Source organism: Pituophis catenifer, unplaced genomic scaffold (genome assembly GCF_029215685.1).
Source record: "Pituophis catenifer annectens isolate HBS135680 unplaced genomic scaffold, rPitCat1.0.hap2 SCAF_6, whole genome shotgun sequence".
NCBI lineage: Eukaryota > Metazoa > Chordata > Lepidosauria > Squamata > Colubridae > Pituophis > Pituophis catenifer.
The window spans coordinates 25,957,106-26,029,194 of record NW_027256886.1 but is presented as its reverse complement, the minus strand read 5'-3'; positions in this window follow the sequence as shown (position 1 = coordinate 26,029,194).

The following is a 72,089-nucleotide window of genomic DNA, read 5'->3' as shown; positions in this document are numbered from 1 at the left end:
TTGTCCCAAAGCTGCTTTTACAAGAGACAACTGGACTTTCTTTGTTTTTCCTTCTTCATCCAAAAATCATCTTCAGTTCTCACACTCATACTGTATGTAATCTATTTTCTATGCTAACATGACAGAATAGGGTGGTTTTAAGAATAGGGATAATCTTAAAACCACCCTATTACAATATTTTTAATTATTTTATAAAAAATAATTAAAATATTAAAAATATTTTTATTTAAGGAACTGACAAAGTGAGATAATAAAGCATAGATAATGGTGTCAACCTTCTATTCTATAATTTAAATACATGTCCAAATATGCCCAGTATGCAGGCATGCATACTGAATAAATAAAACAATAGATTTGAAGGACTTGTTGAAAGATTTTGAAAATAGTTATCAATGCATATCTACAAACATATTACAGCAATCTTAAGAACAGTTAAATGTTTAATTTTACTTAAGGAATTGGCAATGTGAGATAACAAAGCATGGATAATGGTATCAACCCTCTATTATATAATTTAAATATATGTCAAAATCTATGAGTGCATATAGAGTAAATAAAACAATAGCTCTGAAGGACGTGTTAGAAAGAGATTGAAAATATGTTGTCAATGTATATCTATAAATATATTTCAGCAATTTTAAGAATAAGGAACAACTCAAATTTTATTTAAGCAACTGGAATAGTGAGATAATAAAGCATAGATAATGATGTCACCCTTCTATAATTTAAATATATGTCCAAATCCATGTGTGCTTACAGAATAAATAAAAAGTAGATTTGAATGACATTTAAAAATATGTTGTCAATATATACAAATATATTGCAGAAATTTAACATATTTAAAGAAAATATCTTCCATGAAAATGTACATTAGAAAACATGATGTTTGTAAACTACATGTTCCAAAACTAAACTTGATCTTTAACCAAGAGTCATGGTCTGTCTAGTTGATCTCATCTAAATGCACAGCAGGTAGGAAAAAAAATAAACCTATTTAGATTGTGGCCTGTTACTGCAGAAACTTTCTAACTAACTACGCTTCCCTAGAGGGAATATTTAACATGCTTGTAGCCCATGATTCTGTTTATCCAATGACAAAAATAAAATAATCAGAACTATGCTCAGCATAGTGGAACCTCTGTGATGTCAAGTAGCTTTTAAAAGTTGCCAGTAAAAACTGTTACACTGAAAGAGAAAACAAATAGTCCACCCTGCTATATTGCTTGTAAAGACATAAGAGGAATTAAACAATTGGCAACAATCACCTTAAAATATTTGCAACAATTCCAAATGTCAGAAGTGATTAAAGGCAGCTGGCTTGCAAAATAACGTTATGGTAATTTTAGAAGTCCTTAAAATATATGTGAAGGTTTTAAGGCAATTACAACATTGTTCCAAACTATGGTCAAATTTTCTTTTTGTTAGTGGTCATGGGTCAGAAAGGAACACAATGTGGAATTTTACAATCCTTGAATGCAGTAAATCTGAAAAAAAAAGTGGAGAGAGGGGAGTGTTATACATATTGATCCTTCTTTCTAATAACAGTTTCATATATTTATTTACTATGATTTGTACTACAGGTAGCAAATGAGAAATAGGGACAAGAATCTCACTGACAATGAATTAAGGAAAACTGACTTTCGGTGAACAATAGTTCGAGTTCCTTCCACTCAAACAATAGGTAGAAATTAAACCAAAATTCCCTGATGTTGGAGTGTGTGTGTGTGGTGGTGGTGGTGGGCCATTGTAATTCACTACTCTGTGGTTTTCTAAGCTGCCTTCTGTCTATTCTGGAGGAATTTGCATTCCAATCCTTCAAAGTAGATTTTTAAATGAAAGAGAGGAAAGGAAGATAGACAAAAATCATCTATCTTATCTCAACTGATTTCACCAGAATTAGCAAAACCCCAGCAATTGCAAATGTGAATTCATCTATCTGCAAGTAGCACATAGAGTCTCAGAGACATCAGAAAAATTACAAAGCTTTCACATCTGAGACGTTGTGGCTAGAGGAAATCTGTATTAAGTTTCCAGGTTCAACCTTTCTTTCAAACCATGATAAATGTATTCACATAAATTTGTTATGCAGAGATTTTTTTTCTGAGAAAATATGACAAGCTCAGTTACATCAACAGTTTTCCTGACATCAGTTTGTACAGTGTCTAAGTTGCAAGATGTTAACCTTAAAAATCATAAAAGCTTAGCCGTCTTTTTGCAGCACAACTTCTAAGTTCCCCCTGCTATTTGAGAAGGGGGGGGAAATCATTTTTCAGGGTAGATATTCTGTACTTGGAGCTATCGGTATACATTTTTTTTCCTGATCTAGATGTCCCTTGTTACTATTTGCTATGATAAAGCTAAGGCAACAAATCCAGTTCAAAAGTCAAGTTATCTCTCGCTACACAAAACCCCACATTTCTCTTAAGACTCATCTTTCAAGGGTATTCTTCAATTTTGAATGAGAAGGAAGCAACAGCTTCCCAATGCTCTTCTCGATTGATTAGATAGACAGTGAAATAATAGATACTGAAATTGCTGAAATTCTGAACCTATTTCAATGAGAAGGGAGTCTTTTTCCTTTGAACAGACTTTTCGTTCCTTGGTCTTTTTTTATGTAAAAGAAAAATATTTTTTTTCTCCTAGGTGAAGGAAGAGGGAAAAAAAGAAATCTATTGTAATAGGGTGAAGTAGTGAATTGAAGTTGAATTTCAAGAATGGAATATGCTAGATTGGGAGATAAAATTTTAAAAATGCCATGGCAAATTGGGCTCATGCACTAAAAGTTCTCTAGTAAACCGTAGTCACAAGCATCCTTTAGGCCCTTCATGTTAAGATTGTTGTGAACCAGTGTCTTTTGAGGGTATCAATCACCAAGGTAATCCATGGCTCTCTCAGATCCTGTTATTGGCTATTATTGTCAATCTTATGCTGCTTCTCTTTTGTCTGCTGCTTGTCTTTCTTTCCAACTTTCTGACTCCCACTCAGATAACTCCAACTACTCTTTCTCTAAACCATTTTCTTCATCCCTTTCTCTGACCCTTTCTCTTTCCAAATAGCTCTTTATCACCCATCAAGTTAGAATTGACTCTAAGCTACCAAACAGACTTTCAGGATGAATGTCACCAACCTGACTTTCAGGATTTCCATCACACAGTGTTCCTATTGCTGCTGCAATAAAGCTTTATCTGGAAGTTGGAATTACCCTCAAAACTTTAGACATGTGTTCTTGGCATATACTCCTGTCATGATATTCTTCGTTCATCCCAGGAACATTGTCTCTACTATGTTGTGGCAGCATAATAGGAACTAGAGAGAAGGGCACTTGGCCACCTAGTGATCTTGAAAACACAGATTTTACCATATTTCATTTTTTAAATCTCCTTTAAATTGTCACAGTAACTAGTCACAAATAGCTTCCTATTTATGCAATATGTTCCTGGTAATGTCATCTAAATTGAACAGATGAATGGCTTCTAATAATGTATGTTTACTTCATGAATGTTTGAGCAATTACACTGTAATTATGTCTTTGTAGATGCTTTTCTGCTGACATATAGAGTACCAGTGCCATTTTAAGTGTAATTGCTATTCTTTGTACCATTTAGCAAAGCTCAACCATTGTTATTGGCTTGCAAATTACTTACACTTAGACCATAGGTAACTGGCTAGCTAAGGTGATGCTGTCAATAACATTACAACATAAAGTGAAAATGAGTGGAAATTCAAGGCATATTTTCTCCTTAAACGGTAATAGTTTTCTATGTTTTAAGACAAAAAGAACAAAACATTACTTTCTAAACTATATCTGTCACCTGATGCAGCCTCATGTCTTGTTCCAAACTCACCACCTATTCACACTAGAAGCTTTGCATATTTATCTTTGTTTATGCTTCATTTGAGACGGAATTATGTTCCTTCCTTTTTCCTACACTCCATTCAACATTAGCTGTGTACAACATATAATATGCACAGTGGTGGGATTCAAGTAATTTAACAACCGGTTCTCTGCCCTAATGATTTCTTCCAACAATCAGTTTGCCAGACTGCTCAGAAAGTTAATAACCGGTTCTCCCGAAGTGGTGCGAACTGGCTGAATCCCACCACTGAATATGCACAACTGTACATTCCCATCTATATGTCCCCTTCCCTAAAAATTTACAGTACATTGTAAATAGTGCAAAGGCTGATGTACAAAGTCTATATAGTCCTAAAGTCCTGATCATTGCTTCAGGACTATAAAGTCTCTTTGAGTAAGTAATCTGGAAAAAAAGTCACTCTAATTCACTTCAAGTTGCTTTGTATCACTCCTCGCCTCACATATTCAATAAGCAGAAGAATCTTCTACGCATGGAAACTTTTTCCAGCTACTGAAATGCCAGAGAAGGCAACTGAAGCAAAGTTAAATGAGGCAATATAGTACTGTGACTTTACTCTTTAGAACTAGGGGTCCATATTACTCTGTAATGTGGCTTTTTGTATGTACCCTTTGAAGACCTGCAGAAATCTAACAGCGCTGTTTCATAATATTTAATATTGAAATAAATTCACTTCAAGAGGATTTGCAATAAAACATTATGTTTTATTTTCTATTGGGAGAACTGTTATCTAATCCATTTTTTTCATTTTCACAATACAGTAAATCAGATTTTCTCTTCCTGGTAGCATTTTTAATCAGTTGAAATTCAATGGGAAATGCAACCTAATTGTAATAATGACTGAAAAACTTAGGCAAAAATTCCCTAATGCCCAATCAATTGTATCTGATATAATAACACTCTGATTTTTGGAATAATATTTCATAATGTCCCCAGTTAACAGTAAATGTTTTTACTGTCTAAATGGTTTGTAACATCTTTTTCCTTCATGTCATTTATTTTGGTAATATAGTATAAAACTAGAATGTATAATTTACATATTTAAATAAAGCAACATAATATGAATTTCCCAGACTAAGATAATAGGGCAATACTACCAATTATTTGTTTTTCCAAATTTTTCAAATTAAAATATATTTTGGGGCACACTAAAAATAATAGGTGTGGCTTTGCATATTGAAATGCAATAAAAATAAACCGAAACATTCCTCAACCTTCCAAATTTCCTTGATAATTGCTTATGTGTAGAAATTTCATTTTTATTTAAGATGAACATTGACACATATAAGATGACTTATGTAATAGTATAATTTTAATTCTCTCCTTGAGCCATCTTCCTCTTCCTCATCATAATTTTAACGAATTAAAATAAAAGAACTTTCAGAAGATATAAGTTTTTTTCCCAGGCTTAATTCACAATGTGAACTGGTCACATTTAATTGAAATTTGACTCTTATTGCTAACTGTTATTGTTTCCTTATCTTTCTAAAGTTCTTTCTCTATTTTTATCTCATTATAGCAGAACTGTGACCCACTTTTATACAGATAATAAACTGATAACATATGTATAAACAGAACTTCCTGAAACTTCAACTATTTTCCAAAACTGAGCATAAATAGGTAGTGATTTAAATGGACAGTGTGTATATTTTTGGAAAAATTATTCTATCTTTGGTATTCTCTAGATCTTTCTTAATTAATGTCCTTTGCATTTTTCTTCTGTTGTATGTACAACTGTAATTCATCATGAAGAAACATAGTATATCCATTTAAAGGACCAGTTCTTGGGGTGGGGGGAAGGTTTCTCCCCCGTCTGATGTTTATCACTCATACTACATTGGCTGATACTAAAAAAAAGCCTTTTCTTTCTTGCTGTAAAAACATAGTTAGCAGATTTCACCCTTTGTGGACTGAACACAGAAGACTTCAGGAAATGTCAAACATGCAAACAGTTATGCCTTTAAACGGATTATATTCAATTACTGCAATTACTGTAAAAATGTAACTTTCAGTCTGAAGGGAAAGTACAGAAAAGACATTTATGAATGTTAATTGCTGCATAACAGAGAATTCTTGAATTCTCCAGCTGTTTGGGATGGACATGGAAAGAAATAACAACCCAGAAGAATCTAAAATTTTGGAAATTTCATTTCAAAGAATCCTCCAAAACTGAGAATAATCAACTACATAATGAATCTAGAAGTTCCCAGTAATTGTTCAAAAAATATGAACATATATAAATAAATAAATAAAAAATAACTGGATTGTTCTGTGAGAATATCCATACAACTTCCCCCAGCAGAACAATACCTTTACTAGGAACAACTAAAATGGCAGGAAAAAGCAAAAAATTTAAAATTCCTAACAGGCCTTTATCAGGTAAGATGTTACAAAAGCCATGAAAGAAGAAGAGGTAAGAAAGTCTAAAAAAATTAGACCAACTGTCTCTATAGGCTTGCGTATTCTATTTCTCTCAGGCTGGAAACTGTAAATGAAATGCGTTAATTTGATATTTCTAGCAGTGGGCTAATTCTGACAACTACCCCTGTATGAAGGTGCAAAGTGTTAGTCCTCAGTTTGTCAGAAACATCTCTTCGCCTGGCATGGGAGAGACGATACCAAAGAAATACTACAGAATTTATATTAGCAAACCATGGTGACCCACAGGGGAAAGGGAGAGGAGGTGTCATGATATTATTGATGCAAATTACCTAATATCATATCATACATACTATCATAGTGAAGTCTACCAGATGCCTATGCTGGAATGTAAAATAAAAACCCAGTTAATCTACTGGTGTCACTTGCCTGATAGCTGGAAAGGACTAAATCTTCCATTTTAAAACCTTTGTAATAAAAATAATTCTTAGAAAACAAATTTATGCAAACAATATGGGAAAGTGATTGACTCAAACTTCCACAAATAACCTTATGAGGCTGCCTATAACAGATGATTTTTGCTTGTCTGTTAATTTTTTTCTTTAATGTCAAAGATTGAGTGTATAAACTGATCTGGGCATAGATCATCTCAGTAGGGTTTTGATTTTAACTGAACTAGTTCTGTATTCAGAATAGTGAACTTGTTTTTAATTAAGTACTAGACAACCTGTGCCCCATTGGCAGCATGGGTGGAAAAAAGAGCAGTGGGAATGGGAACAACTTTACATTTCCTGTTGGCTTTCACATTAGTTTCCTTGTTGGAAGCTGGTAAGAAGCATCAGAAATCCTTCCTTCCTTCCTTCCTTCCTTCCTTCCTTCCTTCCTTCCTTCCTTCCTTCCTTCCTTCTTTCCTCCCCTACCTCTCTCCCTCTCTCCCTAATCTTCTCCTTTATTCCTTCCCTCCCTCCATGGCATTCTGTCATTACCTCTTCCCTTTCTTCCTAGAATTTCTACTGCCTTTCCCATTTACTTTGTCTGTGGGAAGCTTGCAGGGAGAAAGTCAGTGGGAGGACAACAGGAAGTTGCAAATCCAAGGCCAGCAGGTAGGTACGTTATTATTGTCAAGTGGGAGAGGGAGCACAGCTTTGTTTCTATGAGTTATTATTTGACAAGCATATAGATAGGTAATATGGAATAATTTCCATATACTAGAATTTGAATTTCTAAACCGCATATATTTGAAGCTTTCAGCCTGTGCATGGAATGTATGTTTTCCATGCAAAAAAATCCTAAACATAACAAAACATATTTTACTACTGTGGATAGCCCATTTCTTTTCTCAACTTAAAAACTCAAATCCTCTAGTTTTTTTACGGTATTCAGACCTAGAATGCAAGAAAATATTATATATTTTCACTATACACATTTTATTTTATAGCATTTATAGAAGTGCTATATTAACATTCGAGAGGTAGGATGACATATTTCATATTAATAGTCAAATCCAGTCTCCTTGAACGACTTAAATTAAATGCAGCAGCTTAAAAATAATGGTGTATGTGAGCTGCCTAATCCACAAATCTGTCAAACATCACATATTTAATTAAGTATCTACTGCAATTATGTATCTGACAATATCTGATCACTTTTTAATCCTTCCAGCAGTGAAATGTGTTTTAAGTCTTACACATTGTGCAGCTTTTAATTTTTTTAACTTTTAAAAAATGTTTTACATGTTCAAACGATTTCCATTATGAATACCAAGAAAATGGAAAATACTATTTTAAAAGTGAGTGGTTGTTCCTCTCTATTGCTTTGCATCTGTGGAACATTTTTCTTGATATGCATCTTGATGAGAATTTTAAAACATTTGCAAATACTTTCAGCTAGCAATAAAAGAATGGATGCGAAAAATTCTGAATGGAGGGAATGATTCATAAAAGTGTGTCACATTAAATCTGATATAGCACAAAAGCCCTCGGTTCTTTCCTGACGCTAGTAATTTATCAAAGTATGTCATGCTGGAAAACTAGATGGCACAGGGGAATATTATTGGTGTATAAAACCTTTCACCTTTAGGTCACAGGTTTGTTTCTAAACAGGTCCCTGTTGAGTTAAAAAGCTGGACTTCTGATGGATTTCTAATGACCTTTGTGCAAAGTGTTGGTGGGCTCCATATAATTTTGCTAACCTAGTACCTCAATCATAAAATTATCCTTGTATACCAACATCCCTGCAATCGAGAAAGTCAAATGGACATAGGATCAATATTTCATTTGTGATGATTTTTTTTTTTAAAGGTGAATTGCCACAGTTTTGATGGTGGGTAAAATATGAACTACAAATGAATTGGAATGAGAATTTAATTTGAATAATGGAGTTTGTTTACACTTTATGTTTCTCCTTCCTAAACTCTTATGTTAAACTCTTATGATTCAAAGCTGAATAAGATTCTTGAATGAGAAGTGAGACATCTTCAAAGAAAAAACAGAAAGTCCAATTGTCTCTTAAAAAAGAATCTTTGGGACATGTTTATTGTTCTGATTATAACTTGCTTCCAACTCCAAAACCCAGAAATTCATGTCCATCAAAAAATCTTAAGCTTCCTTTTGCTTTTTGTTTTCTATGTTCTTTCTTTAAAAAGTTTGATTTCTTTAAGATTAAAGTATAGGATTGAGGCATTTATCGACTGGAGATCAAGATGTTACTACTTTTCCATTTTATTATATTGATGATTTACACTTCTACTACTATATCATAGTTCCCTACCTATTATTCACTTTTTTGGTTTCTTTCTAGATTTCCAGTTTTTTAAAAAAATATTCAATAAATTACTTTTCACTGATGATTGGTAGGAGTAATTGAAAATGCATATGATCCCTTTCTAATGTGTTAAATGTAAACTAAGGATCTGAAACTACTTTTTTTTTTGAAGGATTTTTTAAAAATTAATTTTAAAAAACAACAACCGAGGATTAATCTAGATGTAGCTTCATTATTCCAATCAAAAGTGGTTCATAACTCATCAAACAAACTCTACAACACTTATAATGGCTTTAATAGTTTGGATGTAATCTCTTCTTTTTCCAATTTTGCAATATGCTTGTCCTGCTCTTAACTAAAGGTTCATAAAAAATGGTTAGTACAGCTGGACAAAAAAATGTTTAAAAAAACTTTCCAAAAAGTTTAGAATCACATATCATTGTTTATACAGATGACTATTTGGGAGAGACTTCAATAGAGGCTGATTTTACTAGCAAAGAGTCAGCTTTGGCAATAACATTAGGTGATCAGCAACAGCGAGTCATATTTTCCAACTGCGATCAATGCAGGCTCTAATCCATTAAAACCAGTCTTGAATATTATCCAGCAGATATGAATAAATGGCAGTGGAAATGCAGGAAACATTGCATTGCAGTGGAATTGTTTCATATTGCAATCCATTTTAGAACTCAACAGAAAATAAGCCAGATTCCATATTTCAATTAACTCATCTTTGATATGGAATAAAAATGGGTTTTTTCTTACAAATATAAGTGCTTTTCATTTAGTTGTGCTTTGACTTTGTTCATGGAATTGTTCCCCCCACTCCTTTGGTTTCTCCCTTGCAAGCATTTTAGCAAAGTATGTTTTTGAAATAGTGTGGAATAGATTGGTTAGATACTGAAAGTGACCAACAGTCATTTGACTCATTCAAATTAGATATTTAAATAATAATGGCAGTGGGGATGAAACAGGAAAGTGGGGGGGGGCAGAGAAACAAAGCACAAGGTGTGCTTGATACGTGTTAAGTCAAGCTAGGAATCATAAGTACTCTCAAAACAAATTGGGTGGTCAGGAACTAGTTATGACCTCTACTTTCCAAACCACAATGAGTTTTTTAAAATGTGTGGCTTCTGCTTATTGCAATAAATGGGTGGAACATTTTTCTTTCTAGGGGTTTCTACAGCTTAGTATCAGTAATATTATGACGTGCTATACTCTGTAGCTGAGTGACATTTTCATTCTTTCTCCACAAACATTTGTAACAGAACTTGTTCATAATCAATGTTTTAAAACAGTGATACTTCTTGATTTCTGGCACAAATATTAACATCTTCGTTAAATTTACTATAACAAAATTTAGCAATGACAAAACCATCCCTTGCATCTTGTATTTTGCATCTTGAGCCGCCCTGGGTCTTCGGAGAGGGGCGGCATATAAATTGAATAAATAAATAAATTAGCAAATTTCTAATGTATTTTGCTAAGGTGATTTGTTTTGTGATATGTACATTGTCTTCATAAAGTCATATTTGGCCTAGGAATATATAAGGTAATTTATGCTTTTCAGCACTTGTAGATATAGGTATTTCTCTGGATCTAATTGGATTAATCTGTCTATATATGTCTATAGGTATGTGTTCGGCAACAAAAGCTTTATATCAGAGGTGAAATGCACCAGATCAGACCGGATCACCCAGTTTGGTAGCAATCTTGGCCGGTGGTTCAGTGATCCGGTAGCGATCACTGCCCGGGTGCCATTACTTCCTGGTTTTAACCAGGAAATAATGTGTTTTACACTATTTCCTGGTTTTGCACATGCGCATGCGGTGCATGCGCTTGCGAACTGGTAAGGAAGGTAAGTAGATTTCATCACTGCTCTATATCGATATCTATTTAATTGTAAGGCTAATAAAATTAATGTGACTTTTAAAACAAACAGCTAAAGCACAAAATAATATAAAAAGTTAGGAAAGGAGAAAAGCAAGAAAAAGAAGAATTACAAAAAGAAAACAATATAGAAAAAAAGTAACTTCCAACTTTCTTCATTATAGATACAAATATAGAATAAAGTAACCTCTTACTCTATGTTTAAATAAAACTAAAGGTATAACATGTAAAATATACATAGCAAACAAAAGCAATAACAATGCACAATATTTCTATAATCAAAGTAAAGCAAGTCCCAAAATCAAAGTTGCATTTGTCTTCTTTTCCAGCAAAAAGTCCAAAAGAGATTTCTAAAAAAGCTAGACAAATTTTAGTTTTTCAACAAAGTGGGTGATCAATTTTGTCATCTCAGCCAGCTCCCTTAAATTTACAATCCATTCTTCCATTGTAGGAGTTTGCATATCTTTCTACCTCTGTGCATATAAAAGTTTTGCTGCTGTTATCACCTATGAGACCAATATCCCATGTTTCCCTTCAATATGTTATACATAATACTTAAGAGAAAAAATATCTGTTTTTAATGGCACATTAACTTTTCATGTCTTCTGAAAATTATAGGACCAGTAAGATTGAACTGGTTCTCATTCAGCTCAAGCTGGTTGCAGTTTTTTTTTTAAATTAATTACAAAGCTAAATCATACCATAATGGTGGCACTACTGTTCATCATTACTAAACAAATAATCATTACTAAGTCTGCAATTCCTTGGTCTATAGATCAGAATATTTACCAGGATCTATAAAATTAGCTAATTTTACCCTTTTGAAAATTCCAATAGTAAAGGGAAAAAATTGAGCCCTGTATTCCTCTCATTACTTTACAGAGTTTTCAGTGTGACTTTCCCAGATTTTAGAAAGCTTTCAAAAAGTTTGTGAAAAGAGATGGGTGAGAACCAATGGACTTTTGAATGCAAAATGTTAATTTTCCTGCCATCTCAACCCTACTTCCAATCTGGCGACCAATCTAGATTAGTTTTTTTTTTACTGTTTGAAATGGATACCTTTGAACTGCATGCATTGGAAGAACAATACTTTGAAGATTCTTAATTCTATCCTGTCAAGGGTTGGCCAACAAGTTTATTGAATGTTCCAAAATCAGAATATTCTGGTGAGCTACTAAGATTTCTCCATTCAATAATTCCAGCTAAAAAAAACCCCAATGAAATCAGAGTTCTATTGTATTTCCATTAATATGAAAATATGCTGCAAATTATAGTTAGCTTTTTAGTATTAGATATATAGCCAAGTAAAATAACCCATGATTAATTTATATGGCTGTTTTCAGTTGGGTTCATTGATAACTAATCTGATCAGTGTTTGTGTTTTTTAAAGCATTTATATCATTTATATTTTCTCTCTCTTTTTTTTTTCTTGGAACCCCTTAGCTAAGTTGAATTCTTTAAATGTCAGATCCTGAATGCAATGTTATTTTTACAAATAAAATATATTTAAATATATAGATTACTACCTTCTAAAAGAAACCAAATATTCCTTTTGTTAGTTTTAACAGTTGCAACCGTATCACACTTCACAATCAATGATATAGTTTTCACTCCCTACATAGAATGTGTAATACTCTTCAGTTTATTTCCATGGAAATTTCTTGAAATTGTTTTTTTAGAAATCTTGATGTACTTGTTTTTTTTTTTAAATGTTCATTTATTTTCTCCTTACTTTTCTCAGAGGCAGCAATACACAATTTTTCCTTTCCCCACTTTCATTCTTATACAATAAGTGATAGTATTGGAAGTTGGTGTTCATGATGAACACAAACTGATGCTATCCAAAATAGTTTCAAACGCTTCTTATACTATGTGCTTGCTTTTCAGAATCTTTTTTTTTTTGCATGCCATTCCTCCCTATTTCTATTATTAAGATTTGTCAACTGTTTTATTATGGTAGGCATTTTTTTCCTAAACTGTCTGAAACACTTATCTTCATTTCCTGTTTAAAAAGCCTTTGTGGGACACTTCAATGTGTTGTGGTTTTCATCAGATTTTTTTTAGTTTTAATTTAAATTCATTGACTGGGTTGTTCTTTCACCATCTCTTCCTTATCAATAAATATTATCACTGATCCATTTCAATTATGATTTGATATCAGTCATTCTACCTTTCTGGCCCTGGTTGAATCAGCAATGATTTCTGGTAGCCCAGGCAAGCCATTAATCAACAGTGTTGGTGCTTCTGCATTGCTCTACAACATCTGGCAGCCTCAGTCTTCAAATTCTACTATTTTGTTTGAGCACATAAGATGACGACAAGATGACAAGATGAATATAAGATTGATGTCAATCCTATATTTCTCATCAGACTTTTCCAGTATATGAAAGGGTCTTAGCCCTTAGCCCTTCTCTTTATCAATTGGTGTTCTACAGAATTTGGTTCCATTTTTATTCATCTTACATATTTTGTTTCTCAGGTTCTCTTTCTCTTTCTTTTTAGTTCAGCTACTTAGCTTGAATGTTATAAGGGAATATGGAAAATAAATGGTTATCTATAAATGACAGCTTTCAATTGAGACTAACCTTCATTCTATAAAACTTCTATGCTCTTCTATTACATTTAGATGTCCTAGATAACTGCATAGATAGTGCGGCAAAATGGGTTTTTAGTTTAAGGTTAAAGTTTTGGAGGTTTGGAGAAGAAACCACAGAGTCAGGTAGTGCATTCCAGGCATTGACCACTCTGTTGCTGAAGTCATATTTTCTGCAATCGAGTTTGGAGCGGTTTACCTTAAGTTTGTATCTATTGTTTGCTCGTGTATTGTTGTGGTTGAAGCTGAAGTAGTCATTGACAGGTAGGACATCGTAGCAGATAATTTTATGAGCTATGCTGAAGGCAGCGTAGATCTAAGTTGTCTAAGTCCAAAATTTCAAGTCTGGTGGCATAAGGTATTCTATTGCGAGCAGAGGAGTGGAGGACTCTTCTCATGAAATATCTCTGGACTGTCTCAATTGTATTAATGTCCGATATGCAGTGTGGTTTCCACACGGATGAGTTGTATTCAGGGCCGGATTTAGATGAAAAGAGGCCCTAGGCTATTCCACTTATGAGGCCCTTTCACCTATAGTGAAAATGTAATTTTAATTTTGCTAACAATTTGAATGTAGGCCCCTCTTGATCTTGAGGCCCTAGGCTGAAGCCTAGTTAGCCTATAGGAAAATCCTGGTTGTATTCGAGAATTGGTCTAGCAAATGTTTTGTATGCTCTAGTTAGTAGTACAATATTACCAGAGAAGAAGCTTCTCTGGTTTTTTGCTTCTACTTGGAGAATAATATGGTATTATTCAGAAAGCCAAATTGATTTAGGGACTTTTAAATTCATATTTAGAAATATCCAGGGCCATATAGCACACAAATACCAATGTCATTTTCATATTGGTTAACTGCAACTTCTGATAACTCGGTCATCCATTCTCTTTATTCAAGATGTCACTTATACAAATGTTCTAGCATTCCCAAATTCATTTAAATAAATATACATCTTGTCATCAATATTAAACCAAGCAAACAAAATTAAATATATGCATAGAGGTATACTGCTGCTTCTTATCCCTGTCTGATCTCTTTCCCACCCATTACTCATCAGTTTAATGCTTGCTTCCTTCCCCTTGAAAGATTTCCTCTCAATAAGGGAGGCGGGACTCTTTCCAGTGGCCCCTGCTGTGTGTCAGTTGTTCCAGACTAGACTGTCACTTTAGGCTTCTCAGTGATTCAACACCTTGTGATGCAAAAATTCACTTATTGCTCTCATTGGTAGGTCAGCCAAAGTTCTAACAAATGTGTCATCATTTAACAGTTGGATGACCAAAAAAATTCCCTGCTTTTGACAAGTCAAGTATTTATCATCAGATCTTTAGCATAACTTTACATAGTAAATCTTTTCCCTAGGTCCTGTTTCTGTTGTTGTTACTAAACAAACACATTGCTATTAACTGCTATATTGTCTCCATTCTATAATCATGAATGCCAAGTATCTATAGAGAAGAATAAGCAGAAGGGTTCTCAGATACAACAATCTTTGAAATAAGTGAAATAATTATGGTACCAATATTTTCTTTAGCCTGTCAACTTTAAATTTCAAAATTCCAGATGAGCATTCTTTCGTCCATGGTATATATTGATTCATGACATCTTCAGTTTTTTTTCTTTTTTTCCCAAATGAAATTTATAGTAGACATGTATATATCCTTTGGGGCAAAGCCATGACACATAATGGGTCTTCCTCAGAGTAAATTTTAGTGCTTCAAAAACCATGAAATTACCACAAGAAGTTGATTTGTTTGGATTTAAATTCCACACACACACATATATATATATATTATGGAAATATGAAATGTATGCATTTTGACCAATGTATGCATTTAAGACTGGGGTGTGGTAGAATAACAAAACATCCTTAACTATTAGCATTTTCAGCCCACCAGGCATTAATATTATTTTTATTAAAACTTTTTGTTACAATATCCTCTGATTTTATTGCACCAATAAATGGAATATCACTCAGGACTGTATCAATTGTCTCATAATCCTAAAAACAGGATTAAACTATTATTTTATTTTAAATGAATAATGAAAACATGATTTTAAATGGAAAAACAAAACTGATTTCAAACAGAATTCTAATCATTCCTAACTATTCTTGGCTGGGTGGTTGGCTGGCTGGCTGGTTGGCTATCTAGATTATTGAGTCCAGACATAAATTAATTTCACTCATAACTGAGAACAACAATGTTGATAGAAAATTGCCTTTAAAAACTTTCTTAATGAAAACCAGGGGAGTATTTTTCATCTGGTGTCAAATCTTCCCATTTAAGCTGCAGTTTCTTTCATCAAGCTCCATCTGAGTAAAGCTGGCTCATATAAGAAAGCGCTTGAAGGCTCAAGGTGTAAAAAACAGTCCATTAGTAATATGGCTGTGCTTCTGAAAATGTTTTCATGATTATAAATGAAGCTGGTAATCTGATTTAAATTAGGCAAGGTTGTTCACATATTGGGAATTGGCAGCCTGTGCTGACATATCTATTTTAAAGACAGCACCTCTTTGGGCTCCTGAGATAAAGGAATATAAACTGCCCATTCTCCTCTTGATGTAACTCCACTATGCAGCGATTTCCATCAATGTATAATTAAAAGTGGATTTCCTTTTTTCCCTTCTCTTTAGTCAAGGATTGAAGGGGGGCTGCTTAAACCTGGCTGATGTGAAAGGAACAAAGGCAACTTTCATGGGTTCTCATGCAAACAGTCTATCAGTTACAATTCTCAGTTGTTCACGCCTCTGTACTGTTCAAAAGGGGCTCTAGGAAAAAAAAAAGTCAAGCAGGGGGTCCAAAAAAAAAATTCAGCCTGCATGCCAACTAAGAGAAAGAAAGAGAAGGCAGAGGAAGGGATTGGGGGTGGGGGGCGGAGAGAGAAAAGCAAAACCCTCTGGCTTTTGTTGTAAAAAGAACTAATGACACTGCTGTTAGAACTGTCCTTACTGACACAAGTCGTCGCACCCACACACTTTGTGAGAATGCAAGTCACCCCAGTAATGAGAGAGCGAAACAAGGCCAAGCAGAAGGAAAAATATGGGGTTTGCCTTTAATGATTTAACTGTAGGAAAATGCTAGCCTGGTACATAAGAATAACTTGGGCCAACTGCCCATCTGTCTAGCAATCATTTTATATCTGCTTTCTTGCAAACAAGATGGATGCCTGGGGGAAGCAGGGGAAGAAAAATCCTATTATCATTATAAATTGCTAATTAAATAATTATCAGTTAGGATGGGCAGACAGGTTCTCCCCATTAAACTCCTTAGAGGTTAGGATAAAAAAGCCAATATACTTTAATACCATATGTCATAAGCAGAAACGACAACAAAAATGCTTTTAAATATTCTCTTAAATGCCTGTTGGCATCGGCATGTATGCACAGAAAATCAGTGTTCGCATAACATGCTGTGGGCTTGGCCAGGATTGGGGAATACAGATTTACATTTAGTCATGAGGTTTATTAAATAACATCAGACATTTCTTAAAGTGTGCAACTTCAATATGAGGAGATGTGAAAAAATAAAATATATTTAATGAAATAACAAAATAGATAGGAAAGAAAGAAAGAAGGAAAGAAGGAAGGAAAGAAAGAAGGGTATCTAGATGACACTAAGAAAAAGGAGAAGAATGTAATAGACCTGAATGAAGGCGGTCTGATTTTAAGGAGTGGAGTTAATGAACACAAACAGAGATAGCAATAGCAATAGCATTTAGGCTTATATACCACCCTATTGCACTTTACACCACTCTCTGGGTGGTTTTCAATGTGAGCATTATTTGCACATTGCTCCCAACAATTTCGATCTTCATTTTACAATCTTGGAAGACTGGAAGCCTGGATCAATCTTAAGGTCAATCAGAATAAACACCACAAGGGCACATAGAGAAGTTCAAGATATACTCAAAAGCCATGGTGGTGCAGTGGTCCGAGTGCAGTACTGTAGGCTACTTCTGCTGACTGCCAGCTGCCTGCAATTTGGCAGTTCAAATCTCACCAGGTTCGAGGTTGACTTAGCTTTCTATCTTTCCGAGGTGGGTAAAATGAGGACCCAGATTGTTGGGGGAAATATGACTGACTCTGTAGAAACTTAAGAGAGGGCTGTAAAGCACTGTAAAGCAGTATATAAGTTTAAATGCTATTGCTATTGCTAAAAGTAGGAATTCATATGTTTATGATAATGGCATGTGATTGATAATAGAAGAATCAAAGCTGAATTTCGGAGAAATTTATGCCAGTTACTATTATATGCAAGTAATTATTGTTTCTGAATTATGAGACTTTGTTGCTGGTTTTTCATGTCTTTGCCACCTCATATTTAGAATACTCTAATTCACTCTATGTGCCTTTATAGATCATCTGAAAACTTCAGCTGGTTTATAATGCAGCAGCCCACATACTAATGACTCAATTTATTTTGCTCATGTAACGTGTCTCCTATGGGAGATGAAGGTGCTACAGTTTGACTTCCAAGTACAATTCATGGTGCTGCATGTCACCTTTAGAGATTTTAGGGCTTAGGATTCTATTCTGCAATGAATCTAACCTATCCATCTGGTTAGTTCCAGATGTTGTGTCTGTGTGTCTCGTTGTGTGAATGTGTGATTGTGTGTGTGTGTGTGTGTGTGTGTGTGTGTGTGTGTGTGTGTGTGATTTGTGTGTAAATAGGCTGGAGGAATATCAACATCCTGGGTTTTAATATTCTTGATAACATCCTCCTCCTCTGGAATGGTTTATCTTCTGGATGAAAGGGAAACCTGTCCTTTCTAAAGCCATGGTTCCAAAGACTGGCATATGGAGATGGAATGGAAAGCAGGACAAGAAGTAACGAAGAGAAACTAATCAAGGAGAGAGCCAACCTAGAACTAAGGAGAAGTTTCATGACAGAACAATTAATCAGTGGATCAACTTGCTCCAGAAATTATGAACGTTCCAACTCAGGAAGTTTTTAAGAAGAGAATGGACAACCATTTCTCTGAAATGGTATAGGGTTCAGTTCTTTATTACAGACATTGACCAAAATGCAGTAAACTCTGCCCACAGCCTGGAGTTCCATCAAGGTTGACTTAGCCTTCCATCCTTCTGAGGTGGGTAAAATAAGGACCAAATTGTTGAGGGCAATATGCTGACTCTGTAAACCACTTAGAGAGAGCTGTAAAGTACTATGAAGTTGCATATAAGTCTAAGTGCTATTGCTATTATGTTTGTGTGATGGGTGACTATATAAATGAATAATAAATAAATGCTGCTAATAAAGCAAATGTTATTTTAGGCAGTCTCCACTGAAGAATTCTTTCAAAAATGTGGGAAGTAATCATTTTACAGTACTTGAAGTGGGTCAAAGCCCACTTCAAATACTGTAAACAGTTCTGGGCACCATCACCATAAGAATTCAGAGAAATGAGGATGGGTTCAGAGAATGGTAAACAACATGATCAAGGATATTTCTCTATAAAGAGAGATTGATGAAGCTGGAAATGCTAGCCTTGAGAAAAATGTCTGTGGCATGGATGGGTGGAAAGGCAATTAAGATAGTATCCTTCAAGTACTGGAAGTTTTGACATAAAGAATAAAAATTAATTTGAATTCAATTGTTCAGTATAATTCTTTTGGTTGATCCCCTTTCAGTTAAAATTCCTAAAAGAATAGTTTTAGTTTTAGTTTAGTTTTAGTGTTAGAACATGTCTACATATTTTGTTTAAAATGTCAATAACTTCTAATTGTCCAGGAAAAAAATGCTACAATGTAGTCTATGTGGTTGGTCCTTATACATGTCCAGAAGCCCCAAACTGTGGTGTCCTGTTTTCTGAAAGCATGCCATGTTGTGCACCTTTACACCAGAACAAGAGCAACTGCATAATTAGATACAAAGCCAATCTTAAGGTTTTTGTCTTTATGCATAAGACGCAAAGAGATTGGGACTGAGATACATGACAGATCACTTTGACAGGGCAGTGCATATCAAATACTTAGGCTGAAAAGGCCCTCTTGCATTTAGCAGATATCTGGTGGCAGGTCTTCTCACTCATGGAACTGACTAGATTTCCATCATTTAAGCACTTCATAGAGATCTAAATCTTCACTTAGGTCTGTAAACTAAAGTTATAATTGATAAGTCTGTAAACTTTACAAGTTTACAAAAATCCACAAACCAAGCTGAACATTTAAAAATTCACATTTTGCCATGATTATGTTCCCAAGATAACATAAGTTCTTAAGGAGTTAGATAGTGAGGCTCTGCAGTGCTTCAGTTCAAAGGCAATGATTTCAGGAAAGACACAGCTGCATTAAGAAATTGCAGACAGAGGTTACATTTCTGTCCCTACCTGTTCTGAAGTAGCACCTTGCTTCCAAATCAGAGACACTCTACAGTCCTGCTAGAAAGTTCAAGGCCTCTCTTCGAACTCTTATAATTTTCAAGACCACATGACATTTTTCTACATGAGAAAGAAGAAAGAGAAAGAGAGAGAGAGAGAGAAAGAGAGAGATGGAGGGAGGGAGGGAGAGAGGGAGGGAAAACACAATGTGAGAAATTTTCACAATTGCTTCTTTGATGCAAGAGATTCCAAACATAAATAGCCATTGCCTATAATAGATATGAACAGGGTTTTTAAACTTTCAGTGTGCATAGATAAAAATGTATTTCCTATACCTGTAAAGGAAAAAATTGGTTTGTTGAATCATTAGTGCTGTCAAGCACTAACCAGCAGTACAGTCATTTATTTTCTGTTAATACAGACTTAGAGGCAATCTATGCAACCAGCAGATTGATAGATAATTCTTTTCATCTCATAGAGCAGATATTGTTCAGGTACACACTCTTTACAGATGGGAAGGAAGAAATTGTGTGAATTTTTTTGCAGCTAGATCGTACAAAACAAATACCAACAAAAACAGAGCAGACAAGATAACAGGAAAGATGGAAATTTAATTTAAAGTTTAAGTTAAGCTTCATTTAAATATGAATGGTTACTCTTTTCTCTATGTAGTTCAGCTATCTTTTGTCTAGAAATATGAAGCACTCTGAAGGTCCTTTTGTTGCTTTCATTGTTAACTATATGAGACTGAAAGAAATTGCAAGGCTCGTTTCAACTTCAAAAAGCATCACAGTGTGGCTAGTGAGTAATAAAGGCTGATAAATGCATGAAATGCCGATCAGAGTGAGAAAGAAGGGAGAAAAATTGGTCAGTTCATCTGCTTCTAGATGAGTTAAGAGAGATTCTCAGTCATGGAGGGTTGGAAACAACAGATCTCTCTGTTCCTCTTTTCCTATTCAATCTCCAATTTACAATAGAGGAAGTTAGAGAACCAGAATATATTAATTCTCTATTATATTTTTTGGTATAATCTAAACTATTTGGTAATCTATATGCAATCTCTCAATATTCTTCAAATACTCCTGTTGATTTGTAACATGGATATCATAAACTCGTGGTGAAAAAAAATCACCTTTCCAAACTTTTTTTGGAGAAATTACTCCCCCCCCCCAACCTTTATGTACCTTCTGACTTTGAATATTGTCAACAATTGAGTTCACACATGACATTAAACATAAAGTGTATTGGTTCTGATTTTGAACCAGATGTTGAGTGAATTGAGCTACTGTGGGTATGCAATTCATGATTTATTACTTAGATTGTTGCGAGAAAAAGACCTGACTAAGGACTAATGTGAATTCACACACACACACACAGCCTTTTGCTAGTAAACTAGTAAATCTCTTTTATTAATAAATCCAGCTAAGTGGCACAACCTAGTCATATGTGGCTGATCTAAAAAGCTAAGCAGATAGCCTACAAGGCACCATTATGTTCCCCTCCATATGTCATGTGAACTAGTGCAACTGAATATCTAATATGAACCCTTATAGCAGAGGCCCAAGAGCAAGTTTTTTTTCATATCATTGCTTGTTAATGATTTATGCAGTTTTCTTCATAAGAATGATCATACACAGATCTTTGCATTGTTACTGTATAAAGTACTAATATATTTTCAAATTTTATCTTGAAATAGTCTTAAATGTAAAAATAAATGAATTTCTGTGTAATGGTGGAAGAAGCAGTAAAATCGTTATTTTAAGAATAAAATATAAAAACCTGGATAAATATCAAATTTCACAAAGAATAACTGTTATAATAAATGTTCTCAGGAAAAATATATTCTTCCCAAACTGAAATAAAAAGTGAAGAATTGGGGTATAGGTATGTATGATCTTCTCTAGCAAACTTTGGAAAACAATGAATTAGAATTATTTCATATATCTGCCTTTCACAAAAATGACACAAAACTATTATTTCTTTTATCATTTATTTGAAATAATTTCAAATGGATTATGTTAATATATTCTCCATAATGTTCTTTCCCTAATCCACTCATCAGGTCTTCCAATGATGCTTCCATGGCCACTGTAACTGAGTCTATCCATCTTACTACCCATGTTCTCGTCTCTTTCCTTCCACATTTTCCAGCATTAAAACCTTCTGAAATACGATACTTCAATCCTGGTTTCCTTCCACATTTCCCAGCATTAAAACCTTCTCCAGAGAACTGGGTGTTTGCATAACATGTCTGAAATATGATACTTCAATCCTGGTTATGTCCACCTCAAGTGAAAACACTGAATTGATTTGTTAGTGATCCATTTGCTTGCTTTATTTATTGCTATCCATGGTATTGTCAGGAGTTTTTTCCCACACCAAATGCTAGTGCTTTCTGATTAGCCTTAATGAACTGTTGCAAAATTGCTCTTTCATCTTTTTCCCCCCCTTGAATCATATTTTATTTTCTGTTATGCCTGTTCTGTTACGCAAGAAAAGAAACAAGATTCAGAAAAGATGAATCTGTAGAAAAATAGCAGATGAATGAATTGGAGAAGGAAGGAAGGAAGGAAGGAAGGAAGGAAGGAAGGAAGGAAGGAAGAAAGAAAGAAAGAAAGAAAGAAAGAAAGAAAGAAAGAAAGAAAGAAAGAAAGAAAGAAAGAAAGAAAGCCAGATTAAAAATACTCTGGAAGGGTCTCTCTTAATTGAGTTGCAATCAGTTTGTATTGATCATTAAGGCTTTCTTTTATGAGCCTGCTGATGGTAATGATGATTATGATGGCAGTGGGTGATAATAGCATTGACTCAATGTGTAGCATTTGGGTCATAAAGAAAAGATGAAGATTTGTTACAATACATTCTGATGATAATTACTTGCTTCAGACTAAAGAAAAGTAACATAGGTACTCTTCTTCCACCATCACTGACATGGATGTGGTTATATCTTTATTGTAATCCACATAACCAGCAGTTGTGTATGTAATGTATACATGAACGCTAATAAAGCTATGCATAAACAGACTGTATATATGAAAGATAAAACTTTACAACAAATGTTCAAATGTATTTAATATTAACTTGATAAATCCAAATCTTCACCTATAATTATTTACAAAACTCTGCCTTTCTTCCCAACTAAATTGACTAAAGACACACTTCTCTCTCTAGTCTCTTTCACACACTCATTCACTCTCACACACAGACAATTATGCACACACATTGATAATCCAGTTATAATCAAGTATAAACATTCTTGGAACTTTAGGAACCCGTTTCCCAGATTTTAGATTCTGATTTGCAAGTGAGATTAATTATTTTATTTCAGAAATTCACTGGTTGTAAATGTCCTGGAGAAGAAGAAAAAAAAAAAGGGGGGGGAGGAGCAGAAATATAGAAAGGATCTGGCTCGTTATTTTTTTAACAACTTTAAAATAGGTCATACCTATCTTTTGATGTAAACGTACCTATTGTTCTCATCTAAACACATGCACAAAAACTCTTTACAATTACATCATTTGTGTTGCATGTTAGGACTGTACATAAAAATTGCAGGCAAGGACATTGCATATGGAAAACAATTTAAATGGCGCATATTTTGTAAGCAGGAGAGGGTTGGGTCCATGTTGCCTTGCACATGACAGCTCTACTCATTCGATAGGCCATAATGTTAATTTGAAGTCTTGCTTCAATTTGCAAACACTGGTTTGATTTTTGTTTTGTTTTGTTTTCCTCACTAAAAAAATAAGAAAGCAAAGGAACTTTTTGACTAGTTTGTTATTGGGGAATGGTTTCACTTCTCCAATGAGATACGTGATTGTTTTTATTTCCAGGAGTAGATAATAATGCTGAAGCAATAATAAAATGAAAAAAAGAGCGGGGGGGGGGGGGAGTTCAAGGCAGCTAGCTCAGCACAGGAAGTTCACAGCCAGAGACTTAATTTCCCACACAATATAATGTGCAATGGGCCCATTAACATAGATGAATAGGCTCTTTAAAGGTTTTTTCCCCTCTTTGCAGATATGCAGCTGCCACTGAATGGCTATATGTTAATAAGGCACTCACATGCCTATTCTTCAGGTACAGCTCTGCATTCTCTACCTAGGTAATCTCCATCTAGCAAAAGCTATTAGGGGTTGTATCTGCTACCACACCTTCAATTATATTAACACCTGCACAGATAATCCCACAAGGTAAACTGGTAGGGGGTCAGTGGTCTAAGTACATCCCCTCCATTCTTTGTATCTCTGAGGAAAGGAGGAGGGGGTAAAGTGGAGGTATAGTATTTTTTTTTCTTTTTTAAGTAAAGTCACTTCTATTTCACATTAGTGGGGACATTCTGAAGGGACAAAAAGCTTAGGAAATTGTCATTTCTTCAAATCACTGACAGCCTGTAGTGGCAAGTGTAATGGAAAGCCAGTGTCCACATTGTTATGCATGGCCCTCATGTAGATACATGCGGGTGGATTAAGTTTGTTTCCAAAGGATCCATTGTGCTGGCTGTTAATTTGCAGGACTCTTGACAGTTGAGGCTGAAGGGTTTACATCCTTTCTGTTTACTTAGATGCGGTGTGTCCTAGCTTTGTTTATTTCCCTCTGCTGCCCCTTAAGGCCTGGCAAAAGATACATTTATCTTTATTAATGACAACGGCATTGCCCAAAGTGGTAGAGAAAATAATGACAAAATACTTACATGCAGAGGTCTTCAAACTTGGCAGCTTTAAGACTTGTGGACTTCAATTCCCACTATGCTGGCTGGAGAATTCTGGGAGTTGAAGTCCACAAGTCTTAAATCTGCCGAGTTTGACGACCTCTGACTTACAACATTATTAATTCTTATCTCTTGCTTTTTATTTTCCATTCATGGTCACCTGTATTGTCCTGTAAACAGTCTAATAATTCTTCAGATCTTTTTTTTTTTTTTAAATGAGCTGCTAAAAAAATTGATGGATTGATTTACTGTGGCTTCTGTGTTTTCCCATCAACTAGATTCTGAATGGCTTGTAAAATAATGAAATACAATCTTTTAAATTAAAACAATGTGTGAAAGGAAGTATTGTCAATATATTAATTCCATTGTTAAAGCAATTTGGGGAAAGTAAATGCAGTTTATGACTAGTTTTGATTACATCTAGTAACAGTAAGACTTTGATGCGAACGATGACTACACCAAAGTAGACACTAGAGTACAATGGGACTTATTCCTGAGTAAGCTGGTATATCAATGTTCTTTGTTAGCTTTCTTTAGTTACCTTTCTTTTCCTTATTTCATTTTTTTTTTAAAAATCATCTAATGTTTTATAGCAAACATGAAAATGCCTTTTGCCAAATAATAATTTTACCATGATCTTCTGGTATTATATTGTTGACTTCCAATAGGAATTAAGTATACCACAACAATAGGCATTTACATAAAACTCTCCTTCCTACTGAGATCTAAGCCTAAGAGAGTCTAATGGCTTTTTATTTTAACTTGTCAAAGATGTCGAGAAATGTTAGTTTTTCAACTCTGAGCTAAGAGCTCAGAATAAGCACACACTATAGAAAAATCATGATTCTAGCCTGAAGCAAAGGGCTTGATTGAAAAAGAATATTTTTTTAAAAAAAACCCTGAAAACTTATGGTTGAGTTGCACAAGTTGTTTTACATCTCCCTTTATAAGTAAATCAGCCAACTATATGCTTTGTACATAATAGCCCGAAAGAAAAATAATAATCAGATGTACTGTATAGGAAATTATATTGTTTATACCATGAAAAATTGGCTGAGAACTATATTCGTTATGAATGTTAACAAGATGAACTGGCATTACCATAGCAAACTGGCATAGCCATTGTAAATGTTGAGGAAAATATTGGCACTTTTTAAAAATATTATCTTCTTTTGTGCTAGTCAGAAAATAGTAGAAATTGGATCTGCTGGATTTGCAATGTTAGAGAATACTACTGTATCTCCTAGAAAATGTGAAAAGCTTTTTCAATATATGGCATTATTTTTCTAAGAAGATTTATTCCTGATGATAAAGATATATAATTTATACAGAATTTTAGAATGCATTGGCTGGAAAGAAGTGTCACTGAATACAGCAGGGTTTATTTCTGAGAAACATGCATACTCTCTGAGTTAAAATCAGGTAGACCTTATTGGGAAAAAAGTTTCTTTGAATTTACTTGTTTTGAGGTACTCAGTGCTATTTAACAAATTAGTAAATAATTTGCATTCTATATTGTTTTGTATTCTCCCCATCTCTTCGGTAAGCATTTTATTTGCACGTGCTTAGAGATGGTTAAGTTCATGACTGAGAAATTTGCCAAAAGATGAAATCAGCATTCACAGAAGAAAATACTGAGGTTCAAAATCCATTTTTTTCATTTAAATTATATACTCTCTAATTTGTATTTTAAACCTCTATTAATATTTATTCATTCAATGACTAACTGGAATTTTCTGGACAATTTCAGTATGATTTAAAAAAGAAATATTAATAAAGACTGTTAAATCAGTAGCATGCAGGAATCGTCACAGGACAGATTGTGTATATACACATTTGTAAGCGTCATTATCTCAATATAATGCTAATACTTAAAATCAATATTAATTACAAAATTGCCTAGAAGTCTTCATCCGGTTTTTAAAATACCTCAAGGTGGGCAGCATAATTACTTTTCTTAGTTAACAGATCCCCATAATAAAGAATTTTATTTTTCTTATGATTTAACAAATTTCAACTGAATTTGATGAACTTAAGAAGCTTACATAGCACTTTTTAATTTACGTACTGCATTTTTATACTGCTGGACTTATGACTCCTAGTGGTGTATCATGCATAAAACATAAAACAATACTCCAGGACAATAAAATCAAGATATCATAAAATAAAATCAGTTAGTACAAATAAGCACTAATCCAAATTGAGACTGTTTTCACAGTCTGAATGTCCTCTAGGAGAATTCAACTTCCAGAAAGCCAATAATGAGTGTGCCTGCTCAACCATTCCATTGCATGTGAATGATTGCAAAACATTGTGGACTCCTATTCCCTTTATTGCACAAACCTGGGAAATAATGAATAAATTTTGATGAAGTGTTTGGACTGGATTGATCAGATAGACTGATTCCATATGGAGGAATATTCATCTTAACACTTAGATCCCAAACCATATAGGTTTTATAGGTTAAAACAAGCATTTTAAATAGTACGTATAAACTTTTGATATCTAATACAATGCCTTAAATTCAACTATTATATGACTGTGGTGAGTATGGTTGCCAATATATACCTTACTAGATTTTAGACCATTCAAGCCATTCCTTATAGAGTCACTGCATCTGGCTAATTCTCTGATTTATCACTATCAGGTCTTCCAGCTTCAGGCAGGGCTATAACTGGTGCACCATCTGAAGCTGGCATCCACCTGCCTACTTCGAAGTAAGCATGAATCCCGGAGACCCAAGTCACAGACCTGTTCTTTATAAAGGGATCCATCCCATCCAAAGTGTCTAGTGATCCTTATTGCAGAAACTGAAGAATCCTGTTGGGTTTCATCTTCAACCTATTTCAGCTTTTAATAATGTTACCCTCATAATAGCAACCTGGACTGAAAGTTAGATATTGACCCACAGCCAAGTAACAATCTTTCATGATTGAAGCTTGCATGTCAGTCCAATCTTTAGTGAAGACCCCTGAAGGAAAGCTACTAAGAATGTTCATCACAATCCATTTTGAATTTTCAGAATCAGAATAAATTCCTTGGCTTGAGTGAAGAGAATCACAATGTGGAGCACCCTGAGAATTAAAATCTTGCTTGCTCATGATTTGCCTACCTTCTTTACAATCTGCCTACCTTCTTTACAATCTGCTTTATCTTGCCTTCTCCATCTGTCAATATGGATGGAAAACATCTTTGGTGAAGATGCCAGTAAACAAATATGGGCTATACATGAATCAAGGTGCATCTATAATGCCATTCACTTTGCTCTATGTCCCTGCCTATTGCTGAATACAGAGTTTGACAGGGTATTAAAACGATGCATGTTTCCCTTACCAAGTCAACATCACTATTAAATACCACCACATACAAATGAATACATATAATAGCTGCAAAGCCCAACATCTGAGTCACTTCACAGAATGCTACCATACAAATAGTTTTCAACATGTCTGCTTCTAGGCATTCCATTCTCCATTGTATGATACAATCTACTGAAAAGATAGTAGATTGCAAACAGTGAAACTCTGCTATTTGTCTCTTCTTGAAAAAGAAATATACCATCAGCAATTCCTATAAAAGTGTTTAGCCAACAAATAATAAGCACAGGAAATACAGGTGGCCCTCATTATCTGCGAGGTTCTGTTCCAGCTGGCTGCTGTTGTGGTAAAAAGGAAGAATTAGAGAATTAAGCCAAACTGCTTTGTCTAATCATGAAAAGCATATGAAAATTTAGGACAATATCATTTGTTAATTAGTCAGGACAGAGGAAAAAGAAGCAGAATGGGAACTGGTAATGGGAACAATGCATTTCTCACGGATATTGTTTTATGCCAGTACAAGGATGGATGGAAAGCCTTTAATCTCAGCACTGAGGAAAAGTCCAAGGTTTTGCTAATGAAATTTTCACTGTCTTCTGAAATACTGTCAAGGAGAATGTGAGACAATACAGGTACTCCTCGACGTACAACAGTTCATTTAGTGAGGATTTGAAGTTACAACAACATTGAGAAAAGTGACTTCTGACCATTTTTCACACCTATGATCATTGTAGCATCTCCATAGTCACTTGATCAAAATTCAGATGCTTGGCAACTGACTCATATTTGTAATGGTTGCAGTGGCCTGGGGTCATGTGATCACCTTTCATAACCTTCTGACAAGTCAATGGGGAAGCCAGATTCACTTAACAACTGTATTACTAATTTAACAACTGCAGAGATTCATTCAAGAACAAGAAAGGTTGTAAAATGTGGCAAAATGCACTTAACAAATACCAACAGAAATGTTGGGCTTAGTTAGGGTTGTAAATCTAGGATTACCTGCATTTTATTGAAAGGCAGTCCTAAAAACAAGTCATATTTTCCCCAATTTGTAAATAAGAAGACCTATTCAATTAATCTTTGATAAATGAACATGAATATATCACTGTGATAGTTTCATCTCTAATCCCATCTACACAAGCAAATTAGAATTGTCTATAGTCTAAAGCTTCTAAGTCATCTTCAAGGACAATTTTCCATAGAGAGCATTCTATATCATTGAGGCTAAATCAGCATCAACAGATTCTTATTTATTCAATAAGTATTGTTTGTGCTGCTCCAGTATCTTACTGAATTTTCAAAAAAATGCTCTAAAACTACCCTCATTTTCTTGAATTGCCTTTGTCTTCATTTTAGGAATAGTAAAGAAGGCAAAGTCTGTCAGTTAAAAGAAGCAAAGTTTACAAGATTTTTGCTTCTTTTTCAGTTTTGCAACTGTGAAAACATTTTTTTTATATCATTGATCTTATCCCTAGGCAGGTTGATAGAATTTTACTTGTCTGCTAACAACAGAGTTGTCACAGATGCACAAATCTGACTGCTGTCTGCATATTTTTCCAGTATTAACATATACCATATATGTATATATTTCTTTAGTTTGGGAGTATTTATATAATGGATGAGTTATGAACTCACCATGTCTTAAATCCAACTATATGAAAATTTCTTGGCTAAGAACTATCAAGTTCTAGCAGCCCATTTCCTAAGAATAGAATAGAACAGAACAGAATTCTTTATTGGCCAAGTGTGATTGATCACACAAGGAATTTGTCTTGGTGCATATGCTCTCAGTGTACATAAAAGAAAAGATACATTCGTCAAGAATCATAAGGTACAGCACTTAATGATAGTCATATGGTACAAGTAAGCAATCAAATCATATTAGGAAACAGTCAATATAAATCATAAGGATACCAGCAACAAAGTTACAGTCAAACAATCATAAGATACCATCAGTACGCTGATGACACTCAGCTGTACATCTCCACCCCAGGCCACCCCAACGATGCCCTTGACGTGATGTCCCAGTGCCTGGAGGCTGTACGGATCTGGATGGGGAGGAACAGGCTCAAGCTCAACCCTTCCAAGACTGAGTGGCTGTGGTTCCCGGCATGCCTATATAGTCAGTTGACTCCATCACTGGCTGTTGGGGGTGAGTCTTTGGCCCCCACAGAGAGGGCTCGCAATCTGGGAGTCCTCCTGGATACGCAGCTGTCCTTGGAGGAACATCTGACGGCTGTAACCAGGGGGACCTTTTGTCAGGTTCGCCTGATTCGCCAGTTGCGGCCCTTTCTTGATCGGGATTCCCTGTGCACAGTCACTCATGCCCTTGTAACCTCTCGCCTTGATTACTGCAACGCTCTCTACATGGGGCTCCCCTTGAAGAGCACCCGGAGGCTCCAACTGGTCCAGAACGCAGCAGCGCAGGTAGTGACGGGAGCAGCGTGGTGTTCCCATGTAACACCGCTCCTGCGTGAGCTGCACTGGCTCCCGGTGGTCTTCCGGGTGCGCTTCAAGGTGTTGGTTATCACCTTTAAAGCACTCCATGGCATAGGGCCTAGCTATCTTCGAGACCGCCTGCTGCCACCGACAACCTCCCATCGACCCGTGTGCTCCCACAGAGACGGCCTCCTCGGGGTGCCATCAGCCAATCAATGCAGGCTGGTGACCCCCAGGGGGAGGGCCTTCTCTGTGGGGGCACCTAACCTCTGGAATCAGTTGCCCCCAGAGATAAGGAGAATCCATGACCTCAGTGCCTTCCGCCGTGCCCTTAAAACCTTCCTTTTCCAACAAGCCGGGCTGGCCTAATTCTTTTTAAATGTTTTTAATTGTTTTGTTTATCGTTTTAATTAATGGGGCCAAATTTATATATATTTTTAACTGTATTTTAATATTTGTATTTGATGTTTTTACTTGGCTGTTCACCGCCCTGAGTCCTCAGGGAGAAGGGCGGTATACAAATTCAAAATAAAATAAAATAAAATAAAAAATAAAATAAAGTGGGAGGAGATGGGTGATAGGTACGATGACAAGATTAATAGTAGTGCAGATTTAGTAACTAGTTTGACAGTGTTGAGGGAATTATTTGTTTAGCAGAGTGATGGGTTCCGGAAAAAACTGTTTTTGTGTCTAGTTATTCTGGTGTGCAGTGTTCTATAGCATCGTTTTGAGAGTAGGAGTTTATGTCCAGGATGCGAGGGGTCTATAAGAAAATAAAGATAAGGAGAAATAAAATGAACAATGGAATAGCTAATATGCTTTTTATATTAACATTTTCCTAATCACATTTTTTATGTGCGCGTACTTATGTGTGTACGTATTTATGAATTATAGCAAAAATTGAGTCCACAATCAGGGACCTTAGCCTCTTCTCTGTTACTCAGTCTTCTTACAAGCTTTTATCTGTTGTCCTTGCTACCCAGCTGGTTGGTGATATAACATCTCCATTGCACTGAACATGAAAAAAAATTTCAAGATTATATTTTGATTGCCAGTTAAACCAATAAATCATTACTTTTATAGTTCATTTTCAGTAAAAAAAAAAAAAAAAGGCCCATTTAAGAAACATCCACAATATTAGAATCTGATTGATAAGTAACTGTATATATTGCCTTTCTGTTTTTGGACACACATTCAAAATACAATTAAAACAGATGCAATTTTAAGTAATTAAAAAAACAAAACAACCCTCAAACAATAAAGGGCTAATTACATATTTTGTAAGAGTGGATAGTTATGTACTGCTGAATCTTAAAAATTTGCCACTGAAATACAGATAAATTACAAGACAGTTGGACAAGATCAAGCTCTAATCTTGAGGAACCCATCAATTTTAAAAAAGAGCTTTTCTGTTGGATTATGCTCAGTCATCTGAAGAATGATGTGTACAAACACATACACATGGATTATTGAATGGTTTTGCATATTTTAGGGGAAAATGTTTTTCCCTTGTAGATGACAGAAAACAGATTGTATCTACTTTGCAATAACATTTGAGCCTATATTTACCATTAGCAGCAGTTTACCATTTTTATGTACTTATAATAGAAAGGCCTATTTACCAAAAAGAATACACAAACATGTGTCTGAAAGATTCTGAAAGGACAGATAGATTTACTATCAGCTTCCCAAAGCTTGTAGCACCCTGCGTCACCTTCTCAGCTTTCAGGAGTTTGGAGTGAACAAATTAAAATTAAATTTTGTACTTGTAGGTCTGAATAACATGGAAAAAGAAACAAATAACATGAACAAAGTGGAAAAGTTTAAGAAAATAGAGTTAGCATTGTGCATTTAATGCTTGGTCTAACTATGTCCACTTGCTCTGTATCCCAAACTCTTTGCCCCAAATATGTTCCACACCAGGGGTGGGTTCTAAAGGTTCTGTGGGTGTGGCTTATTTTGTGGGTGTGGCTTGGGGTCATGTGACTAGGTGGACGTGGCTATCTGGTCAGAGTCATTTCTGGAAGGTCCTCACACTTACGACCAGTCCTCACATTTACGACCCGACTCATTTGTTTGCTTTTAACACTGATCAGCTGTAGGACGGCCCTTTGAAGCCCCGCGGCAAGAGTTTAAACAGTTTTTTTCCCTCTAGTCATCAGCTGGGACTCAGGAGGCAGCAATAGATTGGGGGTGAGACCAAATAAAAGGTAAGAATAACGTGGGTGGGTGGGTGGGTGGGTGGGGGAGAACTGGTTCGGTGATGTCATATCGTCACTGCTACCGGCTCAGCCGAACCGGACCGAACTGGGAGGAACCCACCACTGTTCCACACGGTTCTTAGTCTGTCTCCTCTAAAGAAAAAAAGGTGAGTAGCTATCTTTTCAAGTTTGGTTCACTAAATACACTTCTTGTGTATTTCTTTGTTACTTAAGATTCCCAATCATTAGATAAATAATTCCATCCCAAATTATACCTCTAAAATGAAGAATACTTGTATGTGTAGATACAATTAGAGGAGGCAAGTGGTAATGGGTACCTTTGTTGTATGCAAGTTTTAAAAGTATAATTCTGAATTTGGACAAAAAAATCCTGGGTTATAATCCATTTCTTTCCATTTGAATATGGTTGGGATTCTGAAGCAGGAGAAGATAATCCTGAAATCTGCCCCTTTTCCAATAAGAGATGTTGGGGACCCCATGTTGGGCACATGGCGTGTCTCTCATAATGAAGGCTGTTGTTTTATAGTATCTCTCTGCTGCTCCTGCCGGCAGCTAGTAAATGGGAATTTTTTTTCCCCTGCAGTGCATTTGAGAGACAGCCAACATTCTGGGAAAGAGCTGATTTCTGCAGCATCCACAAATAAATGAAGCAATGGCAGTGCTGACATTAAGCAAAGGTAATCATATATACGTGTGTGTTTCTCTCTGTGTAGTCTTATAAGTACAAGATAGTGTAGAGTAAAATGAAGGCAGTTAATTTTTAGAATGAAGCTAGACCATTGCAATATTACAGAAAAAGATTAAGGTGAACATAGAATCAAATGAAAAAAAGAAGTTAAGAAATATATCTGGAATTTTTTTTTTCCTTAAAAGGGCTGAAATACAAAGAATAGAACTGCTAATTTAAAATTTTGGAACCAAACAGTATTCATTTTCATGCTGATTTGTGTGTGTGTGTTTGTGTGTGTGTGTGTGTGTGTGTGTGTGTGTGTGTGTGTGTGTATGTTTCTTTTATTAATGCCATGTTCAAAAATGTTGGGCAGAATATGTTCAAAATGACTAGAAAAACAGTTTTTTCTCCTCCCCCACCTCTAATGATAATTATTATGTGGCTTTTCCCTTTGCCTATTTTTTAAACCTCTTGTATTTTCCAACAGGATCAAATCTTTGTGTTTCTGGAGGAAAATGGCTTTCTTAATTCCTAACTGCCTAGAGTCTTGATAGGTCAGGGTAGGGCTCCATGTTTCGTTTTTTTTTTTTTTTAATTTGAAAAGAATTGCACTTTCTTTTTATTTACATCTGTGATAGGTGTAAAAGATGATAAATACTGAAGAATTAATCTGTTCCTGAGATTAAAAACACATGCTGCATGTCGAAAATGGAACTGTTTTATATGTGTGCAATTTTTGCTTCCAAATGCATGATGCTTTGCATGCTACACACTTAGCTATCAATAGACAAGTTTGCTACTGCAAAATCCAACAGGCCACTTCATGAACCTCTAAGACTCTAAAGCAGTGATGGTTAACCTTTTTGGCACCGAGTGCCAAAACTGGAGTGTGCACACTGGAACACTGGAACCTGAGAGAGAGCAACTGGCCAGTGCGCATGCACATTGTGGCCAGCTGCTCTTCCAGGTTCTATCCTGCGCATGCGTGCTGGCCAGAAGACCTGGAAGAGCAGCTGGCAATGGCACACATGCCCACAGAGAGGGCTCTGCGTGCCAACTCTGGCACGCATGACATAGGTTCACCATCATGGCTCTAAAGCCAACACAAAGTTTTAAAGATAATATTCTGAACGCATGGACATTCCTGTCATTTACAATCATCCATCCATTGATAAACACCCAACAAAGTACTTAATTACCATCAAACAAATGTATTAAATGTGCTTTAGGAACTGGTTGCCATAACTTACCCAAGAGCGATGCAGTCAGTCAATTTCTGACTCCTGTGACCAAGGCATTTTATTGGCAACTTTTATAGGTGTAGTCCTGACTGACCAGTTTGCTACTATAAAAGATAGAAATCATCATAAAAGAAATTCATCATGGATGATTATGAAGTCAAATGGAGAAAAGATCCCAGAAGAAACAAAATTATTATAATAAAATAAAGAATTGGAAATGAGGTTTTAAATTCCTTCTCATTGTTTGTTCAGTGCTTTTTGCATTGCTTTTTTGCATCATAGCAGAGAAAAAGAATCTCAGCAGGTGGCAGCACATGACTGACCCTGTTGGACTCTGAAGCTTAAAAAGGACCAGGCCTGGTTCATATGGTATTTTAGGCTACTGGAAAGTCAAAAGTATCCCAGAAGAAGACAGTATCAAGTGATTTCTGTTTTCAAGGCAACTGTATGGATCACTGAGTTCCACTTGAAGAAGACTACCTCAAAAAGGAAGAGAGATAGTAGATTTTAAATGGGAAAAAGAAACTCTTCCAGAAAAAAAAAAGCAAAGAGCATGCATATGCAAAATAGCAGGCTGTTCTGGGAGCAAAGTTATGCTCCAAAGTTATTCAACAGTTGTTTCTTGTTGATAAAGGAAAACTTTTTTCAAGTGTCACAATTATGAGGGAGTTCTGCATTTTCTCACTTCTGCATGACCATTGTTTCACTGAAATCAATGGTTAAAATAAAAGTCAGAATAACATTTTACCAATATGTCAAATCATTCAATGCATTTTCTACAGATATTCTTCAATTTTAAAATCATTCAAAATTTAAGGCAATGCTGAACAAATAGACTTATGGCCCATGAGCAAAGTTACAACCATTCCAATTCCACCATAGTCATGTGATCAAAATTTGGCACTTGGCAGCCCACCTCATTTATGGCCATAGGGTTGCTTAAATTCATCCTATTCTGCTTACCTCTCCCCGTCCTAACATTGCAAAAAGCGGAAGCAAGAATCAGGGTCCAACATTGTATATTGTATCTTGGCTTCTTGATACAAGAGCATGCCTTGTCATCAGCAGGAATAAGAAGACAGTGAAGGTTATCTATAGCAGCGGAGTACAGGGTGGTAGGGGGCCAAAAAGGCATAGATGAGGAGAAAAGAGATGGGGACAGGAGGCAGTCCCTTATCTTTCTGAGGTTTGGGGCTGAGAGGTACCAAGCCTGGAACAGCATGGCTTGGTGTGGGTACTCGCTTAACGACCTATGATACTTGTTTAATGATGGCAACAGGGATGGCAAGCATTACCATCACTAAGTGAGCTGGTCACACGGCATTTCACTTTATTGCTTGGCAATGGAAATTCTGATCCCAATTGCAGTTGTGTTGTAAGCATACCTGCATGTGTAGGCAAAAGAAACTTCAAGCAGGGATGTACTTTATTTATTTACACACACTCACATGCACACACACATACACATTATCAGCAATTTCATTCTGACCAATGGTAGATGGTCAGAATAATTAAAATGTTCAGTTAAATTAGGTATAGCAAAAATTGCACTATTAATCAGTTGGTTATCATATACCCAGAAGTAAATCCCATCAAGTTCTATTAATGTTGACAGTAATGTGCACAGTAAATAAGTGCACACAAACCTGCAGCCTTATTTTACTATGGTGATTGATGTAGACAGGATGCAAACAGCTGATAGAAACTGTCTGAGTTCTTTAGATGAAATCAGTCTCAGAGTTTATGGATCCAGCTTTTGTTGGAGGGAGGCCAAAGCAAAATAGCTAGACCCCACTAATTGTTGTTAAAAGGCATTGCTTTGTATCTTATAAATAGCAGGAACATTGTTTAATGATTAGTAGCCACTTATTTAAAATCAGCAATTAGGTTCATTTTTGAGATTTTATATATATATATATATATATATATATATATATATATATATATATATATATATATATTGTCAGTAGTTAATATCTGGGAAATCTGCAGTCAGCCACGATTTTATGAAAATGATGAAAGAAACATAATGACATTACATTTTAACCTTTGCCTCTGATGTAAATCTATGATGTCATGACACAAGAACAAAAAGATCAGAGTTTGTGTCATGATGTTTATTTATTTAGTTATTAGATATGTTTGCTCTCCATTTGGCTTATACATGTCTTATGGCTTGGTCCATCTTGCTTCCCCTTACCCATGCCTAACACCTGTAACAAGCAGAGATTGATTGGTTTAACCCTATGTAAGGTTGAGATTGTCAATGAACTTTTTTTTAGAGTTTTTACTGTTGCTAACTCTACTCCCCGCTCTGCCTCATTATATGTTGACGAAAGAATCCTGGTGACGCAGTGCTTAGAATGCTGCAGAATTCGATCCTGACCAGCTCAAGGTTGAGTCAGCCTTCCATACTTCAGAAGTCAGTAAAATGAAGATGCAGATTATTGGGGGCAATGTGTTGACATTGTAATGTCAGAGAGGGCTGTAAAGCACCATGGGGCAGTATGTAAGCCTAGTGCTATTGCTATTGCTAAACAGGGCCATATATCTCCAATTAATTGGAGTAATGCCTATGCTTTCTTTTTCTAGGAAATTTAATACTTAATTTTATTATTTATTATTTTATTTTTTATTATTTGCCTTTCATGGGAAAGCAGCATTGGTTGTTTTGCAGTATAAAACTTTCATCTGCACATGGTAAGTGCAGATTAAAGCTATACATCTAGGAGTTTTCATTTGATCAAAGTAACTAATTGGTTGAATATTTACACTTGATAATTAAATTGGTGTTCAGCTATGTAAAAAGGAGAGATGTTCCACTTCACCTATATTGCTTTCTCTTTCATTTTGCAGGAGTGAAATTCTGTCTGCCTGATGCATCATTCAGATGGTTAGATACATCACATTATGTCAGGAATGTTACAGTAGTAGTTCATTCTGCTATAATGGCCTTGACACATCATTGGAAAAGCATATGGGACCTCATAAATGTCAGTCAACAATGTTTTCTTCCTACCAAAGGTGTGGATTTTAATTAGGTTCAACATTTCTGTGGTTTATATGTGTTTAATATCAAGCTGATGGATTTTTTTTAAAAAAAATAGATTTTTATTATATGTATCATTTGAAAATTGAAGGGTGGAATTCAGCATTTCATTATTCACTCAATCATTATTCATTTCATTATTCATTAGAAGATTTCAATTCATTCTTTCATTCCCTACATACCCTTAAAATCTATTTCAGAGTCCTGGGGAATTTGCAGGATACATGGAAGCTGAAGGGACAGTAAAGGAGAGGAGTGGAGATATGAGAAATTGTTTCAATTAATAGAAGCATATACTTAGATTTTTACTCAGAAAGCAGAACATAACTAATTTTGATCTTGAAAAGCCAAGTAACGTCAGACATCATTTATATTTAGTTGGGAGACAATCTCAGCACTGGCAACTTGAGAGAAAGGCAGCTACTAGAAGAAGGCAATGGTGCACTGCTTGCATAAGGCTGTCAAAAAATTTGTAAGGTTGTGCAAGAAATCACCAAAATAAAAACTTTCCTGGGGACAGACCAAATTTACTGGACAAATGCATTCAAGTGCTACATTTTGGAGCTCTGAGATCCTAAAGTAATGCAGATGTTTAATAAAATTATAAAATAAAGAATGTCCACTATTTTGCACTTGAGTTAAAACCATGAAGTCCAATTTCTCTTCATACATCCAGGTGAACCAAACAGTGGGTATTCAAGGATTTAACTGAATGCACAAAGGGCTTCAAAGTAAGCACAGAAAAGACCTGCATCTTCCCCACCCGACAAAATTCATGCATGTAGTTGTAGATATGAAAGAGAACTATCTCACACTCTGGACCCAGATCCCAGGGAGAACTCTATCCCTGCAAACATGAGTAGAGATTTCTTTAGATTCTGAATTCATGAAGATTGAGAAGAGAAAAAGGCTCCACATATAACCCCCCTCTCTACCAGGTTGGAAACTCCAGGCATTCAACTGACAACAGGTTTACTTTAGTCCAATAATTTTAGCCACAAAATTTTAGACAATATATCCTTTGCAGGCTGAAGATCTTGATTCTGTGGCCTGATAAGTTAGACAGGCAATAGCACTCAATGGAAAACCATCGGCCAACTTGGCACACAATAAGTTTTTCTTTCTCTTGCACAACTTTATGGACCAGATTGACTTGGTTAAGCACATTTAGGTGATAATGATTTTGATTCAGAAGAATTAAGTCAATATTTAGCTTTCATGAGAGCCAGTTTGGTTTAGTGGTTAAGGCATCAGGCTAGATATCAGGAGACTATTAGTTCTAGTCTTGTTTTAGGAACAAAGCCATCTGGGTGACCTTGGCTCAGTCACTCTTTCTGAACCCTTGGAAGGAAGCAAAGGAAAACAACTGCTGAAAAACTTGTCAATAAAAAAGTAGTGATTGTCCCAACTTAGTCAGGACTAAGGAACAAAAATTATGATAAATTCCTATGGAAACGGAGGAAACAGTGGGAGTTGCTGGATCAATTAGCTGGATCAGTTTGTAAGCACATAAGACAACTTGCCAGCTAAACTTCTGAACAAAATGCTTGCTCAGCTCATCTCTCTGCTTCTCTGGAGGTGCTTACCAAAGAATCAAAGTGATATCTTCATCCATAGATTCTGTACTTCTGATTAAATTGTGAAAATAAAGTAACATATCTCACCTACATTACAATGGATGTGCTACATCCGCATCAGAAGCGTATAACTTTTCACATGAAAGACAGATAGGATTTTCCTTTTTGCACATTTACTGGAATGTGAGAAAGGGAACAAGTTACCTGTATATTCTTTCTTGTCACTTTTGAAATAAAGTGTAAAGTAGACTTGAATGATAGTATTTGAAGTCAAGAATAGAGATATAGAGATATAGATACATATATATACACACAAACACCTATAGTACACACACAAACACACACATCTACACACAAACACCTAGCTGCCGCCACACACAAAGAGAAAGAGAGAGAGAGAGAGAGAGAGAGAGAGAGAGAGAGAGAGAGAGAGAGAGGGAGGGAGGGAGGGAGGGAGGGAGGGAGGGAAGGAAGGAAGGAAGGAAGGAAGGAAGGAAGGAAGGAAGGAAGGAAGGAAGGAAGGAAAGAAAGAAAGGAAGACAGAAAGAAAGAAAGAAAGAAAGAAAGAAAGAAAGAAAGAAAGAAAGAAAGAAAGAATCTCTATACCCAGTTCAGAAAGCCACAATAGGTACAGAATATAGTGAATGGAATTGGCTCCAGTTTGGCAAAGAAATGAGACAAGGCTGTATACTCTCTCTATTATTTCAATTTATTTAATATGCCAAATTTATATTGAGTAAAAATGTACTGGAAGAAGATGAGCATGATTTTAAAACTGGAAGAAGAAACAGCAATCACTTCTGTTATGCTGATGACACTGATGGCCAAAAATGCAAATGATCAGCCAATCCTAGGTAATGAAAGTCAAAGAGCACAGTGAAAAAAATGAAACTAAAATTAAATATAAAGAAGTAACTAGTAACAACAGATACATCAGTCATCTGTAAACAATATTGTGGTAGATAGTTTCTGCATTTTAGGATGGACTATCAACAGTAAAAGAGCCAGTAGTCAAGATATGCTGAGATTAGCTCTTGGAAAAGCTGTTCACAGGATGTGATGTGTTGTAGCTACAAAGATTAGAATTGTGCAGGCAACGTATGTAATCCATGTGGTGCTGTATGGAAACAAAACATGGATACAGGATAAAAAAGTACTTTTGAAGTTGGTATATATTTCTTGAAGCATTAGAAAGAGTAAAAAAAATAGAATTTTAATTAAATTACTCAGAGACCTCACTTCAGTACAAATGACCAGGCTCAAAATATCATATTTTGGACACATCATGCAAAGAGCTAATTCTCTGGAGGACCCTATAATGCTGGAAAGGAAGATAAGTAGAAGGAGAATGACCACCAGGTAGGTATATGGATTCAGTTGTAGCACCAATGGGTGCATAGTTGGAAGACCTGAAAAATCAGGTCTGGAGAAAATACCCTGGTGAAAATATGTCAGTGTGGTTGTTAAACATTGATGGTACATAATCATATCATATATAAAACACATGTACACACACACACACACATACACACACACACACACACATCCCAACTGGTTTGCATACTCAGCTCCTTTGGATACAATAGGCTTTTCTTCTAAATCTATTTGCATTGCATGATATTGGAACACACCACCAAATATGTTTTGTATACAGTTAGTGAATGCTGTAAGAAGAAAGCAGGACTATGTCTGTTTGTTGCCCTCCGAACATAAATGTCCCCTCTGCTTTGGTAAAACCTGTACATATTGCATTAGACTGCTAGTTTTGATATAAAGAGTGTAGAACAAACATCATCATGCACTGAAAGCACATTTTAAAGGGATCATGTAAACAGCCTGTGTCCCCTGTTGTTATGCCTGTGGCTGCTATATTAAAGTATGCACAAAATAAAAAAAAAAAAAGTTTCTTCTTAGAAGAACAAAATTGCCCCGTGTCTCATTCTGTTGGAATATTTTACATGAGTTATGTTCCAATTGAAAAGAATATCAAATATTTTCATCTCACGGTCATAAAATTATTGGAAAATCACTGTAGCTAACATTTCTAATTTACTTTGTAATCAGCACACTCCCTGTCAGTCCAGATCGGAAAAGCACATGGGCCATTCATTCTCTTTACCAAAAAATATAATTTGATGGTTTTTCTTAAACATCAACAAACATGTTTTTAAAAATGATATTGCAAATATAAGACAAAATATAGGCAAGAACAGGAATAGAGAAACACGAACAATAGCAAGAGGATTTAGGATTTAGTATCAATAATCTATATTATATTTATATCAGTCTATTTAAAAAAAACCAGAACTTTTCAAAGGTAATAATATTATGAAGAGCAGTGATGGGATTCAGCCAGTTCATACCTATTTGGCCAAACCGATTCTTAAGTTACCCATCCACCCCGCTATCAAAGTGGATCCTGGGCGCTGCACCGCGCTGCAATGGAGAAATGGTCAACAGAGTGGCCAGCACAAGGAAAGTAGAAGGCTGCTTTCGTCTTTCTTCTCCTTGTTCCTTCACTTTCTCTTGTGCCGCCCTCTCTGTTGCCTGCACTCCATTGCAGTGCAGTGCAGCGCCCAGGATCCATTTTGATAGCAGGGAAGGGAGACTGCACTAACCCTGCAGCCAACCTGACCCTGAGCAAACCCATTGTTAAATTATTTGAATCCCACCACTGATGGAGAGGATTTAGTTTTTCTAGGGTTTTTTTAATGGGCACATTAGCAAAACAGAGATGGAAAATAGGATACATAAGAAACTGAATCATGAAGAAAACCATTTGGTGATTTGGGATAATGTCTCCAACAAAAGGTAGGTTGGATAGTTTTGAGACTCCAAATGAAGGTACAAAGAAATTCTGTTGTTTCCTGTGATTTAATTTTAAGAAAAATATGAAATAAAGCATACTCACTTGGTCCAAGCTTGGAGGAAAAAATCTCTTAGGTACAAATGACCAAACACTGGTACAAATTGATATCTGACTTTGGCATCTAATGTATGCAATGACGGCGCCCAGAACATCTTTTAAGGAAAGATATTTATAGGTAAGAACATTAAAGAGGACATTTTATTTTTATTTTATTTTATTTTATTTTATTTTATTTATATACCACCCTACTCCCGAAGGACTTAGGGTGGTGAACAGCCACAAGATAAAAATACGTCATACAAAAGTACATTAAATAATTTTGGCCCCCAAAAAAACAAATTTAAAAACACCCAATTTGTATAAAACTTAAAAGCAAATTAAAAGGGAGAGTCAAGCCAGACCAGCCTGCTGGAATAAGAATGTTTTGAGGGCACGGCGGAAAGTGCGTAAATCTGGGATCCTCTGTATCTCGGGGGGAGCTCATTCCAGATGGCAGGTGCCCCTACAGAGAAGGCTCTCCCCCTGGGGGTCAGCAGTCGACACTGTTTGGCCTACGGCACCCTGAGGAGCCCCTCTCTATGGGAGCGTACTGGTCGGTGAGAGGCAACTGGTGGCAGAAGGCGGTCTTGTAAGTACCCTGGTCCTAAGCCAGGGAGCGCTCTAAAGGGGTGACCAAAACCTTGAAGCGCACCCGGAAGACCACTGGGAGCCAGTGCAGCTCGTACAGGAGGGGAGTCACATGGGAGCGCCACGTCGCTCCCATAACCACCCGCGTGGCTGTATTCTGGACCAGCTGGAGCCTCCGGGTGCTCTTCAAGGGGAACCCCATGTAGAGAGCATTACAGTAGTCCAGGTGTGACGTGACGAGGGCATGAGTGACCGTATGTAATGAGTCCCGATCCAGAAAGGGACACAACTGGCGAATCAGGCGGACCTGATAAAAAGTCCTCCCGGCCACAGCTATCAAATGCTCTTCTAAAGACAGCCGTGAGTTCAGGAGGACACCCAAGTTGCGAGCCCTATCCATGGGGGCCAACGACTCGCCCTCAATAATCAGTGATGGCACCAACTGACTATATTGGGACGTCGGAAATCACAGCCACTCGGTCTTGGATGGGTTGAGTCTGAGTCTGTTTCTTCCCATCCAGAACCGCACGGCCTCCAGGCACCAGGACATCACTTCAAGGGCATCATTGGGGTGATCCGGGGTGGAGATGTACAGCTGAGTGTCATCAGAGTACTGATGGTACTTCACCCCAAAACCACGGATGATCTCGCCCAGCGGCTTCACATAAATGTTGAACAGAAGGGGCGAGAGGACCGATCCTTGTGGCACCCCACATACAAGGGGCCTCAGGGTCGACCTCTGCCCCCCTGCCAACACAGACTGCGACCTGTTGGAGAGAAAGGAGGAGAACCACCACAACACGGTGCCTCCCACCACCAACCCTTCAACCGGTGCAGCATGATACCATGGTCGATGGTATCAAAAGCCGCTGAGAGGTCTAGCAGGACCAGGACAGAGGAGCAACCCCTGTCCCGAGCCCTCCAGAGATCATCAACTAATGCGACCAATACCGTTTCCATGCTGTATCCAGGCCTGAAGCCCGACTGGAACGGATCTAGATAAGCCGATTCATCCAGGTACTGAGGCAGCTGTCACGTGATCACACTCTCAACAATCTTCACAACAAAGCGAAGGTTGGAGACTGGATGATAATTAGCCAACACTGCCGGGTCCAGGGAAGTCTTTGAGGAGAGGCCTCACCACCTCCTCTTTCAAGGCGGTGGGGAAAACACCCTCACTCAAAGAAGCATTTATAATCTCCTGAAGCCAGCCTCACGTAACCTCCCGAGAGGCCAGCACCAACCAGGAGGGACACGGGTCCAATAAACATGTGGCCGCATTCAGCCTGCCCAGTATCCTGTCCATGCCTTCGGGAGTCACAGGATCAAACTCTTCCCAAATAATATTCCCAAGACCTGCCTCCTGGATCTACCCAGTCAGAGTCTAGGTGTTCCCGAATCTGAGCAATTTTGTAATACAGATATTGTACAAATTCCTCAGCCCTACCCTCCAAGGAGTCCTCCCGCCTCCCGCAACATTATTCACTTCAGGGGTAAAATCCAGCAGGTTCTGACAGGTTCTGGAGAACTGGTAGCGGAATATTTGAGTAGTTCAGAAAACCGGCAAATACCACCTCTGGCTGGCCCCAGAGTGGGATGGGAATAGGGATTTTGCAGTATCCTTCCCCTGCCATGCCCACCAAGCCACACCATGCCCACCAAGCCATGCTCACAGAACTGGTAGTAAAAAAATTTGGATTTCACCACTGATTCACTTCATTCCTTTGGCTGGTGCCCTTCCAACAACTTCTCTTGGTGTATCCAGTAGCCAAATAGGGCTTTGGTGCATGTGTCTTATATGCACAGAAGTCTCTTCTGCTGTTTCTAATGAACACAATTTGGCATAAAGTGAAGCAGCATGGCAACTATGCTTCACTTCTCAAAAGTGGAAGTTGCATTGCTAGGAAACTCAAAGAAAATGCTCTTTCCATAATACCAACCTTTACCTGTGAGAAAGGTTGTCACACATTTGCAATCCAATAAAATGAAGAGCAAACTGATGCACACATGCATGCAAAAATTAAAAAAAACTCTACATCTACATCTCAGTGACAAAATGTTCTGACATTTACATCTGATATTCTGCACAGTAGTTTTTATCCCAGTGTAAAATAATTGCAAATTCTATATTCTATAAATCAATAACGGACTTAATATGTCTACGTCAAAAGAGTGAATCAGTCAAAGTCATATTTAAAAGTGGATGAAGATTTCATTTAATTTTCCTTTAAGTTAAAACTTCACAAATTTAAACACCACGGAACAATGGAGTAAGTAAGAGTTCAGTTATTGTTTAACATTCTGAACATTTTGCTACTGAGTTATAAAAACTAGGTTTAGTATTTAAAACTAGGTGTGGTTTTTTTTATATACACATGTGTGTCAGTTTGCTCTTCATTTATTGGATTTTGTGAGATGGTGCTTTAATGAAAACAATGGATAGAATAGAATAGAATAGAATAGAATAGAATAGAATAGAATAGAATAGAATAGAATAGAATAGAATAGAATAGAATATTATTATATTATATATAATTTAATCAAGCCATATACAAAGAACGTATATGAGAAAATGTTTCTGAAATGTGCACATTGATATGGAAGTAGTTTGGAACAAGTTAGAATAGACAAATAGTTTTTTTGTTTAGTTTTTATTATATTTGTATACTGCCCTTCTCTGGAAGGACTCAGAGCGGTGAATAGCCATGATAAAACAACATACAAGATAAAATTTAAAAAACATATTAAAACAATTCAATCTTTGGCCAAAATTAAAACTTCCAATTAAAACCATTTTAAACCACTTTTAAAACCAGTTTAAAATCATTTATCCCATCAGACCGGCTTGCTGAAATAATAGGGTCTTCGGAGCACGACGGAAGACACAGAGGTCAGGGATCCTTCGTATGTCCAGGGGCAATTCATTCCATAGGGCAGGAGCCCCCACAGAGAAGGCTCTCCCCCTGGGGGTCGCCAGTCGACATTGTTTGGCCAATGGCATCCTGAGGAGGTCTCTCTGTGGGAGCGTGTCGGTCGGTGGGAGGAAAACGGTGGCAGAATGTGGTCCTGTAAGAAACCAGATCCTAAGCCATGGAGCACTTTAAAGGTGGCAACCAACACCTTGAAGCGCACCCAGAAGACCACCTGGAAGACCAAGAAATAGCATCAATGTAGCATTGAATTAAACCTGGGAGATGCAGGTTTAAAGCCAACCTGAACCATAAAAATTTAGTCAATAACTGATGCCCTCAGACCAACCTGTCCCAAGATATGGGGGTAAAAGCAGAAGATTCCCATATAAGTTGGTTTGGGCCTATGGAAAAAAGGCTATAAATCAAACAAAGAAAACATTGCAAATGACATAATATCGCTATCTCCGAGTGATTTATTTATTTATTTATTTATTATATTTCTATACCGCCTTTCTCCCGTAGGACTCAAGGCGGTGTACAGTCAAGAAAAATATAGACACACAAACATCATAAAATTGCTAATTAAAATTATTACTTAGTTTGGTCAATTAAATAAAACCCAGAATTAGATAACATTTAAAAAATCATTCACATGTTCGTATGTTTAGCCCCGCCTGTTGGAACATCAGGGTCTTGAGGGCACGGCGGAAAGCACGGAGATCAGGGATATTCCGTATCTCCGGGGGCAGTTCATTCCAAAGGGTTGGAGCCCCCACAGAGAAGGCCCTCCCCCTGGGAGTCGCCAGTCGACATAATTTGACTGACGGTACCCTGAGTAGTCCCTCCCTGTGAGAACGAACTGGTCAGTGGGAGGCTATTGGTGGCAAAAGACGGTCTCGTAGGTACCCAGGTCCTAAGCCATGGAGCGCTTTAAAGGTGATAACTAACACCTTGAATCGCACCCGGAAGACCACCAGGAGCCAGTGCAGCTCGCGTAGGAGAGGTGTTACATGGGCATAATGAGCTGAGCCCATAATCACCCGCGCGGCTACATTCTGGACCAGTTGGAGCCTCCGGGTGCTTTTCAAGGGGAGCCCCATGTAGAGAGCATTACAGTAGTCCATACGGGAGGTAACTAGGGCATGAGTGACCATGCGCAAGGCGTCCCAATCCAGAAAGGGACGCAACTGGCAGATCAGGCGAACCTGATAAAAGTCACCCCTGGCCACGGCCGTCAAATGATCTTCTAAAGATAACCGTGAATCCAGGAGGACACCCAAGTTGCGGGCCCTCTCTGTGGGGAGCAAGATCTCATCCCCTATTGTCAGTGATGGTACCAGCTGACTATACCAGGATGCCGGAAGCCACAGCCACTCGGTCTTGGAGGGGTTGAGTCTGAGCTTGTTTCTCCCCATCCAGATCCGCACAGCCTCCAGGCAACGGGACATCACAGCAAGGGCATCATTGGGGTGGTCTGGGGTGGAGATGTATAGCTGTGTGTCATCAGCATACTGATGAACACTCACCCCGAAACCACAGATGATCTCGCCTAGCGGTTTTACATAAATGTTGAACAGAAGGGGTGAGAGGACTGACCCTTGCGGCACCGCACAAATAAGGTGCCTCGAGGTCGACCTCTGCCCCCCTGCCAACACAAACTGCGAATGGTCAGAGAGGAAAGAGGAGAACCACCGAAGCACGGTGCCCCCTATTCCTAACCCCTCCAGCCGGTGCAGTAAGATACCATGGTCGATGGTATCAAAAGCCGCTGAGAGATCTAATAGGACCAGGATAGAGGAGCAACCTCTGTCCCGAGCCCTGCAGAGATCATCCACCAATGTGACCAATGCCATTTCTGTGCTGTATCGAGACCTGAAGCCCGACTGGAATGGATCAAGATAGACAACTTCATCCAGGTATTGGGGTAGTTGTCGCGCCACCACACTCTCAACAACCTTTGCAACAAAGTGAAGATTGGAGACTGGACGATAATTTGATATTATAGCCGGGTCCAGGGAAGGCTTCTTGAGGAGGGGCTTCACAACCGCCTCTTTCAAAGCGGCGGGAAAGACACCCTCACTCAGAGAAGCATTTATAATCCCCTGGAGCCAGCCTCTTGTAACCTCCCGGGAGGCCAGTACCAACCAGGAGGGACATGGGTCCAATAAACATGTGGCAGCGTTAAGCTTGCCCAGAATCCTGTTCACGTCCTCAGGAGCCACAGAGTCAAACTTTTCCCAGATAACGCTCTCAAGACCTGCCCCCGTCTCCTCCCCTGGATCTACCCAATCGGAGTCCAGGCCTTCCCGAATCTGAGCGACTTTATCATGCAGGAATTGTACAAAATCCTCAGCTCGACCCTTTAAGGGATCTTCCCGTACCCCCACCTGAAGTAGGGAGCGGGTCACCCTAAACAGCGCAGCTGGGCGGTTCTCTGCAGATGGAATAAGAGCAGAGAAGTAGCTAGACTTCGCTGCTCTTATCGTCACTAGGTAGGTCTTAATATAAGATCTCACTTGTGTTCGGTCAGATTCAGATCGGCTTGTCCTCCAATCGCTCTCCAGGCATCTTTTCCGATGCTTCATCTCTCTCAGCTCCTCGGAAAACCAAGGAGCTAGACGAGATCGGCATCGGGTCAGAGGCCGCAAAGGCACAACACGGTCCAAGGTCCCAGTAGCCGCCCTGTCCCAGGCGACCACCAGGTCCTCAGTCGAGTTGTGAGCCAGAGTCTCAGGAAATGGCCCAAGCTCCATCAGAAACCTTTCGGGGTCCATCAGGCACCTGGGAAGGAACCATTTGGTTGGTTCCATCTCCCTGCGGTGGGTGGAAGTGACTTGAAAGTCCATGTGAAGGAGAGAATGATCAGACCATGACAAGGGCTTGATGTCTATATCCCCTATTCTTAGATCATTCAGCCACTGATCAGAGACAAAAATCAAGTCCAGAGTGTGATTCCCCAAGTGGGTGGGGCCTTGAACTACCTGGGTCAGGTCCATGGCCGTCATGGAAGCCATGAACTCCCGAGCCGTCTCCGACATCTCACCAGCGGATGGCAGGTTAAAATCCCCCATAACAATAAGTCTGGGGGTTTCCACCGCCACCCCGGCTATAATGTCGAGCAGCTCAGGCAGGACCGCTGTTACATGGCAGGGAGCCAGGGTTGTGTACCCCGATCCCCTTAGCTCTTCCTATTCCCCAGGCTGCTTAGAGTCTCAGGGGCCGAGTCTCCAGCTGATCTTGTGTAATGCCAGGTCCATAGTAAATAAAGCCCCCCTCATTTGTGATCTTATTCAGGAGGGGGGAGCGGACCTGGCAGGTATCACGGAGACCTGGTTGGCCATGAGGGGGGAGTTCCCCTCGTGGAGATGTGCCCATCAGGCTTCCGTGCATTTCATCAGCCGAGAGCTCAGGGCAGGGACGGGGGGGTGGCGGTCATTCTAAGAGAAGGTCTTGATCCGAGGGAGACCACTGTACCTCAGATAGCCGGATGTGAGTCCCTTTTTGTGAAGTGGGGTCATGGGGTGCAGATGGGTCTGTTGATCACGTACCTGGCTCCCTGCCATGTGGCAATGACCCTGCCCGAACTCCTCAATGTTATAGCCGAGGTGGCGGCTGATACCCCCAGACTTGTGGTCATGGGGGATTTCAACCTGCCATCCATCGGTGAAACATCTGAGGTAGCTCGGGAGTTCATGGCTTCCATGATGGCCATGGACCTGACCCAAGTAATTCACGGCCTACTCATATGGGGGGGACACTCTGGACTTAGTTTTTATCCCTGGTCAGTGGTTGAGTGGCCTTGATATAGGGGATGTAGATATTGAACCCTTGTCATGGTCTGACCACTCGCTCCTTCGACTTGACTTTCTGACCGCCGCACCCCATCGCAGGGAGGCAGAGCCGACCAGGTGGTTCCGCCCCAGGCGCCTGATGGACCCTGATAGGTTCCAGATGGAGCTTGGGCCATTTCCTGAGACTCTAGCTCATGACTCGGCTGATGACCTGGTGGCCGCCTGGGATAGGGCAGCTGCCGGGGTTTTGGACCGGGTCGTGCCTTTGCGACTTCTGACCTGGCACCGAACTCACTTAGCTCCTTAGTTCTCTGAGGAGCTGAGAGAGATGAAACGCCGGAAAAGGCGCCTAGAGAGCGGTTGGAGGGCCAGTCGTTCCGAATCTGACTTGACACTGGTAAGGTCTCATATTAAGACCTACCTAGTGGCGATAAAAGCGGTGAAATCTAGCTATTTTGCCGCTCTTATCACATCATCAGATAACCGCCCAGCCGCCTTGTTTAGGGTGACCCTCTCCCTTCTCCATCTGGGAGCGCGGGAGGACCCCTTTCAGGGCCGAGCTGAGGACTTTGTACAGTATCTGGATGATAAAATAACTCAGATTCGGGAAGACTTGGCTGCCGGCTGGGTTAGTTCAGACGAGATGACTGAGGCAGGCCTTGAGAGCGTTATCTGGGAGGAGTTCGATCCTGTGGCTCCCAAGGACATGGACAGGATCTTGGGACGGCTGAATGCGACCACATATTTATTGGACCCGTGTCCCTCCTGGTTGGTGCTGGCTTCCCGGGAGGTTACACGAGGCTGGCTCCAGGGGATTATCAACACTTCTTTGAGTGAGGGTGTCCTGCCTTGAAAGAGGAGGTGGTGAGGCCTCTCCTCAAGAAGCCATCCCTAGATCCGGCTGTTTTGGCTATCGTCCAGTCTCCAATCTTTGTTTTATTGCGAAGGTTGTTGAGAGTGTGGTGGCGTGACAGCTTCCCCAGTACCTGGATGAAGCTGTCTATTTGGATCCGCTCCAGTCCAGCTTCAGACCTGGGCACAGCATGGAAACGGCATTGGTCGCGTTGGTGGATGATCTCTGGAGGGCCCGGGATAGGGGTTATTCCTCTATCCTGGTCCTATTAGACCTCTCAGCGGCTTTTGATACCATCGACCATGGTATCATGTTGCGCTGGCTGGAGGGACTGGGAGTGGGGGGCACCGTTTTGCGGTGGTTCTCCTCCTATCTCTCCGACCGGTCGCAATCCATGTTGACAGGGGGGCAGCGGTTGACACCAAGGCGCCTTGTTTGTGGGGTGCCACAAGGGTCGGTCCTCTCGCCCCTCCTGGTCGACATTTATGTGAAGCCGCTGGGTGAGATCATCCGTGGTTTTGGGGTGGAGTTCCATCAGTACGCTGATGATACTCAGCTGTACATTTCCACCCCAGACCATCCCAACGATGCCTTGGAAGTGATGTCCCAGTACCTGGAGGCCGTGCGGGTCTGGATGGGGAGAAACAGGCTTCGACTCAACCCTTCCAAGACCGAGTGGCTGTGGCTGCCGGTGTCCCAGTATAGCCAGCTGATGCCATTGCTGGTTATTGGGGGCGAATCATTGGCCCCCACGGAGAGTGCCCGCAACTTGGGTGTCCTCCTGGATGCACGGCTGTCTTTAGAAGGGCACATGACGGCCGTGGCCAGGGGGGCTTTTTATCAGGTTCGCCTGATACGCCAGTTGCGCCCCTTTCTGGACTGGGACTCCCTACGCACGGTCACTCAAGCACTCGTCACCTCTCATCTGGACAATTGTAACGCTCTCTACATTGGGCTCCCTTTGGGGTATACCCGGAGGCTCCAACTGGTGCAGAATGCAGCCTCGTGGGGGATTATGGGAGCGACGGGGCACTCCCATGTGACTCCTCTCTTGCGCGAGCTGCATTGGCTTCCAGTGGACTTCCGGGTGCACTTCAAGGTGTTGGTGATCATCTTTAAAGCGCTCCATGGCTTAGGGCCGGGGTACTTATGGGACTGCCTTCTGCCACCAATAGCCTCCCACCGCCCGGTTCGCTCGCACAGAGAGGGCCTCCTCAGGGTGCCGTCGGCCAGACAATGCCGGCTGGCGACCCCCAGGAGGAGAGCCTTCTCTGTGGTGGCACCTACCCTTTGGAACAATCTACCCCCAGAGATACGAGTGATCTCCGACCTCCGGACTTTTCGTCGGGCCCTAAAAACTTACTTTTTTCAGTTAGCCGGTCTGTCTTGATTTTAGGGTTGGTTTTAAAATTTTGATACTGATTTTAAATTGACAAGTTTTAAATTATGGGCCAAATTTATTAATTATTTTAAATCTATTTTTAATTATAATGTTATGTATAATGTTTTTATTTTGGCTGTTCACCGCCCTGAGTCCGAAAGGAGAAGGGCGGTATAGAAGTTTGAATAATAAATAAATAAATAAATAAATAAATAAATAAATAAATAAATAAATAAATAAATAAATATAAAATCAGCTGACTCAGCTGCCCTTAGATGATACACAAAATAGATTTGCAGATACCTTAATCATGAAAGTGAAGTAGTCAGTTAACCTGTTTCCATGTATGGGGTGTGAAACATAAATGCATTTCCATTGAGATTTTATGAAGTGCTATGAACATAAAAGATTATAGTTTCTGCAAATCTCATGAGAGCTCAATGTAAGCTTACCACCCAAATGGAATGGTGGAACTGAAACATTCTCACCAAAATGAAATGTAGAACTTAATGCATAATTTCATTTTACATTTGTGATGTAGTTCTAAAGCATAATAGAAACCAGAACTTAACAAATCAGAAAGCTGAATGTCAGAACTTTATTTTTAAAGTAGCTTTCATGTTGACCTCTACTCTCCAGAAACTTAAAATCTGTTTCACATCAGAAGCTGTGGGGACAAAACCATACATGGAAAATGAATAGGTATCACCAGTTTACAGAGGACCAGTTAGTTTTTTTTTTTTTTTAAACAATCCAGTGGGATTCATGACATAACCAAAGAGCAACAAACAGCAGGTGATAGGAAGGATTTATATGAAAACAAGAATACTTTGAACTCAAGATGCTTTTTTATTGTGTCCACATTTTCTAACCAAAGGGTGCTTAAAAATGTAAATAACTCATCAAACACTATATTGAAACAGAAATGTGAAATGAAACCAAGTAAAAGAAAATATTAATTCCTGTTCATAGTTGTTTTATGTATTTCTTTCAGTTATATTCAAAGACTCTTAATTTATCATTACAGTTTAGCATTTAAGATGCACACAAAAAGCATTGTCTGAACAAAGTAATATTATTGATTTCAGTAAAAATCACAATTTATACTAGTTTTAATTCACGTCTATCAAATATTGCTAATGCTAAGATTCATAACTTTATTTTAGTACTGACAAATTGTGCAACTCATGGCAGTTTACCATAATAAAATTAAAAAGAAAAATACAGTTGAAACCAGCAACAAATTCTAATATAACAAAAGTTTGGGGGGGAAATAAGAGAGATCATAACAAACAAATATGCCAATTCAGCCATGAGAAACATTATGGATATACCCTATATAACAATTCTGTTTTGACAGAGTTCGATCCTAGGTTACGGCACAAAGATAGAGTTCGATCCTCTGTCTCTGGGCACAAAGACAAAATATCTGCTTTTTTTTTTTTAATTGTATTGCTAGGGGTTTTAAATTGGGGTGACCATTTAATTTAATTTATTTTTAATTATTTTAACTTTTATATTGTATGTTATTTTAATTCTCGGCTGTTCACTGCCCTGAGTCCCTTCGGGGAGAAGGGCAGGATATAAATTTAATAAATAAATAAATAAATAAATAAATAAATAAATAAATAAATAAACAAACAAACAAACAAACAAACAAACTTCACATAGGCATCAGGAAGGGTATCCAGCCAGTAAAGGGTCAGCTCCATTCAGTTGTCTCGACTCCACTCTCTTAAAAGGGATTACAGGATCAGTAAAAGCAATATAGATAGATAGATAGATAGATAGATAGATAGATAGATAGATAGATAGATAGATAGATAGGGAAACTTGCCATTTGAGTGTCCTGCCATAATATTCTCCATGTACATATAACATTGGCACATAATTATTGAATTAAATTAAACACTATTTAAAACCCAATTAAAAATTCATAAATAGCAATTTGTCAGTGTCGAAGTAAAAAATCTATTGACTGCTCCCCTAAAGTCAAAATGCTACGACTAGGTCTGGGATAAAATACTACCGGTTCACTCCAGTTTGGGCAAACCAGTAGTGATAAAAACTACCAGTTCAGGTGAATCAGTAGTCAAAAAAAGCTACCAGTTCGAGCAAACTGGTATTTAGCTACCGGTTCATTTTAACTGGTAGTTTTAAAAGCTACCAGTTCAGTCAAACTGGTAGTTAAAAAAAGCTACTGGTTCTTCCAAACCAGTATTTCTGATGATCAGCTGTGCCACACAGTTTAGCTTTGCAGGAAATCCTGCTTTCTAGCAAAGCTAAATCACGCAGCACAGCTGATCCCCCCTCGCTGTTCTACTTACCTTCCCAATCCTCCTTTTGGTGTGTACTGTGCATGTGCAGCCAGCCAACCGGTTCAGATTTCACCACTGAACTAGGTACATCTCTTGATTGAGGGTTTTCCACAGTTCGGGAGCAATATGCAACCAATCTTGAGCCCTCGATATGTAAGACTGGTCATTTTCTGTGGAGAAGCTTCAAACAGGATGCTATTTGATGAAAAAATGTTTACATTCATTCACATTCATGTTTTTCCTACAGATTTTCCTCTATTGTTCTGCTGCTGTTAAATATCACGCAAAATATCAATGAGGTTCCTGCTTCTTTATCACTGTAATGCAAAAGTCAATTCAGCAAACAAATTAAGACACAAGAAAAGACTAAAATAAAAATAAATCAAAACATAAGCAACAGTATATACAGTAGTACTCAAGTCATTTTACTATATCTTATTCTTGTAACTAAACTTTGCAATATTATAAGTTAGATCAAACACCTAGTTTGCAAAAAAAAAAAAAAAAGAACAACCAATCACAGAGAAATCATTTGAATTGCCAGATTGTTAAAAGAGAAAAAATAAGATTTTAATGTACTGTCAACTAAAATCTATAGAATAAAATTACAGGGGTGATCGTTGCAATCTCTTCCATGCCACATATGTCTGGGATCACTCAAAGTCAATCATAAAGCAATCTGGGAAAGTCTAAAAACATATTTTTTCTAAAAGATGCTGCAAGACCAAACAATAAGTTATGATAGTTCTGCCCAGTTTAAATCTAGCCTATTCCTTTCCAAAATTTTCTCTTGGATAATCCAGTCCTTAAGCATGGTTGCTAAATGTGTAATACACATTTTACTGCTGATATTGACAAAATTAATGGTCTAAAATTAACAGGGCTATCTCTGTTACATATTACATATTCTTATATATTAGAATAACAGCTATTGTCACTGACTGGCTGAATTCTGTTTCATAAACATAAGTTGTTTTTTTTTTAAAAAAAAGGGATGGAGGGACTGATGTGCACCCAGATAAATTTGTCTTTAAAAATTCTGGGAGAATACAGTGATTTCCCGTGTCTTTTCTGAGTTCAAGCATTCTATAATTTTTTTCATGTCATTTGTTCAGATTTGTGGCCATTGCTGCGGTGCATCAATTGGCAGATTTAGTGAAGAAGTAGAAATGTCCTGGACTCCATAAAGAGAGATAAGTCTTCTGCATCTGTGTAGGGATAAGCAATCCATCTGGTGGTTTGCCAATTTTGACTGGCTGCAGTAATATACCAGAGAGGAAAATTCTTATTCCTATAGGAGTTTGGTTTAATGAGAGTAATTTCTATTAAATGCAAAGGCTAAAATCTGGTTCATTCATCCTTATCCTATCTAGTACAATAGGTTTAGAGTTAAATTCATTTTCTAAGAATGAATAGTATAGATTAAAAAAAAAAAAAAACCTCATAGATAAGAGGGTTTCTTTCCCAAAGAGGCAGTCATCTAATGAGCACACTGACCAATAAGATCCATGTATTTATGCTAATTATATTTGTACTTCTGCCTGTTAAACATATGCAAAATATTTAGAAGTATAAAAAAGAAACGTTGCTATTCTTAAAAAGTCTAGTATTTAATAGGCTGACTTTTTCTCTTACCCATATGTTAACATATTTATATCATTGTATTTAAATGTCTATTGGAAAAACAGGCCAGATCTATACCTTATAAAAGGATTCTGTAATGGATTGATTATAATTCTGTTCTGATTCCTGTTCCAATCTTTCTAATATATGACTTTCTTACTGAGCTACTCCAAAACATCTATCTTCACCAGAACTGATTCAGCACATCATCATCATCTGCAATGAAGTGATAACACTTTTATTTATATTTGCCAAGAGACTGACTACAGCGGATGAAAATAGCCATCTTCCAAAAATACCCACTTTGAAATGCAGTATATTATCAGCATTTTTCTTAAATTAGTCTTTACAGTTTATGTATTACACCACAAGCTTTTACAAGATACCAAAATGAAACATTTTATATAAGCCATAATTGGTAAAAAAAATACTTTTCTATTAAATATTCCCAGTAGAAATCTTGAGACACTTTACAGGGATAAGAAAGATACATAGAAATGCAAGATTACATAAAGCTTTGCAGATGCACTGGTTATCTTCACCTAAAGGTAATAGTAGATGTAGAAAAGAAACCAGCCTAACAATGTTTGTGAAGGAAAATCCCAGGATAGAAATTCTAGCAGTTTCCCCAAAATACTGGAATTGATTCTGAAGAATTTTCCTTCTTCTTAAAATCTGCCATAACTGGGTCAGCAGTCTTCTCTAAATGTATCAAAAGGGTACCAAATTGGAAAAGGTGGATGTTCCTGACTACACCAATAATTGTTATCAAATTTGAGAGAAGAAAATATTAAGTGTACTAGAATGCGTCTTGGAAAAATTCCATGATCTATCTCGTATAAAAGCAGTCAGTTTGCAATTTTCTTCTAGCAGCATTACTTTGGATGGTGTGGATTAATCTTTGCAAATTGTTGGCCATCTCTGATTGGCCAACATCAATCTGGTATACTTTTTATGCCCTTACAAGTTTACAGGCATTATGAAAAGTAATATCATAAAAATCTGTAGCATCATAGCAAATATCCAAACATAGATGGAAAGCTCAATTTTCTTTGATTCCTTATTTGCAGAATTTAATCCCATGTACTCGATTGCTTCAATCAAGCAAATTGTGAGGTTGTTTTTTTCTCTCCACGGAATGTCTCCTGAGAGTATTTAAAGATGTATTTGAAGAAAGAAATCCTCGTGTGAAGAATTTGAACTGATATTGTTGTATTTAGTTTGCAGCGTTTCCTTAATCACATCATTTGCAGCCGAGGAATTATCGCTGAGAACTAAAGGCTGCATGTGTTCAAAATCCAATTAATATCAAATATTCTGTGCATATTATATATTTGGAAAGCATGGTGAAGGAAGAAATGACCACATGGACTTGCCTGGAATCAATTATTTGGTTTGATATAAATTTATTTTTAAACAAATGGTTAAATTGTTAGAAGATGCGGGAATTAATAGTGACTTCAATCTTTTCTATCTCACATAGCAATTTTGTAATCTTTTTCAAATTAATATTGTTGGATGCATGGTCCTTAATTTGTGTTCTCAAGGCAATCCAAAACAAACCAGATTGGTATAACAAGTATTATCATATCTTTCTCTTTTGAAGAAATGTAAAGTGTATATCCTTTATTTCTTTGTATAAGTTAAGTGACTTAAAAAAAAAATAGGGACAGGGAGAAGAATAAAGAAGGATGATTATAAGAAAGAAATGAAAGGGCTTCAAAGGGCTTCATAGCTTAGATGAAGGAGAGAAAATGTGAATACAAAAACTATGGAAGTGTCAGAGTATCATTTATTTTCTGAATAGTAACTTCCATGTGAGAAAGTATGCATTTTAATCACTCAGGCTGTATAAGATGTAATAACGAAACACCCATGCTTGGAAATCTCTGCTACAGATATTTTATGTTTTATTTATTATATTTCTCCACATTCCTCCAGAAGCGCAAAGCAGAATTTCAGCTGCCCCATTTTATTTTTACAAATATGTTAGGCTGAAGGATCAAAGTTATTCATTGAATGTACAGCTGAATGAAAATTTCAACATGCCTTTAATTTGACATTTTAAACACTACATGACACTAGATCTCATGTCATCTCAGTTCAGGTTCCAATGTGCGCCCTTTCATTTCCTTAGACAATGAAGCATTTCACATCAATGGAACAATGTTAACCACTTATGGATTTCCAAATGAAGTTCTTCAAATATTATCATGGTTTTTATGTAGATCCTAATGCTGATTTTTGTATGTTGCATCTTCAGAAATATATTCAAAAGTTAACTTTCTGTATCAGCTTTTCAAGTGTGAAATCGGCATATTATCCTTTTCTAAAAATTCAGTGAATACTTGGAAGTTCCTCTGCAAGAATTATTAATAGTAGATGCACTTGCCCAGAAAACTGTTTTATCCTATGCTACTGGTGAACACTGAACGTTATCCAGTTATGGTTTTAAAATCATCCTCTGAAATCATGAATGAGTGGAAATAAAGAAATAAAAAAGCCAAAAGAAAAAAAATCCCATTTTGACAAGGATGATAATTCTAGAACCACTGTGTATCGCTGTGTGTGTGTTTATGTTGTGTGGTGTCATGTCATGTGTGTGCGTTGGAACAAGGGTAACATTTCTTAATTCCTTATCTCATCTCCATTATGACTATTCCACAAAATCATCCCAACAACCTAGTTCAACAATGTATTGTTCCTTATCATTAACTTTTGTATGCTATAATCAGATGACATTTATACTAAGAAATAACAATGTAATAGAGATGTATTTCCCCATGGAAAACCCCCATCCTTGACTTCCGGTTGACATCGTGGTGAGATCAGACACTAGGATTGGGTTCTCCGTGCTCCCGTGCTGAATTCTTCCCATTGGTGGGCTATGAGAGGAGCCAAAGCCTCCCTGTGGGGAGGCAGAGTGAAGAAGGGTGCCCTGCATGCTCATGGAGTGTTGCAACTCTCCTGCCTGACCGGGGTTCTTCTTTCCCTCTCTGCCACAACGAGGAGAAGAGGCAGCCTAAATATGGCTGGCATCAAGCTGGGACAGCCAAGGAACACCTATGACTAGTGCTGGAGTGGAGTTAGTGAACAATGATTGGAGCTGGGTGAGAAGATTCCTCCTTTTTTTGCATTTAGACCCTAAACTTAAAGGAAAAAAGAAGAAAATGCAGAGAAGAAAAGAGACTCTTAGAATTACCTTTTTTAAAGTGGTGAATAACCATAGAGAGAAAAATCCTAGACCCAAATGAAGGGAACTGAGGAGAGAAAATGCCTATCCATAACAATGCATACCCAGTTTAGAATCCAATTTTCTTTGATTAAAAGATCTTTATCTTTTAATCAAAGAAAATTGGATTCTAAACTGGGTATGCATTGTTATGGATAGGCATTAAAATATGCTGGAACTATGTACCTGAATTGACTAGAGTATTTAATTTTGTCTCTATAAACTGAATTAATTTTGGATTTTAATTTATCATGTTTGAAACAATGCTGAAACCCCTGTTGATATTGCCATCTACTGGTGAATGGAATATACTACAAATCTAGGAAGATTTTAACAGAAGAAATAAGCAACATCTTTTTGAAGGATTGTGGTGATACTAACCATCCTATAATTAATTACTTTGCTATTGTGATAAGAAAGACTTTTTAGTAAAGTAAAGTGACTTTTGTTGTATGGAGACTGTCTGGACTATTGAAATGGAATTGATTAATAACCCTGAGATGTAAAGAGCTATGATTATTGAACTCTTTGATGAGCAAAACTGGAACTGAATATATTGTTTGTGGCCCTGACTAAAAGTGGACTTATTAAACTAAAACAAGATGCCTTTTCAGGGAGAAATGTGTGTGATTTCAAGAGAAATGGTGTGGATGTTTCAAAGCACCAGGAATACCATGACAAAGAACTAAAGAGAAATAAAGACTTAATCCAAGACATAAGTGACAAAGCAGAAAATATGATACAACTGGCAATGAATGAAGATCAAAGAGTCCAGGAAAAAGAAGAGGCAGCAGAAATAATGGAGGAAAAGATAGAACAGACAAATCACCAAATAAAACAGGAGGATGAGAAAAACTTTTTGAGAAATTTAAACATGGAATTGGAATTGGCTAATCTGGAAAATGTTTTTGAAAGGAAGATATGAGTATGGGTGGATACTCTAGAGATATGGCAGCTTCGGAGGATAGAGATAGGAGAAATATTTAAATGGAATAATGAAGTTACAGATGTTGACAGAGACAAAGATCCAAAAGAGGAGGAAAGCCAAATGGGCAAGGGATGACGGATAGAATAGAGCTATTCCCCCCCCCTTTTTTTTTCTTTCTTCTTTTTTCTAATATAATGATGGCCTGATTAAAAACTAGAAATAATAGGTAGAAATAAGAATATACACCTTTATGTGAAGGACTATGTGTTAACATAAGAAGCCAGAATAAAGGTAGAAACAAGAACTAGGGGGAATATTAGTAGTTATAATTTCTATATAAATTGAAAATAAGTAATAATTAGATGGAAAGTTGAGAGGTTGAAAGATGGTATTACTATGAATGTTCAAGATCATTGGCATTAGAATGGAACAGTGAAATATTGTATAACTACTTTAAATCAAGTACATTAATATTAGGATTATATAAGTTTAATTAATGTAATAATTGACTGTTGTTATTTGTATTAATATGAACCATACCCAGAGGCCACACTGTTCATGTATTGATGTTGATGTATGTTTAAAAATACAAACCCAATAAGCCTTGAAAAAAAGAAAAGAAAACCCCCATCCTTTTGCAACCTCACTTGAAATCTTGCCTCTCATTTTCACTGAAATATTGCAAGATTTTATAATATTGTAAGCGTGTATGGGTGTGGGTGGTGTGTAGGTGTATGTATTCCCTGTATCATCATGCAAGATGACCCAATAGAATTCCATGCCTGAAAAGACTGAGAATCCTTGACAGAGTTGTCAGTTGTCCAGCATTTTTCCAGACCAGGCAGGAGGAATTCATCTTCTTCAACTCTTGTGTTTAGACATTCTTTTGCTAATCATATCCAAAATGTGCATTTTGCTTTTTCCACAGAAAATGGACACTGGATTGACATTAGATTACAAGGTTAGTGATATAATCCAAATTTAGTATAAACATAGGAAAACAAGATCCAAATAGTAGTGTACATGTTTTGGAACTCCATGATAGGTTTCTGACTGACATTTCCAAGACAAATTGGAAAAATGTTCTTCCCATATCCTTGAGAAATATTTTTAATAATATAACATTCTTTCCAGCATATTTTTTCTGTACTGTTCCATTGAAAAATTACTCAGCTTGAAATCAAGCAGTATGTGTAAAAAAAAAAAAAAACAACCCTCCCCAACTTCCAAGAATCTATTAATCCAAACTATGTTGAAATCTGGTTATCTTATATAAATTTGAAGAGTTATTATTTTTTTTTTAAAGAAAATCTTGTCTTTCTATTTTGAATGATACAGCTAAGATTAAGATGAAGGGCAGTCAGTTCGTGCTGTTATCCGTGTTCCATTCAAAGATCCATATTGATCGTAGCAAAAATAATCATTAAAGGCATTAGAACTTTTGTTGAAATGAGTAGAAGTGTAGATTCCTTCCCAAGAACAGAGCAGGCTTTGGGGGTAGGGATAGGAGGGAAGAGAATGTGTGTGTGTGCCTTCAGACACAACAAGCAAACCATGAAACATGCAGTTGAAAAGTTTGGGATGACTGTGAAAAGTTTCCATGTTCTCTTGTTAAATAATGTCCCAAGGCAGTCTAAAGCATATGAATAGTTCTTTCACAGGTCACAGATTCTATTCACTTCTTGGACATTGTTATTATCCAACAGAAATAGACAGTCCTAATTAATATTCTACACATACCTGGGAGAACATTCTTTAAGAATTTATCCTTAGTGCCTTAGATTTTTTTTTTTAAAAAAAGAACAAATGGCAGGCATTAAAAATTGTGACTAGTTAATGTACTGTAAACACAGTGATAGTATTAAAAGTTTAATTTAATAAAGAAACTACCACTAAATAGACTTGTTTATCTAGTTTTCTTTGTCTTTTACTATCCCACAGTTCTACTGTGTATATTAAAGTTGAACTGTGAAGTCACTTTGCAAGTAATTATAAGCTTGGCACTTTTCTGAACATAATATAACAATTACCACAGCAACCACACTTTCATTAGGCGTCTCTAAAGAATGAGCAGATTACTATACAGGACAGAAGGCATTTCTATGCAGTGCTAATATTTGCTCTTATATCAACATACAATAAAGGATATACATTTGGTTGTGTATTGGTAAGACAAACCTCAATTCTAAGTTGTGTTTCTTGAAATATATTAATTCAGTCAGGCTCTTTCTTTTATAGTCCAAAAAGTTTAAAAAAAACAACAACAACAACCTAGAACTGTTAGGTTAACTTTTTTATTTCATAAAATCTCTAGTGCCCCTACTAAATTATATTTATATACCTCTCATGCCACTCTTGCAGCATTATTATGTTATTTCTCTGTTACTTTGAAATTTATTTTATTTGTTTTATTATATGAATATCTTGCCTTTTTCCCAGGAGTTCAACACCTTGCTGTGCACCCCTTCTTCCCCCCTCAACCACAAACCTGGAAGGAAACTGGCTTGTCTGTCTTAAAGGTACCCCAAAAGCTTCAATATTTGAGAATGGACATGCATTGGGTCTCCCCATCCAGTGCTTTTAACCCTTGCATCATATTAGCTCACAATGTAGATGGAACTGAATTTCAATGCATAGTAAGCAAACAGACTGGGCCCTATCTAACAAAATGAAATTCAATGTAGAGAAAAATAAAGTCTTACACTTAGGTAAGAAAAACCAAAAGTACACATATAAACTGAGAGAAACCAGGCTTAATAGCAGTGACTGTGAGAGAGATCTTGGAGTCTTAGTGGACAATTAGCTAAATGTGAGCCAGCAGTGTGCAGCGGCAGCTAAAAAAGGCAGCGCAATCCTAACTTGCATTAACAAAGAGATACAATCAAGACCAAGTGAGGTACTAATATCACTCTATAAAGCCCTAGTAAGACCACACCTAGAGTACTGCATCCAGTTTTGGTCACCACACTATAAAAAAAATGTTGAAACTCTAGAAAAAGTGCAGAGGAAAACAACCAGGATGATTAGGGGACTGGAGACTAAAACATATGAAGAATGGTTACATGAACTGGGCATGGCTAGTCTAGTGAAGAGAAGGACCAGGGGAGACATGATAGCCATCTTCCAATACTTGAGGGGCTGCCACAGAGAGGAGGGGGTCAAGCTATTTTCCAGGCACCTGAAGGCCAGACAAGGAATAATAGATGGAAACTGACCAAGGAAAGATTCAACCTCGAAATAAGGAGGAACTTTCTGACAGTGAGAACAATCAACCAATGGAACAGCTTGCCTTCAGAAGTTGTGGGTCCTCTACCACATCTCTGGAGTCCATTTAAGCTCACGCCTACTGCTTCAGTGACTCCATCAAGCCACCTCATTCTTTGTCGTCCCTTTCTTCTTTTGCCCTCAATCTTTCCCAGCATTAGGTTCTTCTCCAGTGAGTTCTTCCTTCTCATTAGGTGGCCAAAGTATTTGAGTTTCATCTTCAGGACCTGGCCTTCTAAAGAGCAGTCAGGGTTGATCTCCTCTAGGACTGATCGCTTTGATCGCCTTGCAATCCAAGGGACTCTCAGGAGTCTTCTTCAGCACCATAGTTCAAAGGCCTCAATTCTTTGGCTCTCAGCCTTTCTTATTGTCCAACTTTCACAACCATACATTGCAACTGGGAAAACCATAGCCTCGACTATACACACTTTTGTTGGCAGGATGATGTCTCTGCTTTTTAGAATGTTGTCTAGATTTGCCATAGCTTTCCTCTCCAGGATCAAGCATCGTTTAATTTCTTGGCTGCAGTCCCCATCTGCGGTGATCTTGGAGCCCAGGAAAATAAAATCTGTCACTATCGCCATTTCATCCCCATCTATTTGCCAGGATTTAATTAATTTAGTTCAAACCAAAATTGGCATTTATTATTAAATTTAAAAGTTAAAACATTAAAGTATTTTTGAAATCTCTTTTCATATATATTCCCCCCTTCCCCCAAAAAATTCCTATGAAGCATTTTTTTACTCTCCCTCAAAAATGATCCACTCGTTTGTTTGTTTGATTGATTTATATAGCTGTCCACCTCACACAGTGATTCTGGGTAGGATAGAACAGATAAAAACAATAGATAAAAAGGATACAGAACATGGCAATACACGTAGCAGCTTCATAGGGATCATATAAGTATTGAATATAAGTGTTTTGAGGAAAAATAATAGAGATGTGAATTCTGAGTTTCAATTCATGTAGTGGTTAGTATATATGAAATATATATCTGCTCCTCAATGTTCAACATTCTCATCAATGTTCTCACTAGATGCTAAAACAAACACACAAGAAGGAAAAGGCAAGAATTGTCTTAATTATTATTATTATTATTATTATTATTATTATTATTATTATTTATTGATATAGTTACAACATTGATATGATGAGTGATAAATGGAGAACCCGTAATTCATTTTTCATGTATGCATGTTGAATTTAAACAAAACTGTTTAGTATCAGCATTGCAGGAATTATTTATAATATTCCAATGAAATATAGGGAACAGGTTCCTTACACATCCACAATGAGCAACTGGATTAGAGTCTGAAAAGGCATATAGGTGGGCTCTTCCCAAGCTTCCCTCAAATGTGACATGTGCTTTTATCTAAATATTGCAGTAATTGGCATGTAGATTGCATATTAAAATGTCTTTTTGTAATGTGTCAACCGGTTTGATACCATTGCAAACCGCTAGTAAAGGTAAGTAGAACCCACCCCTGTTCCCACCCACCTATTAGCATGTAGAAGGTAAAATGCCATGTTTCATTTTATTGCTACATTTGTCCACTTTTGAAGGAGATCTGACCAGGGGTGAGTTCTAAATTTTTTTACTATTGGTTCTGTGGGCTTGGCTTATTTTGTGGGCGTGGCTTGGTGGGGGGTAATGTGACTGGGTGGGCATGGCCAACTTTTTTTTTTTTTTACCTTTAAAAGCATTTTTTCTACAACCTTAAGAGGTTGCAGAAAAAAATGCTTTTAAAAGCCTCTGACAATCAGGCAACTCAGCTGGGATCGCCAGAGGCTTTTAAAGGCATTTTTTTCCCTACAACCTCGTTGGCCGAAGAGGTTGTATAAAAAAATGCTTTTAAAAGCGTCTGACAATCCCAGCTGATCATCAGAGGCTTTTTTTTTTTTTTTACTTTTAAAAGCATTTTTTCGGTGAAGAGGTTGTAGAAAAAATGCTTTTAAAAGTTAAAAAAAAAAGCCTCTGATGAGGTGGGCGGGGTAAACGAGCAGTACCGGGCTGGGGATCAGTTTGGGGGCATGGCCAGCCAATGTTATTACCGGTTTTGCGAATTACTACAAATTTTTACTACCAGTTCTTACAAACCGGTGCGAACTGGGAGCAACCCACCACTGGATCTGACCCCAAGAGCTATCTAATCAAAGTACGGATGGTATTCACCTACCTTTGCTACTGGTTCGCAAATGTGAGTACATGCGCAGGGCCTTTCATGCATGTGCAAAGTCAAAAATGGGATGTGATGACATCCGGGTGGGTGGGGGGAGCCTCCCGCAGCTGCCGCTACCAGTTCGCCCGAGCCTATTAGAACCGGATGAATACCACCACTGAATTAAAGTGAATAAACTGAATTGTATGCATTATTATTATGGTTCATCACACAGTCAGCATCTGTTCAGACTGGATTTGCCATTTTATTATTATTAAATTTATCTGCCACCCATCTCACAATTCAAGATGACTCTGAGCAGATTAGAATATATTTATGCCAGCTGAATTTTACTCCTACCAAACTGAAGAGACCAATTGCTGGGTGGACATTTCACACTAGGAAGTATCATGGGACTACTCTTTGCTACTTTGAACAAGATCATGGAAAGATAGGTTATATGTTTAATGCATATGCATACATGATTTCGAATCTGACTGCCCTTGTCCACAAAATATAATCATACAGACTAATTTTATTAATGTTAATTTGTTTTTCTTTTTTTAAAAAAAATTAAAATAATATATTTATGAATTTAGATGGTTACCTTCTCAGGAACTCTGGAAAAAGACAGATGAAATGCATAAAACAAATCAATACAGTCATCTTGAACAAAAAGAGGAGCAAAATTTAATGGTTAATAATCACTTTTTCTCTCCCACTGTTTGACAACATTTAGAATTCAGGACACTATTGCATTGCAATGCCTTACTGTTTTTTGCACCTTATATATCGACATTGCATGCATAAATGAATGACATGACTAATTACCACATCTATTCTCCATGCATGCATGGAGACAGTGTTATGGTACTCCCACACATAAATCTCCATTGACAGTGGCAGGCTAGACATTATTTTAATCTGAAGTATGAAACTATTTTATTAGAGCAATAAACCAACAGCTGAGAGAAGTACCTCTTAATGGAAAGGGAAACATCAAAGTATCTGCCCACTAACATACTTCAGTCTATAGTAGTTTAGCTGAACAATTACAGCCTGAAAATGGTGATCAGGCATTTAGCATTTACACCATAATATGGGGAAATGCATTACAAATCCCATCAAATAAAATAGGCCCATTTATTTCCAAGATGTAGAAGAAGGCTGTTTCTTTGCCCTATCATTTTAAAGTCTCCTGATAGCATTTTCTCTTTTTTGAAATTGTCTTTTAGATATAGATCTTCCACTGTGTGGATATCAGAAAAACTACTGGTAACAAACATCTAAATATACAACAGATGTATAAGTGCAGCTTGGGATAAATACAGTGAAGACAATTAACAACCATCATATCGTCAATTACTATTCACCCGCTTCTTTAATGTACACCTGTGTCTGGTTAGTGGCGTAGTGTGTATTTTAAACCAACATGCAGGTTCAGAGGTGATTGTTCAAAATCTGTTTCCCGGCTGCTTAAATATCCTTTGCATACTTGTTCATCCTGAAGTTACAAACATACCAATGAGTTTTAGCTTGTCATGTCAAAGTAACACCTATGATATGGATGCATTAATAAGACTAGAAGATTACTGATGCATAATTAACTGATTTAACAACCAAAGTTACAAGAAGAGTGTCTGGCATAAGTCTGGCTTTTTTTTTATTCATCATTGTTATTATTTGGTCTCCAGTTCGGTAGGCTAAAGACAAAGCATATTAGATTATACATGTAACGTAATAATTTATTTATTTATTTATTTATTTATTTATTTATTTATTTATTTATTTATTATATTTCTATACCGCCTTTCTCCCGTAGGACTCAAGGCGGTGTACAGTCAAGAAAAATATAGACACACAAACATCATAAAATTGCTAATTAAAATTATTACTTAGTTTGGTCAATTAAATAAAAGCCAGAATTAGATAACATTTAAAAAATCATTCACATGTTTGTATGTTTAGCCCTGCCTGTTGGAACATCAGGGTCTTGAGGGCACGGCGGAAAGCACGGAGATCAGGGATATTCCGTATCTCCGGGGGCAGTTCATTCCAAAGGGTTGGAGCCCCCACAGAGAAGGCCCTCCCCCTGGGAGTCGCCAGTCGACATAATTTGACTGACGGTACCCTGAGTAGTCCCTCCCTGTGAGAACGAACTGGTCGGTGGGAGGCTATTGGTGGCAAAAGACGGTCTCGTAGGTACCCAGCTCGCGTAGGAGAGGTGTTACATGGGCGTAACGAGCTGCACCCATAATCACCCGTGCGGCTACGTTCTGGACCAGTTGGAGCCTCCAGGTGCTTTTCAAGGGGAGCCCCATGTAGAGAGCATTACAGTAGTCCATACGGGAAGTAACTAGGGCATGAGTGACCGTGCGCAAAGCGTCCCGATCCAGAAAGGGACGCAACTGGTGGATCAGGCGAACCTGATAAAAGGCACCCCTGGCCACGGCCGTCAAATGATCTTCTAAAGATAACCGTGAATCCAGGAGGACACCCAAGTTGCGGGCCCTCTCTGTGGGGAGCAAGATCTCATCCCCTATTGTCAGTGATGGTACCAGCTGACTATACCGGGACGCCGGAAGCCACAGCCACTCGGTCTTGGAGGGGTTGAGTCTGAGCTTGTTTCTCCCCATCCAGATCCGCATGGCCTCCAGGCAACGGGACATCACAGTAATGATGTTGTAATAATAATAATAATGCACAATAATAATGCATGTAAGATGTTCAGAATGACTTCTGTGTTGAGTCACAATGAATTCAAAGAACAGAAACTTATTTTTTCACTTTTTATTTTATTTTTATTTATTTTTATTTTATTAGATTTATATACCGCCCTACTCCTGCAGGATTCAGGGCGGTGAACAGCCAGATAAAACACATAAATTACAAAATTTAAAAACAGTATAAAATCTGATTAAATAATTTTGCCTGTGACAATTTAAACAACCCTAATGTTTTTAAAACAAATTTAAAATTCATCGTTTGAATTAAAAAGGGAAAAGAAAAGGTTAGGCCAGGCCGGCCTGTTGAAATAGGAAAGTCTGGAAAGCACAGCGAAAGGTACGTAGACCTGGGATCCTCCGTATCTCCGGGGGAAACTCGTTCTAGATAGCAGGTGCTCCCACAGAGAAGGGTCTCCCCCTAGGGGCCACCAGTCGACACTGTTTGGCCGACAGCACCCGGAGGAGCCCCTCTCTATGAGAGCATACTGGCCGGTGGGAGAAGGCGGTCCTGTAAATAAGCAGGTCCTAAGCCATGGAGCGCTCTAAAGGTGGTGAACAAAACCTTGAAGCACACCCGGAAGACCACCGGGAGCCAGTACAGCCAGTGCAGAAGAGGTGTTACATGGGAATGCCACGTCGCTCCCATAACCACCCGCGCAGCCACACTCTACACCAGTTGGAGCCTCCGGATGCTCCTCAAGGGGAGCCCCATGTAGAGAGCATTACAATAATCCAGGCGGGAAGTGACAAGGGCATGAGTGACCGTGCGTAAGGAGTCCCGATCTAGAAAGGGATGCAACTGGTGGATCAGATGAACCTGATGAAAAGTCCTTCTGGTCAAATGTTCTTCTAAAGACAGCCGTGAATCCAGGAGGACACCCAAGTTGCGAGCCCTCTCTGTGGGGGCCAACGACTTGCTCCCAATAGTCAGTGATGGCTCCAACTGATATATCAGGATGCCAGAAACCACAGCCACTCGGTCTTGGATGGGTTGAGCCTGAGTCTGTTTCTCCCCATCCAGATCCGCACAGCCTCCAGGCACTGGCACATCACTTCAAGGGCATTGTTGGGGTGGTCCGGGGTGGAGATGTACAGCTGAGTGTCATCAGCATACTGATGATACTTCACCCGAAACCACAGATGATCTCACCCAGTGGCTTCACATAAATGTTGAACAGAAGGGGTGAGAGGACCAACCCTTGCGGCACCCCACATATAAGGCGCCTCGGGGTCGACCTCTGCCCCCCTACCAACAAAGACTGTGATCGGTCGGAGAGAAAGGAGGAGAACCACTGCATCACAGTGCCTCCCAGCGCCAACTCTTCCAATTGGTGCAGCATGATACCATGGTCGATAGTATATCAAAAACCACTGAGAGATCTAACAGGACCAGGACAGAAGAACAACCCCTGTCCCGAGCCCTCCAGAGATCATCAACCAACATGACCAATGCCGTTTCCATGCTGTATCCAGGCCTGAAGCCCGACTGGAACGGATCCAGATATACTGTTTCATCCAGGTGCTGGGGAAGCTGTCATGCAATCACACTCTCAACAACCTTTAGTAGACCTAGGTCCGTTTGGATGCTGTGGTTGCTCTTAAAGAGATGCTTCCAAATGATTCTTTAAAATGAACTAGGATATAAGAAAGCAAATTTGTATTTGTCAAGGAGTCATCAAATTGGCAGATGGAAGGAGCAAATTATGTGATTAATTCAATCTTCCGAGTAGGATTTTCAATAAGGAAAGATCAGGATGGTTGCTAAAAAGAGTAAGATGGAAGGATAGTTAACATCAAAGGAACAATTCAGGCACTTATAAAAAAAAGAACAAGGAGATGTAAACTTTCCAGGTTGAACAAAACTAGCTAGAGGTTAGAATGGAGGATGGATGGATGGATGGATGGATGGATGGATGGATGGATGGATAGATCAATGGATAGATCAATGGTTGGATTGATGGATCAATGGATCAATGGAACGATGGATCAATGGATCAATGGAATGATGGATCAATGGAACGATGGATCAATCAATCAATGCTGAGCTGGCTGGATTGTGTGTGGTAAAATGGCAATAAATCTTCATCCTTGTGTTACACAAAAATATCTGAATGTTTCTGGCAAAGATCTGAGAAGAGGATACATCAGCAACAAAGCTGGGAACTTAATTGTCTTGGAACCGAGAAGCAATTAAAAGGACAGAAAGAAACTGCTGCTCTGTTTGTTGTGTAGGACAAAGCTAAGACTGATGTTAAGGAAGCATGAATTTAAGAAAAATCGACTGAAAGCTTTCTGGATAGAGTAAACACTATTAGGTAATAGGGATAATAACTAATCATATAATTCCAAACCACAGTTTAGCTATTTCAAATTATGAGCTGAAAAGTCATTCTTTCATTTGTAAATCACAAATAAATATTGTTAATTTCTCAATGTGTCTACTATTGGTATCATTCTCATATTATTCCTGTATTGTGTGGCTTTTGACATTTTCTGGGGCAGCCCAGCTTCCTTCCTTCCCTCTTTCCTTGGAATTGTAACATGGATCTTTCTCAACTAATGTCTCAATTATTTGAAAAGAATGACCAGAAGTTTATTTTTTGGATAATACAAAGGAATAGGCTTCTTATTAATTTTGGCATTAATCATTACCTGGCATAGTGATCTCCAATCTAAATGCTAATAACATTTGAAATTGCTCATCTTTGGGAGAACAGATAATACGTGTTAGGTGCTGCAATCTACATCTTCTAAATACTAGTTCTTGGAAACCAAAATAAAGATTGTTTTTCAGTTTCTGCCTTGAAACTTTTTAATCAAGAATAGCAGCTTTTATAAATTTAAAGATATTGCAAGTGAAAATGCAGAGAAGAATGTATATAGTTTTCTTACAGAATCTGGAAAAGTTTATGGGCATTTATGGATGAAACAATCACAATGATACAATCACATGGAACAGAAGAAATAGGATTTGAAAAATCTGAACATAATTTGATAGAACCTGTTGCATTATATGAAAGAAAATGAATGGACAACTATATAGTGTTAATATCACTGGAATATAAACCAGTAAGTAAAAATTGTCGTGCAAAATTTGTTTTATTTGGAATTAGATACTGTGCCATTGGTCCAATATTTTTTATTTATCTTCCCACTTCCCCCTTTACAGAGACCCTGTCAAATTCCAAAACAGAGCTTGCTGAAAAAAGGCAATTATACATTTAATAAAGAATAATCCTTCCAGGAACCAATATGGTTTTAAGAGTGATTATAATACAGCTCTATAATAATTTATTGAACTTATATAAACATTCATTCTATAATGCAGAGGTTCAATTGCACTTTCTCAGAAACGTATCCCATTTTAGTTAGTCTTCTAATGAATTCCCAATGTCAGAAGTTTTTTTTAAAAAATGTAGCATTACAAAGCTCTATTCAAATATAATTTATATTTATATGTAACTCCTGAATTATCTGCTAATTTTCAAGTAAATGAAAATTATGATTTTTTGTGGATTATGTGGATTAAGGTTGTGATTTTTATTCTATTCTTGTTCTAATATGTATGAAATAGTAAAATATAACTTTTTTCATTACTTCTATATGAAAGATATGCACATTCTTCTTCTATGACAATGTTTCTTAAATTTTGTAACTTTAAGATGTGTGGACTTTTAATTCATAGAATTGTCTGTGACTGGCTAAGGAATTCTGGGTTGAAGTCCACATATTTTAAAGTTGCCAAATTTAAATGATGTGATGACGGTGATCCTTATTTTTTGTTTATGTTTATATCCATCATTCATTTTTATTCTATTACTTTTTCTTTGATTTTGACGTTAGTTGAGCAAAATGTTTGAAAGCATTTTTCATAAAGTGCTGTTTCCTGCATTTATCCTTGTAATTTTTTAATCAAGTATCTACTGTACAGATAAAACTATACATAAATGGATAATAACTTACATTTTTTATCTTACCACAATTTTTAAAAATATTTTAATTTTCTATATTAGAAAAATCAAGGTATTTAAAATCTCTGATTTTAGTAATTAAAATTAGTAATTTTAGTAATTTGTTCCTTTTATATTCACTGAGTATAAAAGATGTGATTAGTAGGCCTGAAACAAATAGTTTTCAGGCTAGACAACAAACCAGTAAACATAACTCAACCACCTCCCAAGTATCTGTAAACTCAATGGACATCTTGTAAAAGTCTAGTGTTTAAATACTGGAGGAGATGAGATGATAGGTAGGTAGGTAGGTAGGTAGGTAGGTAGGTAGATAGATAGATAGATAGATAGATAGATAGATAGATAGATAGATAGATAGATAGATAGAAAATTTGGTTTCTTTCTATTGCAATG